This window comes from Oncorhynchus clarkii, chromosome 2 (genome assembly GCF_045791955.1).
Source record: "Oncorhynchus clarkii lewisi isolate Uvic-CL-2024 chromosome 2, UVic_Ocla_1.0, whole genome shotgun sequence".
Classification (NCBI taxonomy): Eukaryota; Metazoa; Chordata; class Actinopteri; order Salmoniformes; family Salmonidae; genus Oncorhynchus; species Oncorhynchus clarkii.
The window spans coordinates 7,655,155-7,719,383 of NC_092148.1; the positions used below are offsets into that span (position 1 = coordinate 7,655,155).

Genomic DNA, 64,229 nt, shown 5'->3' on the forward strand with positions numbered 1-64,229 from the left:
GGTTTGTATCATTTCATAAATACAACATGCCTACTACTTTGAAGATGCAAAATATTTTTTATTGTGAAACAAACAAGAAATAACACAAAAAAACAGAACCCCCCCCGCAAAGTCAATCCATTGTAGAGCCACATTTTGCAGCAATTACCACTGGGATTTTTGCCCATTCTTCTAAGCAAACTGCTTCAGCTTCTTCAAGTTGGTTGGGTTCCGCTGGTGTACAGCAATCTTTAAGTCATACCACAGATTCTCAATTGGATTGAGGTCTGGGCTTTGATTAGGCCATTCCAAGACATTTAAATGTTTCCTCTTAAACCACTTGAGTGTTGCTTTAGCAGTATGCTTAGGGTCATTGTCCTGCTGGAAGGTGAATCTCTGTCCCAGTCTCAAATCTCTGGAAGACTGAAACAGGTTTCCCTCAAGAATTTCCCTGTATTCAGTGCCATCCATCATTCCTTCAATTCTGACCAGCTTCCCCGTCCCTGCAGATGAAAAACATTGGATGGTGTTCTTGGGGTGAGAGGTGTTGGGATTCTGCCAGACATAGCGTTTTCCTTGATGGCCAAAAAACTCAATTTTAGTCTCATCTGACCAGAGTACCTTCTTCCATATGTTTGGGGAGACTCCCACATGCCTTTTGGCAAACACCAAACGTGCTTGCTTATTTTTTTCTTTAACTTCTTGGCGCACCCATCCCGTTAGCGGGATCATTTTCGTCAACATCCGCTAAATTGCAGAGCGCCAAATTCAAATTAAATTACTACAAATATTTAATTTTCATGAAATCACAAGTGCAATATAGCAAAACACAGCTTAGCTTGTTGTTAATCCACCTGGCGTGTCAGATTTCAAGAAAGCTTTACAGCTAAAGCAAACTAAGCGTTTATGTAAGGACATCTCTCTCAGCAGACAAAACATTACAAACAGCTAGCAGCAAAGTAGTTTGGTCACGTAAGTCAGAAAAGCAATACAATTAATTGCTTACCTTTGATGATCTTCGGATGTTTGCACTCACGAGACTCCCAGTTACAAAATAAATGTTCCTTTTGTTCCATAAAGATTATTTTTATATCCAAAATTCCTCTATTTGGTTGGCGCGTTTTGTTCAGAAATCCACAGGCTCGAGAGGTCACGACGGGGCAGACGGAAATTCCAAATAGTATCCGTAAAGTTTGTAGAAACATGTCAAATGTTTTTTATAAGCAATCCTCAGGTTGTTTTTACAATAAATAATCGATAATATTTCAACCGGACCGTAGCTTTTTCAATAGGAGAGAGAGAGAAAATGTCTGCTCCAAGCTGTTGCTCATGCAAAACTCTGCTGGCACCCAGCCATCCACTGACGCGATGTGATCGTTCTCGCTCATTTTTCAGAATAAAAGGCTGTGTCTAAAGACTGTTCACACCATGTGGAAGCTATAGGGGAAGGAATCTGGTTGCTATCCCTTTAAATGGAGGGAAGGCATGCAATGGAACAGGGAGCTAAACTAAGAGGCACTCCCTAGTTGGATTTTCCTCAGGTTTTCGCCTGCAATATCAGTTTTGTTATACTCACAGACAATATTTTGACAGTTTTGGAAACTTTAGAGTGTTTTATATTCTAATCTGACAATTATATGCATATTCTAGCTTCTGGGCCTGAGAAATAGGCAGTTTAATAGGCAGTTTAGTTTTTCATCCAAACATCAAAATACTGCCCCCTACACTCAACAGGTTAAGCAATAGGCTTTTTTTCTGGCCACTCTTCCGTAAAGCCCAGCTCTGTGGAGTGTATGGCTTAAAGTGGTCCTATGGACAGATACTCCAATCTCTGCTGTGGAGCTTTGCAGCTCCTTCAGAGTTATCTTTGGTCTCTTTGTTGCCTCTCTGATTAATGCCCTCCTTGCCTGGTCCGTAAGTTTTGGTGGGCGGCCCTCTCTTGGCAGGTTTGTTGTGGTGCCATATTCTTTCCATTTTTTAATAATGGATTTAATGGTGTTCCGTGGGATGTTCAAAGTTTCAAATATTTTTTTATAACCTAACCCTGATCTGTACTTCTCCACAACTTAGTCCCTGACCTGTTTGGAGAGCTCCTTGGTCTTCATGGTGCCGCTTGCTTGGTGGTGCCCCTTGCTTAGTGGTGTTGCGGACTCTGGGGCCTTTCGGAACAGGTGTATATATACTGAGATCATGTGACACTTAGATTGCACACAAATTCACTTTATTTAACAAACTATGTGACTTCTGAAGGTAATTGGTTGTACCAGATCTTATTTAGGGGCTTCATAGCAAAGGGTGAATACATATGCATGCACCACTTTTCTGTTTAAATATATATTTTATTTTATTTATTTTTTCCATTTTTTTCTTCATATTTAAAAAAAATATATATATATATATATATATATGTCATTTTTTAAATTTCACTTCACCAATTTGGACTATTTTGTTTATGTCCATTACATGAAATAAAAATAAAAATCAATTTAAAGTACAGGTTCAATAGGCAACAAAATAGGAAAAACGTCAAGGGGGATGAATAATTTTGCAAGGCACTGTATTATCTCTAACCAGACATGAAGTCCACAGGAGAGCAGCACTAGTAAATATGTTGTTGAGTGACGCAACACACAGCACGGCGCGTTGGAGCCGTCATGGCACATCTGCAGTACAATGCTAATTTGTGTCTCCAGATGGACAACCAGTTAATAACAAATCAATGGAACAAATCAATGGCACAATTAAAACTGTAATTGGATTAAGGGACAAATAGAGAGATCAACCATCTGCTTTGTTGTCATGGTCACTTGGCAGGCACAACAAGCTTCCCCCTAAAGTCAGGAAAGCGGAGTCCCTGCCCATCTCCCAAAAACATCTGAAACCCTACCTCTTTGGAGAGTATCTGAAATAACTCCAACAGGGCACTTCTCTTTTCCTAAAATACTTTGTTCAGAGAAAATGTACTTGACACGATTGTGATGTGTTGTTGTCTCACCTAGCTTGAGTCAATGAGTATCAAACTCTTTGTTATGGCAAGCCTAAATAATTTCAAGAGTAAGCATTTGCTTAATTAACAAGTCACATAATATGTTGCATGGACTCCACACGTACAATTAGCTATAAGGTCCCTCAGTAAAGCTATTAATTCAAACACAGATTCAATCACAAAGACCAGAGAGGTATTTCAATACCTCGCAAAGAAGGGCAGCTATTGGAAGATGGGGAAAAAATCATAAAGCAGACACTGAATATCCCTTTGCTCATCGTGAAGTTATTAATTACACTTTCGATGGTTATCAATACACCCAGTCATTACAAAGACACAGGCATCTTTCCAAACTTAGTTTCCAGAGAAGAAGGAAACCGCTCAGGGATTTCACCATTAGGCCAATGGTGACTAAAAAACAGCTTCAGAGTTTAATGGCTGTGATGGGAGAAAGCTGAGGATGGATCAACCACATTGTAGTTACTCCATAATACTAACCTAATTGTCAGGGGAAAAGAAGGAAGCCTGTACAGAATAAAAAATATTCCAAAACATGCGCCTTGTTTGCAATAAGGCACTAAAGTAAAACTGCAAAAAATGTGGCAAAGAAATTAACTTTATGTCCTGAATAGAAAATGTTATGTTTGGGGCAAATCCAACACAACATATCACTGAATACCGCTCTTCATATTTTCAAGCATGGTGGTGGCTGCATCATGTTGTGGGTATGCTTGTCATTCAAGGACTAGGGAGTTTTTTAGGATAAAAAGAAATGGAATAGAGCTAAACACAGAACAAATCCTAGAGGAAACCCTGATTCACTCTGCTTTCCACCAGACACTGGGAGACAAATTCACCTTTCAGCAGGACAATAACCTAAAACACAAAGCCAAATATACACTGGAGTTGTGTACCAAGACAACATTGAATGTTCCTTAGTGGCCTAGGTCTGACTTAAATCAGCTTAAAAATCTATGGCAAGACATGACAATGGCTGACTAGCCATGATCAACAACCAACTTGACAGAGTTTGAAGAATTTTTTAAAGAATAATGTGCAAATATTGAATAATCCCAGTGTGCAAAGGTGATTCCACTGTAGCCCTCAGGGGGGTGAACACGTAATTACAGAGCATTTTGTGTAGATCGTTGACAGAAAATGACAATTAAATCTATTTTAGTCTCACTTTGTAACACAACAAAATGTGTGAAAAATCAAGAGGTGTGAATGCATTCTGAAGGCACTGTATCTTAAGATGAATGCACTAACTGTAAGTAGCTCTGGATAAGAGAGTCTGATGACTAAAATGTTAACACGGATGTAATGTCCAATCATCAGTTTTGGAGGGTTGATTGGTACCTCATTTTGGTTTGATAAACACATTGATTAAGACTTTTATGGGTTTCCTTTTTCTTTACTCAGCAAATAGCTTCATTATGCAAATGCATTTCCTGTGAATAAATATATTTTTTGACAGAATCCTCTTGCTTATTTGGTGAAGCATTCAGAAATTCATATCCATGTACTAGGCAAACCTCATAGCTGGTAATACTGTATTTTCCACATCCTTGAGGTGAACCAAATCAACAATTAAAAACACATAAGGGATATTAAGAGAAGGAAACATCTCAGTCCGTTAGCAAGCCAATGTCTTTGATTCGACATACAGAATAATGAGACTTCTTCCTGTATCTCCAACTCTTCAGAAAGTCCATGTAGTCATCTGTAATCACATGTTGAGATCTATCTCACCAAAGAGAGCCCTGAGGGGATTTAGGATTGAACAGAACCATCTACAGGACATATCCTCCAATTGACCCTTAAACATTACACCACTTTTAACATTGAAGATGGTTCTTATATTGCAAGTTGTAATAAGACTGGCACTGCAATGTTAATTACTTGTCAGAACAGAGTGAGAGGCCACTTACCTCCAGCCACTGTCCGTGGGACTGCATTTTGATGAGTACGCAGGGGTCTGGCTTGGACAGGGCGTCCCGGTCTGAGATGCCCTTGCAGGTCACCCGCAGCTCCACTTTGGCCAGGCACGGGCTGTTGAACAGACCAAGGGTGTTGGCCGCAGACTCATAGATGTTGCTCATGGTGTGTGTGTGTGGCGAGTGTTCTGCGAGGGAGACAAACACACATATCACAGTGATTACAGGGAGTCGTCACTCATCGTTCAGCACGCGCACACACACATACTTCCTCTACTTTATTCACAAATACACACAAACATCCCCAAACACTGTACATTCAGGAAACTTGATTATCACGAGGGCTCTTTGTTCCTTTAGAAGCCCCTCCGCCCCCACAGCTGTCAAACTGCTGCTAATTATCCCATGCTGATTTGATGAGCACACCAGACAGGATATGATAGCATTTTCCTGTCCAGCAATCACCTAATTAATCTCAACCCTCCAATTAGACCGTCAAGGTAAATGAGATCCGTGAGATGTGAAGGGATGATCCCAATCAAGCTCTTGCTGCTAGTGATTCTCTGATCCACCTCTACGCAGACGACACCATTCTGTATACTTCTGGCCCTTCTTTGGACACTGTGTTTAACTAACCTCCAGACGAGCTTCAATGCCGTACAACTCTCCTTCCGTGGCTTCCAACTGCTCTTAATTGCAAGTAAAACTAAATGCATGCTCTTCAACCGATCGCTGCCCGCACCTGCCCACCCGTCCAGCATTACTACTCTGGACGGTTCTGACCTAGAATATGTCAATAACTACAAATACCTAGGTGTCTGGCTAGACTGTAAACTCTCCTTCCAGACTCACATTAAGCATCTCCAATCAAAAATTAAATCTAGAATCGGCTTCCTATTTCGCAACAAAGCATCTTTCACTCATGCTGCCAAACATACCCTCGTAAAACTGACTATCCTACCGATCCTTGACTTCGGCGATGTCATTTAGAAAATAGCCTCCAACACTCTACTCAACAAATTTGATGCAGTCTATCACAGTGCAATCCATTTTGTCACCAAAGCCCCATATACTAACCACCACTGCGACTTGTATGCTCTTGTTGGCTGGCTCTCGCTTTATATTCGTTGCCAAACCCACTGGCTCCAGGTCATCTATAAGTCATTGCTAGGTAAAGCCCCACCTTATCTCAGCTCACTGGTCACCATAACAGCACCCACCCGTAGCACACGCTCCAGCAGGTATATTTCACTGGTCACCCCCAAAGCCAATTCCCCCTTTAGCCGTCTTTCCTTCCAGTTCTCTGCAGCCAATGACTGGAACTAAGAGCAGCTCACAGATCACTGCACCTGTACATAGCCCATCTGTAAATAGCCCATCCAACTACCTCATCCCCATACTGTTTTTTTTTTTTTTTTTTTTGCTCCTTTGCACCCCAGTATCTCTGTTTGGACATTCATCTTCTGCACATCTATCACTCCAGTGTTTAATTGCTAAATTGTAATTATTTCACTACTATGGCCTATTTGTTGCCTTATCTCCCTTATCTTACCTCATTTACACACAATGTATATAGACTTTTCTATTGTGCTATTGACTGTATGTTTGTTTATTCCATGCTTAACTCTGTGTTGTTGTTTGTGTCACATTGCTTTGCTTTATCTTGGCCAGGTCGCAGTTGTAAATGAGAGCATGTTCTCAACTGACCTACCTGGTTAAATAAAGGTGAAAATAAAAAATAAATAAAAAATAAAAATGGACTAATACCAAATCTCCTGGTGCAGTGTTAGGCTCTTATATTCCTTTGAGAGCTTGGGACTAGGTTCTATCTGCAAAAAGATGATTCTGAGATAATTGGCATTGAATTGTGTCAGCTATTTTTTATCTTCTATTCTTTTGAATGTAACAACATGAATTGTGGGGTATTTAGAGTACTGTATAGGTAGAGAACATTGAACAGAACAAGGCTATGTCAATAACATAAATCTAACAAATATGCAGATAGAACCGTATAGTCCCAAGCTCTTGTCTTGATAATAACTAATCGAAAGAAAGTGATACTATGGATCAGAAGACAACAGCAGCTTGTTAATTCAGAAAAGGTTACCACCACTCTAGCACTGGGGAAGCAGACAGGGTTACCATCACTGTACCCTGGGGAAACAGACAGGGTTACCATCACTGTAGCCCTGGGTAAGCAGACAGGGTTACCACCACTGTAGCCCTGGGGAAGCAGACAGGGTTACCACCACTCTAGCCCTGGGGAAGAAGACAGGGTTACCACCACTGTAGCCCTGGGGAAGAAGACAGGGTTACCACCACTGTAGCCCTGGGGAAACAGACTGGGTTACCACCACTGTAGCCCTGGGGGAGCAGACAGGTTACCACCACTCTAGCCCTGGGGAAGCAGACAGGGATACCATCACTGTAGCCCTGGGGAAGAAGACAGGGTTACCACCACTCTAGCCCTGGGGAAGCAGACAGGGTTACCATCACTGTAGCCCTGGGGAAGAAGACAGGGTTACCACCACTGTAGCCCTGGGGAAGAAGACAGGGTTACCATCACTGTAGCCCTGGGGAAGAAGACAGGGTTACAATCACTGTAGCCCTGGGGAAGAAGACAGGGTTACCATCACTGTAGCCCTGGGGAAGAAGACAGGGTTAACCCCACTGTAGCCCTGGGGAAGAAGACAGGGTTACCATCACTGTAGCCCTGGGGAAGCAGACAGGGTTACCATCACTGTAGCCCTGGGGAAGAAGACAGGGTTACCATCGCTGTAGCCCTGGGGAAGAAGACAGGGCTACCATCACTGTAGCCCTGGGGAAGAAGACAGGGTTAACCCCACTGTAGCCCTGGGGAAGAAGACAGGGTTACCACCACTGTAGCCCTGGGGAAGCAGACAGGGTTACCATCACTGTAGCCCTGGGGAAGCAGACAGGGTTACCACCACTGTAGCCCTGGGGGAGCAGACAGGGTTACCACCACTGTAGCCCTGGGGAAGCAGACAGGGTTACCACCACTGTAGCCCTGGGGAAGCAGACAGGGTTACCATCACTGTAGCCCTGGGGAAGAAGACAGGGTTACCACCACTGTAGCCCTGGGGAAGCAGACAGGGTTACCATCACTGTAGCCCTGGGGAAGCAGACAGGGTTACCACCACTGTAGCCCTGGGGGAGCAGACAGGGTTACCACCACTGTAGCCCTGGGGAAGAAGACAAGGTTACCACCACTGTAGCCCTGGGGAAGCAGACAGGGTTACCATCACTGTAGCCCTGGGGAAGCAGACAGTGTTACCATCACTGTAGCCCTGGGGAAGCAGACAGGGTTACCACCACTGTAGCCCTGGGGAAACAGACAGGGTTACCACCACTGTAGCCCTGGGGAAACAGACAGGGTTACCACCAAGGTAGCCCTGGGGAAGCAGACAGGGTTACCACCACTGTAGCCCTGGGGAAACAGACATGGTTACCACCACTGTACCCTGGGGAAATAGACAGGGTTACCACCACTGTACCCTGGGGAAACAGACAGGGTTACCACCACTGTAGCCCTGGGGAAACAGACAGGGTTACCACCACTGTACCCTGGGGAAATAGACAGGGTTACCACCACTGTACCCTGGGGAAACAGACAGGGTTACCACCACTGTAGCCCTGGGGAAACAGACAGGGATACCACCACTGTAGCCCTGGGGAAGCAGACAGGGTTACCACCACTGTAGCCCTGGGGAAGCAGACAGGGTTACCACCACTGTAGCCCTGGGGAAACAGACAGGGTTACCACCACTGTACCCTGGGGAAATAGACAGGGTTACCACCACTGTACCCTGGGGAAACAGACAGGGTTACCACCACTGTAGCCCTGGGGAAACAGACAGGGTTACCACCACTGTAGCCCTGGGGAAGCAGACAGGGTTACCACCACTGTAGCCCTGGGGAAGCAGACAGGGTTACCATCACTGTAGCCATGGGGAAGCAGACAGGGTTACCACCAAGGTAGCCCTGGGGAAACAGACAGGGTTACCACCACTGTAGCCCTGGGGAAACAGACAGGGTTACCACTACTATATAGCCCTGGGTAAGCAGACAGGTTTTCCACCACTGTAGCCCTGGGGAAGCAGACAGGGTTACCACCACTGTAGCCCTGGGGAAACAGACAGGGTTACCACCACTGTACCCTGGGGAAATAGACAGGGTTACCACCACGGTACCCTGGGGAAACAGACAAGGTTACCACCACTGTAGCCCTGGGGAAACAGACAGGGTTACCACCACTGTAGGCCTGGGGAAGCAGACAGGGTTACCACCACTGTGGCCCTGGGGAAACAGACAGGGTTACCACCACTGTATAGCCATGGGTAAGCAGACAGGGTTACCATCACTGTATAGCCTTGGGTAAACAGACAGGGTTACCACTACTGTATAGCCCTGGGTAAGCAGACAGGGTTACCACCACTGTAGCCCTGGGTAAGCAGACAGGGTTACCACCACTGTATAGCCCTGGGGAAACAGACAGGGTTACCATCACTGTATAGCCCTGGGTAAGCAGACACGTTACCACCACTGTAGCCCTGGGGAAACAGACAGGGTTACCACCACTGTAGCCCAGGGGAAGCAGACAGGGTTACCATCACTGTAGCCATGGGGAAGCAGACAGGGTTACCACCAAGGTAGCCCTGGGGAAACAGACAGGGTTACCACCACTGTAGCCCTGGGGAAGCAGACAGGGTTACCACCACTGTAGCCCTGGGGAAACAGACAGGGTTACCACCACTGTACCCTGGGGAAATAGACAGGGTTACCACCACGGTACCCTGGGGAAACAGACAAGGTTACCACCACTGTAGCCCTGGGGAAACAGACAGGGTTACCACCACTGTAGGCCTGGGGAAGCAGACAGGGTTACCACCACTGTGGCCCTGGGGAAACAGACAGGGTTACCACCACTGTATAGCCATGGGTAAGCAGACAGGGTTACCATCACTGTATAGCCTTGGGTAAACAGACAGGGTTACCACTACTGTATAGCCCTGGGTAAGCAGACAGGGTTACCACCACTGTAGCCCTGGGTAAGCAGACAGGGTTACCACCACTGTATAGCCCTGGGGAAACAGACAGGGTTACCATCACTGTATAGCCCTGGGTAAGCAGACACGTTACCACCACTGTAGCCCTGGGGAAACAGACAGGGTTACCACCACTGTAGCCCAGGGGAAGCAGACAGGGTTACCACCACTGTAACCCAGGGGAAGCAGACAGGGTTACCACCACTGTAACCCAGGGGAAGCAGACAGGGTTACCACCACTGTATAGCCATGGGTATGCAGACAGGGTTACCACCACTGTATAGCCCTGGGTAAACAGACAGGGTTACCACTACTGTATAGCCCTGGGTAAGAAGACAGGGTTACCACCACTGTAGCCCTGGGGAAACAGACATGGTTACCACCACTGTACCCTGGGGAAATAGACAGGGTTACCACCACTGTACCCTGGGGAAACAGACAGGGTTACCACCACTGTAGCCCTGGGGAAACAGACAGGGTTACCACCACTGTACCCTGGGGAAATAGACAGGGTTACCACCACTGTACCCTGGGGAAACAGACAGGGTTACCACCACTGTAGCCCTGGGGAAGCAGACAGGGTTACCACCACTGTAGCCCTGGGGAAGCAGACAGGGTTACCATCACTGTAGCCATGGGGAAGCAGACAGGGTTACCACCAAGGTAGCCCTGGGGAAACAGACAGGGTTACCACCACTGTAGCCCTGGGGAAACAGACAGGGTTACCACTACTGTATAGCCCTGGGTAAGCAGACAGGTTTACCACCACTGTAGCCCTGGGGAAGCAGACAGGGTTACCACCACTGTAGCCCTGGGGAAACAGACAGGGTTACCACCACTGTACCCTGGGAAATAGACAGGGTTACCACCACGGTACCCTGGGGAAACAGACAAGGTTACCACCACTGTAGCCCTGGGGAAACAGACAGGGTTACCACCACTGTAGGCCTGGGGAAGCAGACAGGGTTACCACCACTGTCGCCCTGGGGAAACAGACAGGGTTACCACCACTGTATAGCCATGGGTAAGCAGACAGGGTTACCACCACTGTATAGCCCTGGGTAAACAGACAGGGTTACCACTACTGTATAGCCCTGGGTAAGCAGACAGGGTTACCACCACTGTAGCCCTGGGTAAGCAGACAGGGTTACCACCACTGTATAGCCCTGGGGAAACAGACAGGGTTACCATCACTGTATAGCCCTGGGTAAGCAGACAGGTTACCACCACTGTAGCCCTGGGGAAGAAGACAGAGTTACCATCACTGTAGCCCTGGGGAAGAAGACAGGGTTACCATCACTGTAGCCCTGGGGAAGAAGACAGGGTTACCATCACTGTAGCCCTGGGGAAGAAGACAGGGTTAACCCCACTGTAGCCCTGGGGAAGAAGACAGGGTTACCATCACTGTAGCCCTGGGGAAGCAGACAGGGTTACCATCACTGTAGCCCTGGGGAAGAAGACAGGGTTACCATCACTGTAGCCCTGGGGAAGAAGACAGGGTTACCATCACTGTAGCCCTGGGGAAGAAGACAGGGTTAACCCCACTGTAGCCCTGGGGAAGAAGACAGGGTTACCACCACTGTAGCCCTGGGGAAGAAGACAGGGTTACCACCACTGTAGCCCTGGGGAAGCAGACAGGGTTACCACCACTGTAGCCCTGGGGAAACAGACAGGGTTACCACCACTGTACCCTGGGGAAATAGACAGGGTTACCACCACGGTACCCTGGGGAAACAGACAAGGTTACCACCACTGTAGCCCTGGGGAAACAGACAGGGTTACCACCACTGTAGGCCTGGGGAAGCAGACAGGGTTACCACCACTGTGGCCCTGGGGAAACAGACAGGGTTACCACCACTGTATAGCCATGGGTAAGCAGACAGGGTTACCATCACTGTATAGCCTTGGGTAAACAGACAGGGTTACCACTACTGTATAGCCCTGGGTAAGCAGACAGGGTTACCACCACTGTAGCCCTGGGTAAGCAGACAGGGTTACCACCACTGTATAGCCCTGGGGAAACAGACAGGGTTACCATCACTGTATAGCCCTGGGTAAGCAGACACGTTACCACCACTGTAGCCCTGGGGAAACAGACAGGGTTACCACCACTGTAGCCCAGGGGAAGCAGACAGGGTTACCACCACTGTAACCCAGGGGAAGCAGACAGGGTTACCATCACTGTAACCCAGGGGAAGCAGACAGGGTTACCACCACTGTATAGCCATGGGTATGCAGACAGGGTTACCACCACTGTATAGCCCTGGGTAAACAGACAGGGTTACCACTACTGTATAGCCCTGGGTAAGAAGACAGGGTTACCACCACTGTAGCCCTGGGGAAACAGACATGGTTACCACCACAGTACCCTGGGGAAATAGACAGGGTTACCACCAATGTACCCTGGGGAAACAGACAGGGTTACCACCACTGTAGCCCTGGGGAAACAGACAGGGTTACCACCACTGTACCCTGGGGAAATAGACAGGGTTACCACCACTGTACCCTGGGGAAACAGACAGGGTTACCACCACTGTAGCCCTGGGGAAGCAGACAGGGTTACCACCACTGTAGCCCTGGGGAAGCAGACAGGGTTACCATCACTGTAGCCATGGGGAAGCAGACAGGGTTACCACCAAGGTAGCCCTGGGGAAACAGACAGGGTTACCACCACTGTAGCCCTGGGGAAACAGACAGGGTTACCACTACTGTATAGCCCTGGGTAAGCAGACAGGTTTACCACCACTGTAGCCCTGGGGAAGCAGACAGGGTTACCACCACTGTAGCCCTGGGGAAACAGACAGGGTTACCACCACTGTACCCTGGGAAATAGACAGGGTTACCACCACGGTACCCTGGGGAAACAGACAGGGTTACCACCACTGTAGCCCTGGGGAAACAGACAGGGTTACCACCACTGTAGGCCTGGGGAAACAGACAGGGTTACCACCACTGTATAGCCATGGGTAAGCAGACAGGGTTACCACCACTGTATAGCCCTGGGTAAACAGACAGGGTTACCACTACTGTATAGCCCTGGGTAAGCAGACAGGGTTACCACCACTGTAGCCCTGGGTAGGCAGACAGGGTTACCACCACTGTATAGCCCTGGGGAAACAGACAGGGTTACCATCACTGTATAGCCCTGGGTAAGCAGACAGGTTACCACCACTGTAGCCCTGGGGAAACAGACAGGGTTACCACCACTGTAGCCCAGGGGAAGCAGACAGGGTTACCACCACTGTAACCCAGGGGAAGCAGACAGGGTTACCACCACTGTAGCCCTGGGGAAACAGACTGGGTTACCACCACTGTAGCCCTGGGGGAGCAGACAGGTTACCACCACTCTAGCCCTGGGGAAGCAGACAGGGTTACCATCACTGTAGCCCTGGGGAAGAAGACAGGGTTACCACCACTCTAGCCCTGGGGAAGAAGACAGGGTTACCATCACTGTAGCCCTGGGGAAGAAGACAGGGTTACCACCACTGTAGCCCTGGGGAAGAAGACAGAGTTACCATCACTGTAGCCCTGGGGAAGAAGACAGGGTTACCATCACTGTAGCCCTGGGGAAGAAGACAGGGTTACCATCACTGTAGCCCTGGGGAAGAAGACAGGGTTACCATCACTGTAGCCCTGGGGAAGAAGACAGGGTTACAGGCCCTGGGGAAGAAGACAGGGTTAACCCCACTGTAGCCCTGGGGAAGAAGACAGGGTTACCACCACTGTAGCCCTGGGGAAGCAGACAGGGTTACCATCACTGTAGCCCTGGGGAAGCAGACAGGGTTACCACCACTGTAGCCCTGGGGGAGCAGACAGGGTTACCACCACTGTAGCCCTGGGGAAGCAGACAGGGTTACCACCACTGTAGCCCTGGGGAAGCAGACAGGGTTACCATCACTGTAGCCCTGGGGAAGAAGACAGGGTTACCACCACTGTAGCCCTGGGGAAGCAGACAGGGTTACCATCACTGTAGCCCTGGGGAAGCAGACAGGGTTACCACCACTGTAGCCCTGGGGGAGCAGACAGGGTTACCACCACTGTAGCCCTGGGGAAGAAGACAGGGTTACCACCACTGTAGCCCTGGGGAAGCAGACAGGGTTACCATCACTCTAGCCCTGGGGAAGCAGACAGTGTTACCATCACTGTAGCCCTGGGGAAGCAGATAGGGTTACCACCACTGTAGCCCTGGGGAAGCAGACAGGGTTACCACCACTGTAGCCCTGGGGAAACAGACATGGTTACCACCACTGTACCCTGGGGAAATAGACAGGGTTACCACCACTGTACCCTGGGGAAACAGACAGGGTTACCACCACTGTAGCCCTGGGGAAACAGACAGGGTTACCACCACTGTACCCTGGGGAAATAGACAGGGTTACCACCACTGTACCCTGGGGAAACAGACAGGGTTACCACCACTGTAGCCCTGGGGAAACAGACAGGGTTACCACCACTGTAGCCCTGGGGAAGCAGACAGGGTTACCACCACTGTAGCCCTGGGGAAGAGGACAGGGTTACCACCACTGTAGCCCTGGGGAAACAGACAGGGTTACCACCACTGTACCCTGGGGAAATAGACAGGGTTACCACCACTGTACCCTGGGGAAACAGACAGGGTTACCACCACTGTAGCCCTGGGGAAACAGACAGGGTTACCACCACTGTAGCCCTGGGGAAGCAGACAGGGTTACCACCACTGTAGCCCTGGGGAAGCAGACAGGGTTACCATCACTGTAGCCATGGGGAAGCAGACAGGGTTACCACCAAGGTAGCCCTGGGGAAACAGACAGGGTTACCACCACTGTAGCCCTGGGGAAACAGACAGGGTTACCACTACTATATAGCCCTGGGTAAGCAGACAGGTTTACCACCACTGTAGCCCTGGGGAAGCAGACAGGGTTACCACCACTGTAGCCCTGGGGAAACAGACAGGGTTACCACCACTGTACCCTGGGGAAATAGACAGGGTTACCACCACGGTACCCTGGGGAAACAGACAAGGTTACCACCACTGTAGCCCTGGGGAAACAGACAGGGTTACCACCACTGTAGGCCTGGGGAAGCAGACAGGGTTACCACCACTGTGGCCCTGGGGAAACAGACAGGGTTACCACCACTGTATAGCCATGGGTAAGCAGACAGGGTTACCACCACTGTATAGCCCTGGGTAAACAGACAGGGTTACCACTACTTTATAGCCCTGGGTAAGCAGACAGGGTTACCACCACTGTAGCCCTGGGTAAGCAGACAGGGTTACCACCACTGTATAGCCCTGGGGAAACAGACAGGGTTACCATCACTGTATAGCCCTGGGTAAGCAGACAGGTTACCACCACTGTAGCCCTGGGGAAACAGACAGGGTTACCACCACTGTAGCCCAGGGGAAGCAGACAGGGTTACCACCACTGTAACCCAGGGGAAGCAGACAGGGTTACCACCACTGTAACCCAGGGGAAGCAGACAGGGTTACCACCACTGTATAGCCATGGGTATGCAGACAGGGTTACCACCACTGTATAGCCCTGGGTAAACAGACAGGGTTACCACTACTGTATAGCCCTGGGTAAGAAGACAGGGTTACCACCACTGTAGCCCTGGGGAAACAGACATGGTTACCACCACTGTACCCTGGGGAAATAGACAGGGTTACCACCACTGTACCCTGGGGAAACAGACAGGGTTACCACCACTGTAGCCCTGGGGAAACAGACAGGGTTACCACCACTGTACCCTGGGGAAATAGACAGGGTTACCACCACTGTACCCTGGGGAAACAGACAGGGTTACCACCACTGTAGCCCTGGGGAAGCAGACAGGGTTACCACCACTGTAGCCCTGGGGAAGCAGACAGGGTTATCATCACTGTAGCCATGGGGAAGCAGACAGGGTTACCACCAAGGTAGCCCTGGGGAAACAGACAGGGTTACCACCACTGTAGCCCTGGGGAAACAGACAGGGTTACCACTACTGTATAGCCCTGGGTAAGCAGACAGGTTTACCACCACTGTAGCCCTGGGGAAGCAGACAGGGTTACCACCACTGTAGCCCTGTGGAAACAGACAGGGTTACCACCACTGTACCCTGGGGAAATAGACAGGGTTACCACCACGGTACCCTGGGGAAACAGACAAGGTTACCACCACTGTAGCCCTGGGGAAACAGACAGGGTTACCACCACTGTAGGCCTGGGGAAGCAGACAGGGTTACCACCACTGTCGCCCTGGGGAAACAGACAGGGTTACCACCACTGTATAGCCATGGGTAAGCAGACAGGGTTACCACCACTGTATAGCCCTGGGTAAACAGACAGGGTTACCACTACTGTATAGCCCTGGGTAAGCAGACAGGGTTACCACCACTGTAGCCCTGGGGAAACAGACAGGGTTACCACCACTGTAGACCTGGGGAAACAGACAGGGTTACCACCACTGTAGCCCAGGGGAAGCAGACAGGGTTACCACCACTGTAACCCAGGGGAAGCAGACAGGGTTACCACCACTGTAGACCTGGGGAAACAGACAGGGTTACCACCACTGTAGCCCAGGGGAAGCAGACAGGGTTACCACCACTGTAACCCAGGGGAAGCAGACAGGGTTACCACCACTGTAGCCCTGGGGAAACAGACAGGGTTACCACTACTGTATAGCCCTGGGGAAACAGACAGGGTTACCACCACTGTAGCCCCGGGGAAACAGACATGGTTACCACCACTGTCGCCCTGGGGAAACAGACAGGGTTACCACCACTGTATAGCCATGGGTAAGCAGACAGGGTTACCACCACTGTATAGCCCTGGGTAAACAGACAGGGTTACCACTACTGTATAGCCCTGGGTAAGCAGACAGGGTTACCACCACTGTAGCCCTGGGTAAGCAGACAGGGTTACCACCACTGTATAGCCCTAGGGAAACAGACAGGGTTACCATCACTGTATAGCCCTGGGTAAGCAGACAGGTTACCACCACTGTAGCCCTGGGGAAACAGACAGGGTTACCACCACTGTAGCCCTGGGGAAACAGACAGGGTTACCACTACTGTATAGCCCTGGGGAAACAGACAGGGTTACCACCACTGTAGCCCTGGGGAAACAGACAGGGTTACCACCACTGTACCCTGGGGAAATAGACAGGGTTACCATCACTGTAGCCCTGGGGAAGCAGACAGTGTTACCACCACTGTAGCCCTGTGGAAACAGACAGGGTTACCACCACTGTAGCCTTGGGGAAACAGACAGGGTTACCACTACTGTATAGCCCTGGGGAAGCAGACAGGGTTACCACCACTGTAGCCATGGGGAAGCAGACAGGGTTACCACCAAGGTAGCCCTGGGGAAACAGACAGGGTTACCACCACTGTACCCTGGGGAAATAGACAGGGTTACCACCACGGTACCCTGGGGAAACAGACAGGGTTACCACCACTGTAGCCCTGGGGAAACAGACAGGGTTACCACCACTGTAGGCCTGGGGAAGCAGACAGGGTTACCACCACTGTCGCCCTGGGGAAACAGACAGGGTTACCACCACTGTATAGCCATGGGTAAGCAGACAGGGTTACCACCACTGTATAGCCCTGGGTAAACAGACAGGGTTACCACTACTGTATAGCCCTGGGTAAGCAGACAGGGTTACCACCACTGTAGCCCTGGGTAAGCAGACAGGGTTACCACCACTGTATAGCCCTGGGGAAACAGACAGGGTTACCATCACTGTATAGCCCTGGGTAAGCAGACAGGTTACCACCACTGTAGCCCTGGGGAAACAGACAGGGTTACCACCACTGTAGCCCAGGGGAAGCAGACAGGGTTACCACCACTGTAACCCTGGGGAAGCATACAGTGTTACCACCACTGTAGCCCAGGGGAAACAGACAGGGTTACCACCACTGTAGCCTTGGGGAAACAGACAGGGTTACCACTACTGTATAGCCCTGGGGAAGCAGACAGGTTTACCACCACTGTAGCCCTGGGGAAGCAGACAGGGTTACCACCACTGTAGCCCTGGGGAAACAGACAGGGTTACCACCACTGTATAGCCCTGGGTAAGCAGACAGGGTTACCACTACTGTATAGAGCTGGGGAAGCAGACAGGGTTACCACCACTGTAGCCCTTGGGAAACACACAGGGTTACCACCACTGTACCCTGGGTAAACAGACAGGGTTACCAACACTGTAGCCCTGGGGAAACAGACAGGGTTACCACCACTGTACCCTGGGGAAACATACAGGGTTACCACCACTGTACCCTGGGGAAGCAGACAAGGTTACCACCACTGTAGCCCTGGGGAAACAGACAGGGTTACCACCACTGTATAGCCCTGGGGAAACAGACTGGGTTACCACCACTGTATAGCCCTGGTGAAGCAGACAGGGTTACCACTACTGTATAGCCCTGGGATAACAGACAAGGTTACCACCACTGTAGTCCTGGGGAAACAGACAGGGTTACCACCACTGTACAGCCCTGGGGAAACAGACAGGGTTACCACCTCTGTATAGCCCTGGTGAAGTAGACAGGGTTACCACCACTGTAGCCCTGGGAAACAGACAAGGTTACCACCACTGTAGCCCTGGGGAAACAGACAGGGTTACCACCACTGTACAGCCCTGGGGAAACAGACAGGGTTACCACCTCTGTATGGCCCTGGGTAAGCAGACAGGGTTACCACCATTGTAGCCCTGGGGAGACAGACAGGGTTACCACCACTGTAGCCCTGGGGAAACAGACAGGGTTACCACCACTGTACCCTGGGGAAATAGACAGGGTTACCACTACTGTATAGCCCTGTATAAGCAGACAGGGTTACCACTACTGTATAGCGCTGGGGAAACAGACAGGGTAACCACTTCTGTATATCCCTGGGTAAGCAGACAGGGTTACCACTACTGTATAGCGCTGGGGAAACAGACAGGGTTACCACCACTGTATAGCCCTGGGTCAGCAGACAGGTTTACCACCACTGTAGCCCAGGGGAAACAGACAGGGTTACCACCACTGTAGCCCTGGGTAAGCAGACAGGGTTACCACTACTGTACCCTGGGGAAGCAGACAAGATTACCACCACTGTATAGCCATGGGGAAACAGAAAGGGTTACCATCACTGTACCCTGGGGAAACAGACAGGGTTACCACCACTGTAGCCCTGGGGAAACATACAGGGTTACCACCACTGTACCCTGGGGAAGCAGACAAGGTTACCACCACTGTAGCCCTGGGGAAACAGACAGGGTTACCACCACTGTATAGCCCTGGGGAAACAGACTGGGTTACCACCACTGTATAGCCCTGGTGAAGCAGACAGGGTTACCACTACTGTATAGCCCTGGGATAACAGACAAGGTTACCACCACTGTAGTCCTGGGGAAACAGACAGGGTTACCACCACTGTACAGCCCTGGGTAAGCAGACAGGGTTACCACCATTGTAGCCCTGGGGAGACAGACAGGGTTACCACCACTGTAGCCCTGGGGAAACAGACAGGGTTACCACCACTGTACCCTGGGGAAATAGACAGGGTTACCACTACTGTATAGCCCTGGGTAAGCAGACAGGGTTACCACTACTGTATAGCGCTGGGGAAACAGACAGGGTAACCACTTCTGTATATCCCTGGGTCAGCAGACAGGTTTACCACCACTGTAGCCCTGGGGAAACAGACAGGGTTACCACCACTATAGTCCTGGGGAAGCAGACAGGGTTACCACCACTGTAGCCCTGGTGAAACAGACAGGGTTACCACCACTGTACCCTGGGGAAACAGACAGGGTTACCATCACTGTAGCCCTGGCGAAGCAGACAAGATTACCACCACTGTAGCCCTGGGTAAGCAGACAGGGTTACCACCACTGTATAGCCATGGGGAAACAGACAGGGTTACCACCACTGTATAGCCCTGGGGAAGCAGACAGGGTTACCACCACTGTAGCCCAGGGGAAACAGACAGGGTTACCACCACTGTAGCCCTGGGTAAGCAGACAGGGTTACCACTACTGTATAGCGCTGGGGAAACAGACAGGGTTACCACCACTGTATAGCCCTGGGTCAGCAGACAGGTTTACCACCACTGTAGCCCTGGGGAAACAGACAGGGTTACCACCACTGAACCCTGGGGAAGCAGACAGGGTTACCACCACTGTATAGCCCTGGGTCAGCAGACAGGTTTACAACCACTGTAGCCCTGGGGAAACAGACAGGGTTACCACCACTGTAGGCCTGGGGAAACAGACAGGGTTACCACCACTGTACCCTGGGGAAACAGACAGGGTTACCAATACTGTAGCCCTGGTGAAACAGACAGGGTTACCACCACTGTACCCTGGGGGAACAGACAGGGTTACCATCACTGTAGCCCTGGGGAAGCAGACAGGATTACCACCACTGTACCCTGGGGAAACAGACAGGGTTACCACCACTGTAGCCCGGGCGAAGCAGACAAGGTTACCACCACTGTAGCCCTGGGTAAGCAGACAGGGTTACCACCACTGTATAGCCATGGGGAAACAGACAGGGTTACCACCACTGTAGCCCTGGGGAAACAGACAGGGTTACCCCTACTGTATAGCCCTGGGTAAGCAGACAGGGTTACCACTACTGTATAGCGCTGGGGAAACAGACAGGGTTACCACCACTGTATAGCCCTGGGTAAGCAGACAGGTTTACCACCACTGTAGCCCTGGGGAAGCAGACAAGGTTACCACCACTGTATAGCCATGGGGAAACAGACAGGGTTACCACCACTGTATAGCCCTGGGGAAGCAGACAGGGTTACCACCACTGTCGCCCTGGGGAAACAGACAGGGTTACCACCACTGTAGCCCTGGGGAAACAGACAGGGTTACCCCTACTGTATAGCCCTGGGTAAGCAGACAGGGTTACCACTACTGTATAGCGCTGGGGAAACAGACAGGGTTACCACCACTGTATAGCCCTGGGTGAGCAGACAGGTTTACCACCACTGTAGCCCTGGGGAAGCAGACAAGGTTACCACCACTGTATAGCCATGGGGAAACAGACAGGGTTACCACCACTGTATAGCCCTGGGGAAGCAGACAGGGTTACCACCACTGTCGCCCTGGGGAAACAGACAGGGTTACCACCACTGTAGCCCTGGGTAAGTAGACAGGGTTACCACCACTGTAGCCCTGGGGAAACAGACAGGGTTACCCCTACTGTATAGCCCTGGGTAAGCAGACAGGGTTACCACTACTGTATAGCGCTGGGGAAACAGACAGGGTTACCACCACTGTATAGCCCTGGGTAAGCAGACAGGTTTACCACCACTGTAGCCCTGGGGAAGCAGACAAGGTTACCACCACTGTATAGCCATGGGGAAACAGACAGGGTTACCACCACTGTATAGCCCTGGGGAAGCAGACAGGGTTACCACCACTGTCGCCCTGGGGAAACAGACAGGGTTACCACCACTGTAGCCCTGGGTAAGTAGACAGGGTTACCACCACTGTAGCCCTGGGTAAGTAGACAGGGTTACCACCACTGTATCGCCCTGGGGAAGCAGACAGGGTTACCACCACTGTATGGCCCTGGGGAAACAGACAGGGTTACCACCACTGTATAGCCCTTGGGAAACAGACAGGGTTACCACCACTGTAGCCCTGGGGAAGCAGACAGGGTTACCACCACTGTATAGTCCTGGGGAAACAGACAGGGTTACCACCACTGTAGCCCTGGGGAAGCAGACAGGGTTACCACCACTGTAGCCCTGGGGAAACAGACAGGGTTACCACCACTGTAGCCCTGGGGAAGCAGACAGGGTTACCACCACTGTAGCCCTGGGTAAGCAGACAGGGTTACCACCACTGTATAGCCCTGGGGAAACAGACAGGGTTACCACCACTGTATAGCCCTGGGGAAGCAGACGTGGACAGAAGATTCCACTTCCTTTTTCATTGAAACTGATAGAGAATGTGGTGTTCTAATCAAAGTGTCCCTCTCTGAGTAATTGGATTTAGCCTGACAGGCTAATAGCTAGCGACATCGCGGAATAACAGTCCCACCGACCGATCCCTGAGCAATTAATCGCTCCTGGAGAGAGAGAGAGAGAGAGAGAGAGAGAGAGAGAGAGAGAGAGAGGGAGAGAGAGAGAGAGAGAGAGAGAAAGAGAGAGAGAGAGAGAGAGAGAGAGAGAAAGAGAGAGAGAGAGAGAGAGAGAGAGAAAATTGATCGGACACCACAGCCTCTAGGCAATCTGCTCTTCTTGTCTGAGGGATTTTTACAAACCATAGGTACACCGTTAGTGGGCATCAGAATATCTAAAAACTGATTATCTATTCATCAGCTACAGTCCCTCAATTATCCAATAGAAACTCTCCTTTGCAACTGTTGGACCACTGAAGTCCACCTAGATCAGCTAGATGCAGGCAAGAGTGTGCAAGGTGGTATTGAATGTGTCATTGTCAGATACCTTGATTACTCCAATTTTTATCTCGACCTGTGCACCTATGTTGTAAACTTTCATTCATAGGCTAGGTTGTAGCAACTTCATGATGGGTATAGGGAAATTAGAGTATCACGTAGTAGCCTAAACCTATTGATGTTACATTGCGCTGGGTGAATGTAATTTGAATGACAGTCATCCAATATGCTGTAATAGAAATGCCATGCTCGTAAAAAAAAGAATCGTCCTCCCTCATCTTCAACGTCACCGACCGCCACTGAAGCTCATCCATCAAAACCTCTGTCCTCCATCATCCATCATCCAGCCACCAGAAGGTCCATAACCAGCTGACAGGGTCGTACATTACAACTAAATGAACAGCCATGTTTACATACTGTAACTCCATGAAAAACTCTTTCCCAGGCATACACATTGCCAGCATGTCAATATTAAGCATCCCTTCACACACATACACAGGACAAGTGCACAGCTAGTGAACGACAGTGAGTAAATAAGCAACAACAACAATAACAAATATTTTCCCAGTGGCACTGACTTTGCTGATAAATACTTTATTGAGAGAAAATATACTTGATACGATTGTGATGTGTTGTTGTCTCACCTAGCGATGTTAAAATGAATGCACTCGCTCTGGATAAGAGTGTCTGCTAAATGACCCCAAAATAAATAATGAACAGACCGGCACCGGCACAGACGCCCTGACTCCCCTGCACTTCTGGTCGATTTTTCAAGAACTGTTGTTTTTTTTCTGGCTGAGGCCCATGCTATTTCTGTTCTGCTCAAGTAGGCTACTTGCTGGAGCCAACTCTATTCTAGGACAAGCCTGTAGCAATGTGCTTCTATGTTTGTAAACACAGGTGTGTGTATTTGTCTATACAGTATGTGGGATTATGGATGTATATGTGTGCATACTGTTGAGGTGTGTGTGTGTGTGTGTGTGTGTGTGTGTGTGTGTGTGTGTGTGTGTGTGTGTGTGTGTGTGTGTGCGTTAACATATATGTGTCCTTGCAGTAGACCCCTGACCTCAGACAGTGGCAACCTGTAAAGGCTTTGTTAACAGCTGTGACTGGATGTGCTGCTGCTCTCTGTCACAGCATGCCTCATAAAAGTGCTGATACAGACACCATGGCAATGTATTACAGACAGAACACTGGCTGTTGCCGGCACCCTGGTGTTCAATAGCAGAAGAAAGATCAAGAACAAAGAAGCACAACTCAATTGAACACATTGACCTTCATCGAGGGAAGCTAATCTACTCTGGAAGTGCAGTGGACATAAGGCAATAGCCATTCTGGATATGAATGTCTGCTAAATGAATGTCATGTCTAATGTTTCATTTCCAGAGCCGTACTGTGTAAATCCCATTCTGCCTGTCTCCTGCCATCGCACTCTCGGCCTGGCGATGAGCAGCACTCCCCCTGGTCAGGTCTCACAGAGGCTTTAGGTTCATCTCCACAACATGAGCTGAAAATCCCAGTAGATTGGAGAGGTTTTGCTGGAATCCAGCAGGATATCCTTCCATTGCCTGCTTGACTCCCAGCAGCTCAGTGTGATCTGAGCATGAGGAAGGACTTTATCTGCTCTATGTTCCTTCTTTCAGACGCCACAATATCAACTGAGCTACAGGCTACCCACGCTAAGTCAGGTACAGATGTAGGATCTTCATTTGAGACAGTTATATACAGCAGGAAAATAATCCTGCAGCAACAGGAAATGTGTATTACTATGTGGATTATAGTTAATGGAAATGTTTTTTTTCCATTTGGGCAAATCAAATCTGACATTTTAAACCTTGAATAAACTACAAGTTTTACATTTCCTGCATTGCAACAGAGTGATCCAATTAAGATCCTACACCTGTATCACTCCCCTGGCACTGGACAATGCAATATCATTGTCACATTATTGCCAGTTAGTTACAGTATCATTTCCCTCCTGTTCAGCTCCACTTCCTGAGCCAGGAGGCCAGTAATCCTGGAGGAAATCAGATGTTATTCACAGCAAACCCAACATAATCTGATTACAGTATATCACTTCAAAACACGGTTGAAATACAAATGTCAATCATCTGAATGTTACACATTCTCCTTCCTCTCTCATTACCCATGATGCCTGAGGCTCAGGGCTGGGGATGACATAATTTATTCTCATGGTTGATGAGATGGACTGATGGTGTGAGAATGTTATGGGGGGAGTATGAGCTGCCACTCACACTAACCTCCATGCTCCATTGGAATCCACACTAAATGGGTCTGCTTATTGCCTGTGTCAACACCATGGGGGGGTAGAGGCATTGCCTGTGTCAACACCATGGGTGGGTAGAGGCATTGCCTGACTGATGTTAGGGTTAAGGATTGGGCAATATTTATACTGTAAGAAATTTACCCATTTGTTATAATTAGCATATTCTTTGCAGATAATCAGGACGCTACTATGAACTTGAACTATTCATTGCATATTGAGCTCTGACTCGAATGTGGTCTGTATATTTCACAGTTGCCATGGAAGCAAGGGGAAGGGATCCCCTTTTTTTCCAACCTTCATTCTAAAACTCTCTCAGCGTCAGACACACCTTGCTACCAAACCCTCTGCTGTTGTACTGTACTGTCAAAGGCGTGGAGTTGAGTTCCATTTCCCCCCCTGACCACCACTTCCACGTGTCATGCCAGGAGAACAGACAAATATACACCTGCATCCTGAGTTCCTTGGAAATCCCTGCAGCTCACTGCATATTTTTGAACCCAGTTAAGCAACATTTTGACGCTAGTAATTACCCTTTCACTGAATGAGTGATGAATGAACCCGTCCATGTGATTCAAACCTGGTTCCACTAACAAAGGCCTGTCTCTTACGCTGCGTATTTAATCATTGGGGAGGGTAATGGGTTCAGAAGCAACTTTAGAAGTAAAGCTTGGATCAGTTTCAGATGAAAGGAGAGAGGGATGTTTGGTGTTGGTGTGTTGTGTGTTGTCATTCAACGAGGTGTCAGAATGAGGTGAGTACCAATGGAGGCTGCCCGAGGGGAGGATGGCTCATAAAAATGGCTGGAATGGAGTGAATGGAATGGTATCAAACACATGAAAACTATCCTCCCCTCAGCAGATTCCACTGAGTGGGTAGATACTCAGCTTCCACTGAGTGGGTAGATACTTAGCTTCCACTGAGTGGGTAGATACTCAGCTTCCACTGAGTGGGTAGATACTCAGCTTCCACTGAGTGGGTAGATACTCAGCTTCCACTGAGTGGGTAGATACTCAGCTTCCACTGAGTGGGTAGATACTCAGCTTCCACTGAATGGGTAGATACTCAGCTTCCACTGAGTGGGTAGATACTCAGCTTCCACTGAGTGGGAAGATACTCAGCTTCCACTGAGTGGGTAGATACTCAGCTTCCACTGAGTGGGTAGATACTCAGCTTCCACTGAGTGGGTAGATACTCAGCTTCCACTGAGTGGGTAGATACTCAGCTTCCACTGAGTGGGTAGATACTCAGCTTCCACTGAGTGGGTAGATACTCAGCTTCCACTGAGTGGGTAGATACTCAGCTTCCACTGAGTGGGTAGATACTCAGCTTCCACTGAGTGGGTAGATACTCAGCTTCCACTGAGTGGGTAGATACTCAGCTTCCACTGAGTGGGAAGATACTCAGCTTCCACTGAGTGGGTAGATACTCAGCTTCCACTGAGTGGGTAGATACTCAGCTTCCACTGAGTGGATAGATACTCAGCTTCCACTGAGTGGGTAGATACTTAGCTTCCACTGAGTGGGTAGATACTCAGCTTCCACTGAGTGGGTAGATACTCAGCTTCCACTGAGTGGGTAGATACTCAGCTTCCACTGAGTGGGTAGATACTTAGCTTCCACTGAGTGGGTAGATACTCAGCTTCCACTGAGTGGGTAGATACTTAGCTTCCACTGAGTGGGTAGATACTCAGCTTCCACTGAGTGGGTAGATACTCAGCTTCCACTGAGTGGGTAGATACTCAGCTTCCACTGAGTGGGTAGATACTCAGCTTCCACTGAGTGGGTAGATACTACGTTCAACATGTCACTCCCACTGGTACAATGCTACAGCTACACTACAACACCTGCTCACTCTGACAGTGTCAAACTATAGGAATGCTTTTGCTTCAGCCCAGCACTAACACACCGTATTCATCTACTTATGATAAAACCCTTTGAATCAGTTGTGCTGGACTGAAACCAAAGCTTGCACAATCCGCAGCGCTCCAGGGCTATAGGGTTTGAAAAAGCATAAGTCGCTCAGCTCAATTACAGGTGAAAGGATACTTTCTGAATTTCACCCTAGCCACTGAAAACCAGATGCAGGGACATGAGGGGGGGTCATCTTGGACTCTCTGTCTGTAGTCATGGAATTCTCAGCAAGGCGAAGGACACATTTGTGGGGGGATGAATTTTTTGGCCCGTTTATTTTAAGTCTACATGTCACTGTCAGTCTGAAGTGATGCCTCAAGACGTCCTGGTTTCAGTAAGCTGATATCTCTCAATGATAAAAATGCCTCTTCGCTATTCATGGAAACAGAAGGCAGTGAGAGAACACCTCTTACTCGAAACCTGAAAACAATGAATCATACAGCAGTCAGTGTGCATGGACTACTCATTACTCATACGTGCTCTCAGAGGCAGACCAGAAACTGACAATGCATTTCAAAAGCAAAAGAGAAGCGTGTGTTATTAGTTGGATATCCATTCATTTACCTTTCCAATGAATGTCACTTATTTATTTAACAGTCAGTTCATCAGGTTGACCAACACATGTCAGTGCTAACAAACCCCAGCGCTTCATTCTTTTTAAAATGGCAGAGAATGAATGACTTGTCTTAATTCATTTACACACACACAGAAGCCAGGGTAAGATGGAATGGAAAGGCATCACAAGAGGCTGCTGAGGGGAGGACAGCTCATAATAATGGTCAGAACGGAGCAAATGGAATGGCATCAAACACCTGGAAACCATGGAAACCATGTGTTTGATGTAGTATTTGATACCATTCCACTCGTTACACTCCAGCCATTACCATAAGCCCGTCTTCCCCAATTAAGGTGCCGTCAACCTCCTGTGAATGCCATCAACAGGAGCAGTATGAGTTAGACTCAGCTGGCAATAACACATCAGCTATGTTTTTCAGCCACTCACAGGAGAGAGATTCAGGTGTATTTGCATATTCATAGAAACATCACGATCAGTTCCTTGTTGGCTTCTTTTAGGGGGAACTCCCTCTAACCGCTCTCTCTCTGAGCAACTGTTTGTGTGTAGGTATGCAGCTGCACTTGATCAGACAAGATCATTTGGTTAGGTATAATTATCTTGATCAATTTACCATATTTTTTGCTAATGCCTGCATGTGTGTAAGCTACAAGTCTTTATTTAAAAAGTAGTATTATTGTTATTATTTCACATGCCTTCAGAAGGAAGCAATTTTTATTGTCAATCACGATTATTGGTCAGTGCTTGACTTGGACTGAAATAGGTGCCGGTACTCATGTTTATATTTAGGAGCAGGAGACCTAAAATACTTTTGAGCTAGTATTCTATAAGAGGAACAGGAGATCAAGCAGTAGAAATGTTGAGGTGCCAGTACTCAGCTCCGGTGAGCTCCTGCCCAAGTCAAGCACGGTTCTTGGTTCAAATTCAGGGTGTTGATTGCACGCCCTCCATAGGTCAGGAAAAATAATTATATTGAAAGACTGGGAGAGATGTTAGACTGAAGTAGGGCAGTGCAACAGGGTGGCAGGTAGCCTAGTGGTTACAAGTGTTGGGCCAGTAACTGAAAGGTTGGTAGCTGGAATCACAAAGCTAGCATCTGCTAGATGACTAACATGTAACAGCATACACAGCTAGCACATTTAGTTCCTTGGAAGTTGTAGGAATGTACATTATTGATTCTGGGAACGAAGTCATAAGTTTCCTGACCGTTAAAACTGAAAGTTATTTAAACATTCTGAGAACGGAAGTAAACATTTCTCCTGTTCTGGGAATGTACATTTTTAGGTTGTAGGGAGGTTCTGAGAACATTTTTCTATGGTTCCCGGAAAGTTTTCCTGGGAGGTTTTATTAACGTTCTGAGAACGGAAATTATAGGTTATTTGAAGGTAATTAAATAGCATTCTGAGAACATGTTTCAATAAGACTGCTAGCTTAGTTGAACTGTTTTGAACTCCAAGCACAAGTAAGACACATGGAAATGTATTTGCTTAGGCATTAATCATGAAAACACATGGAAATGTATTTGCTTAGGCATTAATCATGAAAACACATGGAAATGTATTTGCTTAGGCATTAATCATGAAACACATGGAAATGTATTTGCTTAGGCATTAATCATGAAACACATGGAAATGTATTTGCTTAGGCATTAATCATGAAACACATGGAAATGTATTTGCTTAGGCATTAATCATGAAACACATGGAAATGTATTTGCTTAGGCATTAATCATGGAAACACATGTATTGTTATTGTGGCATGGTATCGGGCTCCTGAGTGGTACAGCGGTCTAAGGCACTGCATCTCAGTGCTAGAGGTGTCACTACAGACATCTTGGTTTGAATCCAGGCTGTATCACGACCATGATTGGGAGTCCCATAGGGTGGTGCACAATTGGCCCAGTGTCGCCCGGGTTTGGCAGGTGTAGGCCGTCATTGTAAATAAGAATTTGTTCTTAACTGACTTGCCTAGTTAAATAAAGGTTACTTTTTTTTTATTATTGTGAGATTAAAATGATGATGATTTCCTGCTCCCTATCCATGAAATTAGTCGACCACGCCATCAGGATGGAGCTGGCATGATGTTTTTTTTACTCATACAAAGCTGTTCATTTTAGTCTATTCAGACAGACCCTATGTCAAAGGAAACAAGCACTCATTAACATCAGATGTGGACAATCAGTGGGTGAAGCCAACACACCTGAGCACACTTAACCAGATAGAGGATAGAGAGTTTTGTTGATGCTGAGAACGGAACGTATATTTTTTAAATAATATTCTTAGAACCTTCTTTGAACTATACTTATGTTTTCTTGTGGTTTTTATGGAAAGTTTTCTTAATTCTCTGAGAACATGACTTTAAATAGAACCACGAGGAAACCTGCAGAAAACGTTATGCTTTTAAGTACTGAAATTCCCACAGAAGAACGTTGTTTCTTAACGTTCTCTGAACATTCTGAGAACATGACTTTGAATAGAGGAAACCTGTAGGAAACGTTATGGGAAGGTTGTATGCAAAATAACCGTAGTACAACCCCACTCTCGCCAAGCACTAAGAAACATATGGTTCTGAGAACATGATGTGCTAACTGGGTTCTCTAGTGACCTGCAGCACAAACTACATCAGATAACCATCCCTGTTCATATTAGGTGACGAAACCATAACGACCCTGCCCTGTGAATCCATTCAGGGTGAATGAAGGATGCTCATAACTTCATACAGATTAAATAAAAACCACCAGGTTCCACAGCCCAATTCAGTTGCGTAATAACACAGATTGGCAAGAGCAGGTACGGGGACAGGTAGATATGACCTCATTGTTGCTGGACATATTTGAAGTACTGTTACCAACACATTTTCCTGCAACACTTGCAAAAGATATGATTGATGTAGCCTTTCCTACAACCTGTCAATTATTCAACCTTGAAAAAAAAGCCTTGAGAATCTACAGGCAGGTGTCACACATAATAAACTAGGCCTATGTAAAACTGGGGGAATTCCAGCATCAGAAACATTTTGATCAACAAAGTGAATTATAACAGATATTATTTAAAAAATGTTCAATATCAACAATTTTCAATGCATGTTTATGCAAATACTTTGTCATTAATTCTAAACTCACCTTATAAAAACATGAACAAAAATAATCCCAAACCAGTGATGCTGACAAAAAAAACTTTTCAAATTCAAAGGCTCCGATTTGAGCAAACTCGGCTAAGAAAGATGACTTCACCACACAGAAAACCAAACCCCATTCTCAATCCATTGTTTATATCAGCAGCGATAGAGGAGCCTGCCCTCTTGACGTTCAATGTAGTTGTGTCTCCCCCTTTCCTCTTTATGAAAGACGGTTGGAGAACAGTCCCAAAGATGATTTCACTGGCTCCCGCATCACTTCACTCTTCTTCAATGAGATGTTGCTGCGCTATCACTAATTTGACAATACTGCCCTCTGGTGGTTGTCGTTTTAAATTAGTTTACACCTCCTGTCACACTTGAAATATCTTGTGCTTCGTACCCACCACATACTCTCAAAATGATAAATAGATGCTTTCACGTTAGTTCACCACTCTGTATTGATCTGTTAGAAAGCCATTCATCAGATCTTGTTCACTCTATGGTAATCGGCCTCTCACACATAGCCCTAGGTTTAGTGACTAATTATGTTAGTAATTGCTATTGAGGACAAGACAGAGGATATGAGGGGTGTAAGTATTGATAGGCTTACGAAACACGTTTTTACTATACGGAACAACTTTATAAACAAAACATGCAACAATTTCAAAGATTTTACTGAGGTACAGCTCATATAAGGAAATCAGTCAATTGAAATACATTCATTAGGCCCTAATCTATGGATTTCACATAACAGGGAATACAGACATGTGTAACGGATGTGAAATAGCTAGCTAGTTAGCGGTGGTGCGCGCTAAATCGGTGACATCACTTGCTCTGAGACCTTGAAGTAGGGGTTCCCCTTGCTCTGCAAGGGCCGCGGCTTTTGTGGAGCGATGGGTAACGATGCTTCGTGGGTGACTGTTGTTGATGTGTGCAGAGGGGTTCCCCTTGCTCTGGTTCGCGCCCGGGTATGGGCGAGGGGACGGTCTAAAGTTATACTGTTACATTGATGCTGTTGACCCGGATCACTGGTTGCTGCGGAAAAGGAGGAGTGTAACGGATGTGAAATAGCTAGCTACATTCCAGCCATTACAATGAGCATGTCCTCCTCCTATGGCTCCAGAGCGACTACAGTTAATTGATTCATTTTAAGATAGCTAGGTGAGAGAACCACATACAGTATCACAGTCATAGAAAGTCTAACTTTTCCTCAATAAAGCAGCTATCAGCAAAGTCACCTGCTGCGACCCCTAATGGGTTGGGACACTGTCTGAGGTCACCTAGATAACATTACTATCATGTACAATGACATTTTAGTAGATTGATTTCAGGAAAGTTCATATTTCAAAGTCATTTTCAGGGTCATGTTTTATTGTTTTGTTGATACGGTGGATTGCCTTGAACAGAAGCTGTTGGTGGAGTATTTTGGACATCAAAGGTTAAAAAAATATATATAATAATAATAAGATCTGCCTACTCAGGTACAAAGCATAGAAGTAGAGGCTGTCAAATACCTTGTTTAACCCCAGGGCTCTGGCATGCTGTTTAGAGCATCATTACAGGGTCCTACCTGACCCATTACTTCACTCACAACTAGAGATAACTTTACCTATCTGCTGAGCAGCTGAGTAGACAGATCTTAGTCTTGGGTTAATGACACTCTTGGGTCCATAGACTAATCTCTAGGCATCTTAGGTGAAATCTCTCTTCAGATAACAATTGATAACACCCCTGTCTATTAAAGCAAGGCACATTCAAGGTTTGTCCTTTGAAGATAACACTCTTCAAAGAACACATGTTATCTTCCTGACCACAATTATGACTATAAATGACATCCATCAAGCCCAACAGGATTAGTTAGTGCAGACAAGCCAAGACATCAAGATGTGGTTGGATTTGTATTTGGGAATGGCAGTTTTTCTCAGTGTAGAGTGCAAACCATTGAACAAGGGGACACACAACAAGTTGCTAGTGATCTCCTTTGATGGTTTCCGATGGGACTATGATCAAGACGTAGACACCCCTCACATGGACAAGTTAGTGGTAGATGGAGTGAAGGCAAAGTACATCACCCCTCCGGCTATCACCATGACGTCCCCATCTCACTTTACCACCATAACTGGTAAGGCAGAAGAGTTACAAAATGCTGTTGACTTGTTGCGTGCATTTGAGCAGCGTGTTTGAAGTTCTCAATCAGGTGCATATTCATCAAAAATAAGAAGTATTTCCTAGGGTAACATGTGACTACGGGCCCAAGTTACTGTTTCAAAACTGGGTTTGAAGTCAAATGTAGCCTACTACTGTAGATGGATTATTGACTGTTGATTTCTTTGGCCAAATATTTCAATTCTTTCATAAAAACAGTTTTGTTTGTGGCATGTGCCCAGAAAATGCCAGTCCTGACCATGATCTCACTCATGTTACAAAGTAGTCTCACTTGCCAGTGTTCTGGGTGGCAGGTATAAGCCTAGTGATTAAGAGCTGACTAGGTGAAACATCTGCCGATGTGCCCTTGAGCACAGCACTTAACCATAATTGCTCCTGTAAGTCGCTCTTATCTCTGCTAAATGACTCAAATCTAAATTAAATGTTCTTTCTGATTTTTAGGACAATCTATTATGTCGTTCTGCCCCTGAACAAGGCAGTTAACCCACTGTTCCTAGGCCATCATTGTAAATAAGAATTTGTTCTTAACTGACTTGCCTAGTTAAATAAAGGTACAATTAAAATAAAATAAATCAAATGTACACTGTATATGTGCACATACTGTGCATATCCTTCGGGTCCTTACTATTTAAATACAAATCTGGTCAAACTTGCTGCTTACTTTATCTCTGGGCAATTGACCTCACTTTAATCTGACCCTAGAGTTATTCCTGAGAAATGGAAATCACCTTATGTTTTCATTTGTTAATGCAGGAAAAACCTACAAATCTACAGACAATTTCTAAATGTTCTCTTATATGACAGTGATAAAAAAAAAAAAATTATAGTACAGCAATTAAAGTTGTAAATGCCATCTTCGATATCCTTGATAAGACATCACTGAGGTTTTGGATACTGTTTATCATAATGTCATGACGAAAAGACAATTCAAACTGGAAGGTTGCTGGTGTAACAGTATAGACTTTACGTCCGTCCCCTCGCCCCGACCTGGGCGCGAACCAGGCACGCTCTGCACACGTCAACAGTCACCCTCGAAGCATCGTTACCCATCCCTACACAAAAGCCACGACCCTTGCAGAGCATAGGGAACCACTATTTCAAGGTCTCAGAGTAAGTGACATCACCGATTGAAACGTCACTAGCGCGCACCACCGCTAACTAGCTAGCCATTTCACATCGGCTACACTGGCATTAAAAAATATTTACATATCATTCTACTTTCCTCTCATATCTCTCACAGGGAGATGGATAGAGGATCATGGAGTTGTTCACAATATGATGTTTAATTCCACAACTCATCAGAAAGTCGTCCATAAAGCTACCTTGAAGAGGTCTGAGTGGTGGGACAATGGAGCCTTACCGTTGTGGATTACAGCACAGAACCAGGTGAGGAACTGGTCATGATTTGATCCTGGACATAAAATATCACAAGTGTTATTTGTCTAATATGCAGATTTGGCTTACAGTCCTCCTACCCACAGCTACAGAAACCATTGTCAGACTATTTACATTGACCCCCACCCCATTTGTTTTGTACACTGCTGCTACTCGCTGTTTATTATCTATGCATAGTCACTTCCCCCCCACCTACATGTACAGATTACCTCAACTAGCTTGTACCCCCGCACACTGACTTGGTACCGGTACCCCCTGTATATAGCCTCCACACTGACTTGGTACCGGTACCCCCTGTATATAGCCTGCACACTGACTTGGTACCGGTACCCCCTGTATATAGCCTCGTTATTGTTATGTTATTGTGTTACTTTTTATAATTTATTGAATTTTTTACATGATATTTGGTAAATATTTTCTTAAACTCTTCTTGAACTACACTGTTGGTTAAGGGCTTGTAAGTAAGCATTTCACGGTAAGGTGTTATAATTCGGAGCATGTGACAGTTAAAATTGAATTTGACTTGATTATTTTTAGGTGAATGAAGTTGCTCTAATGAAAGTTAAGACCCCTACTACACCCTGTAATTAGAAGCATACACACCTTTTCTTCTCTTTCAGGGCCTGAAAACAGGCTCCTTTTTCTTTCCAGGAGGAGCCGCCAACTACAGTGGTCAAAGTGTAAACCGGGCGGTGGTTGAGGAAACAGGTCAACAAGATGATAACGAAACAGAGTGGCAACAGAATATTGACACTGTGTTGAGCTGGTTCACCGAAGAAGATTTTGACTTTGTGACTCTGTACTATGGAGAGCCTGACAACGTGGGTCATGCCAAAGGACCAGACCATCCTGACAGGAAAACCATAATAAAGCAGATTGACCGCACCATTGGATACCTGAGGGAGGTCATCCAGCGAGATGGTTTGACAGAGAACCTGAACATCATCATCACCTCTGACCATGGCATGACCACCGTCAAAAAAAGACCTCTTGTAGATGAGATAATCCTCTCTAAATACCTGAATTTCTTCAACTTGGTTTATTTTGAGCTCCTTGACTACGGCGGGTTTGGAATGATCACGCCGAAGAAAGGAAAGGAACAGCAGGTTTATGATGCTCTCATGAAGGCCCCAAACCTCACAGTCTACAAGAAGGAAGATATGCCAGAGAACTTTCATTTGTCCAAGAATGACAGAATGCAGCCTATTATTGTCATTGCTGATCTAGGTTTCAACTTAAACTCGGTAGGTACTGGTATTAACTTTAAAAACACTTCATATACTATGTATAAAGTAAAAAATGGTCAAGTAAAAATATCACAGATTTAAAAAATAAAAACAATGATGATATGCATGTAATTTCAACAGCGGTTCATCGTCTACGTAAACAAAGGAGATCATGGATTCCACATGGACGAAATGGACATGAAGACCATCTTCCGTGCTTTTGGACCAGATTTCAAAAAGAGTTATCTGTCCGAGCCCTTTGACAGTGTCCACATCTACCCTCTAATGTGCAAGCTGCTGCAGATAGATCCAGCCCCTAACAATGGTTCCCTATCTGTCACTGAGGGCATGCTGGTGCAGAACGGTACGAGCTGGGAGCTTCTCCTAGAAAGCATTTTAGTATCAAAATGCATGAAAGTGTCTATTAATTCATTCTAATACAGGAAGATATCAACCTTAATGTGTGCTCCACTGATGATACTTCTTCTATAAGATAATTATCAAGACTGACATGACAAATGGTTATATCACATAACTAATGGCGCCATTCTTCTCTACACAGGTGGGAGAAGAAATCAGATGTCCCTTGGTGTTTTGGCATCGATATTTGTCTACATTTTACTTGTCATGTAGTTATTTATGATGTTGGTTATTTTCCGTAATGTTCGTTAACTGAAAACAATTGCATAGTTGAATCAATCATAACCAAAACTCCAACAAATATTTTTAAGGAGGATCACATTCACTATGATGTTCATCAACAATATCCATCTGATTGTATTATACACTCAGTTTCCAGTTTATTAGGTACACCTATCTAGTACCGGGTCGGACCCCCTTTGCGCCAGAACAGCCTGAATTCTTCAGGGCATGGAAACGTTGCTCAATTGGTATCAAGGAAAAACATTCCCCGCACCATTACACCGACAGCCTTTATTATTGACACCAGGCAGGATGGGGCCATGGACTCATGCTGCAATAGCCCATCTGTGACAAGGATGGATGTGTTGTGTGCTCCGAGATGCCGTTCTGCGCAGTTATTTGCCTGTTTGTAACTTGCACAATTCTTGCCATTCGCCTTCGACCTCTCATCAACGATCTGTTTTCGCCCATAGGACTGCCACTGAACGGATGTTTTTGGCACCATTCTCTGTAAATCCTAGACACGGTTGTGCATAATATAATAAACCCAGGAGGCCGGACGTTTCTGAGACACTGGAAACGGCGCGCCTGGAATCGATGATCATATATATATATATACCATGCTCAAAGTCGCTTAAGTCACTAATTTTGTCCATTCTAAAGTTTAAGCCTGCTTTATACACTGAGTGTACAAAACATTAAGAACACCTTCCTAATATTGAGTTGCATGTCTATGTCATGGAAAGAGCAGGTATTCTTAATGTTTTGTACACTCAGTGTATAGCAAGCCACAGCCACGTGACACACTGTCTGCTAACCACTTTTGGGAACAGGGTGGTGTGCCTAACAAACTGCCCACTGAGTGTATGTTTAATAATCAAACCAGTCAGCATTGGCTCAAATAACTTCGTCTACATTTAATAATGACACCTGCCCACTGATGGTTCAGGGGTTTCAAGTAGCCTGATTCCTTTGAGAAGTTGTTGCCTTTCATTCTAAATGTCAGATTTTATTTGGAGTCATATTTTTGTTTAAATATTTGTTCCGACTGTATATTTATTTGTTGTTATTATGCTTTAATAAACGTGCACGATGAATGAGTATTGCAGTTTTTAAATTAAAATGTTTAACAGGAAACAGGATTTGGATCTAAGGTGTTATTACCACCTGCAGCCAGCTGGGGATATCATTTTTTAAATAAATGTAAGCAATATTTAACTAGGCAAGTCAGTTAAGAACACATTATTTTAAGAACAAATTCTTATTTACAATGACGGCCTAGGGACAGTGGGTTAACTGCCTTGTTCAGGGGCAGTTAGACAGATTTTTACATTGTCAGCTCCGGGATTCAATCTAGCAACCTTACAGTTATTGGCCCCACTCTCTAACCACTAGGCTACCTGCCGACCCAACTGTATACACATATTCCAACAAATGGAAATGTTACAGAACAGACCGATCTGAAAACACAGATGGAGAAAATATAAAACGTACATAATCTCTGTTGGCCCTTTATTTCATACTAAATATTATGAAAGCCTCCCTTACTAAAACAAATTGCAGTTTTGAAACTGCAGTAAAATTGTAGTAACTGCAGTTAACTGTGGTATTTTGGACATAGTAATTGCAGAATAACTGCACTCTAATTAAGCAAAAGGCACGAGGAGGTGTGGTATATGGCCAATATAACACAAACCCCGGAGGTACCTTATTGCTATTATAAACTGGTTACCAATGTAATTAGAGCAGTAAAAATAAATGTTTTGTCATACCTGTGGCATAACTGCAGTTATACTGCTCTCTGACTGCTCTTTCAATGACAGTCTGACCAAGTGAATCCAGGTGAAAGCTATGATCCCTTATTGATGTCACTTGTTAAATCCACTTCAAATCAGTGTAGATGAAGGGGAGGAGATGGGTTAAAGGGGGATTTTTAAACCTTGAGATGATTGAGACATTGATTGTGTGTGTACCATTCAGAGGGTGAATGGCAGGACAAAATATTGAGTGCCTTTGAACGGGTATGGCGGTAGCTGCGCTAGGCGCACCTGTTCTTCGTGTTTTGTACAATCAATGTATATTTTTCACATTGATGCCGATTATTTTTGTCATCGCCAAGGTTATTGTAGGGTTAAGTGGTGACTTGAAATTAAAACAACGAGGGTGATGAATAGGCTATGGGCTATTGCCTAATGTAAATTATAAGATTTTGTAACCAGCCATGATGAGTGGATACACTTGTTGCGGTCATGTGACGAAGCATTAACGGGTTAGGTCAAATGGAGAGTGAGCGCGCCCTGCATTCTATGTGACGTTAAACTGCTGTACAATCACTTCAGTTTTGGATCCGTGCGTGTCTAGGTTAATCAGCCTAAATCACAACTAGTCTCTGATGTTTTAAGCTATGGCTGAATGTTTTGGGAACGACATATCTATATATATATTCTACAATTGGGTTAAGTCTTAGAATAAAGAAAAAATGTTACATTTCGTCTTGCAAGATGTCTCAAACAACACGGAGCAAAACACAACAACGCCTGAGGACTGGACTGTTGTAAGTAATTTACAAGTATTGTATTAAGTATTGTGATTATTCATTTGTAGTTGTCCTGTATTTAAACTACTGCAAAGTGTACAGCAATATGTATTTCTTAGTTGTAGCTACATCGTTGCAATATGTGTCTGCAGCATGGCTTTTGCGGGGTGGGACCACCTTCTAGCACTGTAGAAAGTGGATGAGATTATTCTCCTCAGTTGAGTAGTGTAGTGTTATAGGATAGTGACTGTTTTGGTTTCTAATCAACACCTTTCCTCTGTAAAGGTGTACTTTGCAGTCAGATGGATCCAGATGACTATGGCAGTGCTGAGGTAAGCAGGGCGCAGCATTTACAACCTCTTTATAATTGTACAATCTGGTGATCACACGGGTCAAATGAGGAGCTCTTCCCAATGTGTTTTTTCTTGTTGTTTGCAGCATTGTCGGTTCAGGTTCCATAATTGTTTATGCAACTTTCCAACACCTTATAAGGACACCTGAGGTTAGTTACAAACACTACAGATGATCCCCTCTACAGTTGGTTTTAATTGTTTCCACATTTAAGCCTATATTATACCCTACCTTAGTTGGTAGAAAGGCGCTATATAAATCCAATCGGTTTTTGTTAATAATAACAATATTATTAACCTACCTACAATACCATGACTGCTTTAGACTCCAAAACAATGGCCAATACCACCTCCTCTGCAGATCCAGCCATTGTTCTTACTGAGTGTGACAGACTTGCTGCTGGCAGTCAGCTGGCTGGTAGGAGCAGTACTGTTCACTCAGGACTGTGATAGCCATGCCACCTGCTACAACCTACACATCGTTGAACAGGTATGTACACAGACGTATAATACATTCATTTACAGTAAGAATTGACTTAATGTTTTACTGAGAAATAGATGGCCAAGGCCGATCCAGATCCGGCCCATATGAAGTAGAGCAGCAAATCTAGCCCAATTTGACGCCTCTTCAATTCTGTTAGATCGGGACAAAGGAGTTTGGATGTGGCTGACCCATTTCCCTTGTACTTGTGCACTGGAATATTCTGTACCAAAAGGGAACATGATATATAACCCCACAACAAAACCAATGATGGTCCTAGATATCTAATCTTCATGGATATGCAGAAAGAGAACACCATTTCATTGACACGTCATCACCACTAAAATAGAAGTAAATGTTGGTTGACTCATGGTGACCACTGACGGAGAACCCCTGTCTTTTAACAGATCCTGTATATGACCTCGTTCTTCTACACATTGAACTATGTATGGACCCTGTACTCTGGGCTAAATAACAGATTCTACAGTAGCCTTCATGGATACCCAGCCCAAGTAGGTGCTACCTGACAAATTATCGTTTTGATGTCTGACACATTTGGTTGTCTGTAATTCCCCATATTCAACTGTTTGGTTAAAGTCTGGCCTCTGTTTTTTTGAAGTGCGCAACCAAACTGAGAAGTTTCAGCAAGATTGCTGCAGTCCTGTCATGGTAAGCATGGACTATTTCACAGAAAGAGTATTTCATTTACATGTATTTATTTAATCAGGCAAGTCAGTTAAGAACAAATTCTTATTTACAATGATGGCCTAGTATATGCTTGACCTATTTAAAGTTCAGTAGATGTCATTATACGTATGCTACATGACCTGTCCCCATTTCTCCTCCCAGTGTCCTCCCCGTGCTGCTGATGCTGCCAGTGTTTGTAACAGGAAACATGGACCACTGTTACACAAACTTCAGCCAGCCTTACAAGTAGGTCTGTAGCATGCATCAAAGTAGGAATATTATCATGGAGAGAGTTTATTTTGGGATAGAGATAATTGTGTGTCAATAAGGTTTGCAGTTTTAGTAAGGCAATCAGAATTCATATCAAGCACTTCCGTGCTAAATGTTTGGTCAATTAATATGATTTAATCGTCATTGTTAATGTGTTTTTTTATTATACATATCTCTTGTTGATTTGAGGTGCATAACGGTTTGACTAAAGTCCCTCTCCCTGCATATTAGGTGCCTTCTAATGCACACGGAGGCACTCTTCATGTCCACTGACTTGAGCAAGATGGAGGTGGACTCAGCTTGCCGCCTGGGACACATATACAGTATTGCTGTCTTCCTGGCAGTGTTCCTACTCACCTTTGTTGGCATTGTGGTGAGTCAGCCTCTCCCATGGTTACCAGCTTATATTTATTTTATTCAAACGTATCTTGGCTTCACACGTCTTTTGTCTACACCAGGTGCTCATGGGAAAAGCCCGCACTGTTTACAGACGTTGTGTGAGTTCTAGCGGTTTCCTCGGCGACAGGCAGTGGGCGTCGCTTCGTGTTCTGGACCGACACATGCTCCTCTACCCCTCTGTCTTCTTCTTCTGTTGGGGCCCAGGTAACTACAGTACTGTTCACCCAGCTCAGAATCCTAGGGCCCCCCCGGGCTTGCTAAATGATTTGTAGCAGCTGAAAATCACATTCTCCTCTCTGATATATTGCCTTATTTACCTTTTCATTTCAGCAGTGTTCCTGGCAGCCATGATTCTGTACAACCCCAAATCCGTGGAGGGAGTTGTGGGCGTCATTCTCTACATCTTACAGGTAAAACTGCCAGCTGCTCTGAAACCTACATCCAAGACGTGTGCAACCTCAGTCCATGGCTTAACTTCTACTTCCTCATCCCAGGCCTTCACCTCATCCTCTCAAGGCCTTCTGAACTGTGTGGTGTACGGCTGGACACAGACACACTTCCGCTCAGCTAGCAAAGATGCTCTAAGGGACATGGACACCCAGACGCCACTTCTGAGATCTCAGAAGAAAGGCTATAAAACTCTATGGTCAACACCATCCCCCAAATCAGATGATATAGAAGGATCTGGTATTCTACCGACACCACATTAACTTACTATGGTGGTTGTGACACTGGCAAAAGAAATGAAACAAAGCCTTTTGTGCCAGACTGGGAGTGACGGTTTGGTTTTGAATCTTGGGGACAGTACCTTGGGAAGCACCTGTTATACCAATGAAGCAAGAACACCCTCAGCTGTACACAAGGGAGAGCAGGGTCCAACCAGACAGAGGCTGAACTGCTGAGGCGTAAAAAAGGGAAGAACCAGGGAATTTACAAGGAGAGGAAGAGCAGCTCTGAAACAGGATCTGAGAGCTCTGTACTTTCATAGGAATCAGAGTCACTTGTTTTGACTGCATCGCTCGTGCAAACATTGTCTCTACATTAGTGTTTAGAATTTCCCACAGTAGTTGGGGACAGCCGAGGATATTTGTGAAAGGCTTTGTAACTGACTGGCATGTCTTTGATTTAGAGGGGCCCTGATTGAGCCCAACCGTGTGGAAACAGTGAGCAGCCTGTCACTTTTCATCTTGATGGAACAAAGGCCCTCCATTCACAGAGATGCTGCTTGACGTACGAGTTTGGCCCGTGGTGTTGTGTGATGGTCGTAGATACGCAAGTGTGTGCAATGTTTAGTTTTCGCCCTGCATGGGCTTGGTCACAGAAATGTGACTGTAGGTTTATGCTCACTCCTTGAGTTCAATTCTAAACTTCATCAAAGGGGACAATTATTGCCTTGCATGAGGCATGAGTTACAGGATAAATACATCACCACAACATACAATTTCTTTTTTTCTGAGATGCAAATGAAACTGAATGAAAAGAATGTGAATTTCCGGTCTGTCAATGCATTGGACTTTATTTCTGTTTAACTCAATCCATCAATATGAAATGGACATTGCAGCTCAAATATAGTAACTGCTGCAGCCTCATCAAAACAATAAAATATTGTTTCACTCCCACATCCGACCAGCTGCGTCATGGCAGTTATCAAAGATGAGGCTGTAGTCAGTGCCTCCAGCTTTGACGAAATCAGAGACCGTCTTACTCCCTTTAAAGTTTTTGGTTTCAACTTTCTGCAAAAAGTTTTAAAAAACAATGTTTAATTGAACGACTGTGTATTTTCCACTACAGAGTAATTTCAATAAAATATGCTTATGAAAGAAAGCTGATTGAATACTTGCCTTCCAGTCTCGACCCATGTGGCGTGCAGCCACCACTACAGTCTGAGAGCTGATGCCAAATCCATCCCCTTTATGGACAAGCCACTGGGAGCCATCAGCCAAAGTCACTCTGTGGATCAACAACGAAGGATTAGACATAGCGGGTAGTTTAGGCCATTTCTTAATTAACAAACATGATGTTGCTAGATATGCAGTAACGTACAACTGACTTGTGGGTTTATTTATAAATACCATACGCATTTCATAGATAATATGTCACTCACCTGACTCCTGAGTGGCTGAGAACCCCCACCTGAAAGGACATGCCTTCAAGGGGTCTCCGCATTCTGTCTGCTTCATACACCTTGGAGTTGTACAGCTTCCTCAGGTCAGACATTTTAGATATGTCATAATTGTAGGATCCTCCACCACCTATGAGAAACGTTATAATAACACATGAACAACATAACAATAACATCATAATACTGTATAGATATTTCTACAAAATAGTTGTTGAAACTTACCACCACTGAAAGAGGATTCCACATTTACAACCAAAAGGGCCAGAAGAGCTGGCAGGATGAATGAGGTTCTGATGGAGAACATGGCAGGATCCTTTTCCCAAGGATGTTGTTGTGGATACCTAATACACTTTCTGCAGTGAGATAGATTTACCTTTTTATAAAGCCCAAGTTGAGACACTCCTCCCTTATTTGTTATTGCAGCACATTCTCTTCAAATAGAAAGTACTGTCTGGCACACAACAGTGGATTGCAAAATAGTTGTAGCACTTGTTTTTATATAGATATTTCTTATTTTTTTTTTTACAAATATGCACATTTAAAGGTTATACTCTCAAACCGATTATTCATCATCTTTGAAAGACTGATAACATAAACTTGAATTTGCCTAGACATAGCCAAGATGTTGTTTTCTCACAGGCAATGTTTGGAAAGACAATCAATGATTTATTTGACTGCTGTAAAGGGTTAACTTCTGCCTTGGAACACAGTTTAAAGTTCATTCCTGGGCTTTAGCAAACCAGGAAATTCCCAGAGTGACAACATGACAGAGCAGTACCAGAGAGCAGTACCAGAGAGCAATACCACAGCACAGAGCAGTTACCAAGAGTGCAAATACAGTCACTGCCAGTATCCTGCTGCAATACAGGATACTCCCATGTTGGGAAACAGGGGGAACGGCCAACATGTTTTGTTTTTACATCAGGAGAAAACTTCTATGAGTTGCACTGCAATCAATCTACTAAAAATACATAAAGAAAGCAGCCATTGTAATTTACCACACAACTTTTGTCACACCACATTGCATGTAGAACTTGTCTGGATGTGAACATGACTTCAGATGTGAATGATGCTATGGCAGTCCAAGTAAAGGAAGGTCATTTGACTTCCAGCTGCCAGTGGAACCAGAGGCAGTTCAATTAATATTGTAACTTTTCCAGCGTATTGTCACTCACTGTAGAGGGAAATACAGTCACAGCCCGGTGACCATGACCCGATGTGATGGTGGCATATGTCTCTGTTGGGCACTGGGGACATCGGGACTTCTCAGAAGGCTGGAACAGCTGGCAGTCATTCCCCCAATGGCTGGCATGTAGGCGTGGTGAAGAATTGGCAGCTGCACGGACCGTCTTCGTTGGATGCTGCAAAGGAAAACAAGTGTGTAGGACGTTTCATTTCAAAATATATATTGTAGATATTTCTAGAAAAAATATAGTTAAATATACACTGAGTGTACAAAACATTAGGAACATCTTCTTAATATTGAGTTTGCCCTCAGAACAGCATCAATCGTCAGGACATGAACTCTACAAGGTGTCAGAAGTGGTCCACAGGGATCCTGGCCCATGTTGACTCCAATGCTTCCCACAATTATTTCAAGTTGGCTGGATGTCCTTTGGGTGGTGAACCATTTAACAATATAATAAAGGATCATAGTTTTCACATGGATTCACCTGGTTAGTCTGTTATGGAAAGAGCACATGATCATAATGTTTTGTATACTCAGTGTATATATAGAAAGTATAGAAAATATTTGTATTGCATAATGTATCTTTTAGTATCAGAGTAATATATTTTCCTGTACTGTTCAGGTGAGTTGATGTCATCAAAGAGTTCCCTGTTCGTCCTGGGCACATCCTCAGAGCACACCTGGGCTCTCAGTCTCACTTCATGGCCCTGTGGACTGGGAGGACTCAGCTCTTCCTCTAGTACTTGCATGGCGACATCCTCCAACTGGTCACCAATCTGCAAAGACCATTTCTATGTTCATTCCCAAAGTTCCACCATCTGAAATGGCATTAATGATTATTAGCTCCACAACAGATGGGTGTTCAACCTACAACGGTTAAAGTTCTGTGAATTGTTTAGACTCAAGACAAGGGGTCAGAACTCACCTCTGTGATTCTCCTCCAGAGCTGCTGGTTTTCAGTCCGCAGGCTTTCAAGAGATCTGCCCTGATTGAGACTGCTAGAGGAACTGGAGGTCTCCGAATCCTCCTTGTGAAGATCACATTGTAACCAGCTAGTTGGATCCACTTGGTTGGGATTGTCTCGGATTTTTACAAGCTAGGATACAAGACAGAAGCATTCAATTATATTTTTCAAGACGAGTGTTTACATCCAACATCATCTAGCATATACACCAATTTGTAAACAATATACATTGAGAAATGGAAGTAAAACGAGAACATTGAGATAAATGAGATATTTGAACATGAGAGCTCAACATGTATACAAGAGGAGGTTTCAGAGATGATGCAGAGATGATGCAGGTGACACCTTGGGCAGGAACACCAGACACAGAGTGCAGGTACAGCAGGAGATCACCACCAAAGTCATGATGAAGAGCTGCACATTAGGGTTATACTGGGTCAGGAAGCACCCTGATGCTCCAATGATAGACATGACGGTCACGTGGTACATGCTCAGCCTTGTGTACTTGCTGTCATCGAGGAGATGGATATGTGCATGCCTTGTTCTCAAGGCCAGGAAACATCCAAGAAACTAAAGAAAATATGGAAAACCATCAGCTTTGTTTGAAAAGGATCCTGGGTGTTGAACATGGTTCTGGCAATTTCTCTCACCATTAGAAGCCCTTTGTAGCCATATACAATGGCGAGCCATTTAGTCAGGTTTGTACTTTCACAGTGCTCCAGGAAGTGCTTTGTATTAACATCTTCACCACCAGGAGCAGTCTGAAACACCACAAAAAGGAAAGACTACTTTAATATTATTGATCTCCCTCCGAGGTTCACATTTACTACGACTCAACCACACGGTCGACTCCAGACCAGAGCCATTCACTACCACCACACGGTCGACTCCAGACCAGAGCCATTCACTACCACCACACGGTCGACTCCAGACCAGAGCCATTCACTACCACCACACGGTCGACTCCAGACCCGAGCCATTCACTACCACCACACGGTCGACTCCAGACCAGAGCCATTCATTACCACCACACGGTCGACTCCAGACCAGAGCCATTCACTACCACCACACGGTCGACTCCAGACCAGAGCCATTCACTACCACCACACGGTCGACTCCAGACCAGAGCCATTCATTACCACCACACGGTCGACTCCAGACCAGAGCCATTCACTACCACCACACGGTCGACTCCAGACCAGAGCCATTCACTACCACCACACGGTCGACTCCAGACCAGAGTAATTCACATAAACAAGGTCATCTAAAAGGCAGTTAAAATTGAAAGGCTAACTTCAACAACGTCTGCATCCCCTACACAACAAAAGATAAGAGAGCAAGACCAAGGTTAAAATATAAAATGTAATTGAAGTGTTTTACCTCTTGGCTGAACTCTTCCACTGTTCGTCTGAGTGGATCCACCATCTGCCAGCAGGTTAACAGACACAGATCCATTAGCAGCATTCCCCCGACAATTATCCATAGTTGGTCATCCTTAATAATCTGAAGAAAGAACAGAGAGGGAGAGGATGAGTATTAAATATTAGACAGGAGAGATGGCGATTAAGAGGCCTGTACTTTTTGAGTTTCTTTAACTTGATCTTTTGAACTTTGAGTTTACCTTTTCAATTATCTCCTTATTTTTGACAATTGTCCAGACCCTCCAAGTTTTCGCAAACAATGCCCCAAAGGTTGTGGTGTATCCTACAGAAAGAATATATGTGCGAATCTGTGACAAGAGGGAAAAAAATGAAACAATGTGCATCCCTTGAAACAAGGGGTTCCTTCCTTATCACTGAAATGCTTAGACGTTTAAACTCATGTGTACTCACAGGGCAAAGCATAACAAACACTTTGTCAGTCACAAGGGATCCATCCAGCCCATAGAGGAAGACGGAGGTACAGGCCAGCATCGTACCCAGGATAATGAGGTAGTTCATGGACGGACTGGACTTCTTCATGACCCTATGGGAAAAACAAAATATTGAGATCAACGGGCAGCCTTGTCTGAGCAGAGCATGTGAGTAAGTAAACTGGATAATAACGAAAGAGAGAACAACCTTGTGTTTCGATGAAAGCTACCTCAGAAAGTATCTAGTTCAATAACAAGCCAATACAAGATGCTTGGAATAATGATCATACCAATGGTTGTGATGCTTGATGTGGAAGAAGAGGAAGAAGAGTGCCATGAGCATGGCCAGGCCAGTGGTGGATAACAAGATGATGTAGAGGGGAACACTGACATCCCACCGCTGGGAGTGTGTCCGGTCTTTAGGCGGCTGCATGCCTATGAAAGGCACAAAAAAGTAGAATGCAAAGACTGTTACAAAAACAAACATTTTTGTGTGCTTGAGGTGTCATCATCAGATGTCTTAATGCCTTGTCCTAACAGTGTGGCCACCTACCTTGAAACTTGATTAAGTGGTTGAGTTCTAATTCTTCAGCATTATACTGGCCTATCTTAACCTCCCGGCCCTCTGTGGAAACACATGCAGTTGATAAATATTTCACAAAGAATGTTCTCTAAATTCATGGAAATACACATATGTAATGTTTACCTTGAAATTGTCTTAATGTAATAGTTCCCATGCGTTCCCCATTTCTAAACATAACTTGACCCTAAAAAAAGAAGAAGAAAGAAACTCAACTTGACAAGAATATTTGTAAAGCACATCTTATCTTTAGTCTTTTGGAGCAACGATCTATCTAAAATGGAATGTTAACAACAGTCATGCTAACTTACAGTTACACCCTCAAAGCAAATCTCCTTCATGGAATCCAGGACCATTTGTCCAATCTCCTTGCTGCTGACTGTGAAGTTCCGGTGGATGTCATATCTCTCTCTGTGACGAACAGACTCAATGACCCTGGTCAATGCTTTCACCATCACCCAAACTCCATCATAGGCAAACCCATGGAACTTGCTGGCAACCAACCCTCTCTGCAGCAGCTCTCTGTTGTAAGTCTCATCATACTCTTCTGGGGTCTAAACAGAAACACAAAGGTGTTTGTTTGACTTCTCTTAATGGTCTTGCATTACCTTTGCTACACTGCAAATACACTGTTTGATGTTTTCAACATTACATCCACATTTTTTGTTATAAACACAAGTTATCCATTGGAGAGAGCATGGTACAGTATCGACAGAATATGTTGTCCCTTGCTGAAAACCTCAGTACCTACCCTTCCTGAGATGCCTTTAATCTGTCTGTTACTGAGGTGTGTGAAGTCCACAGTGATGTAGCCTTCCATTGCAGTCAGCAGGTTGTTTGAAGCACAGTTGGAGGAGTTGGCCTCCTCCCACCAGCTCCCCTGGTAACCGCCAGGGAGGATCCACTGATACCTCCCGCCAAACATGTTCAGGCTGTAAGCCTAGAAGACAAAGGTTATATGGTAATTACAAACACAAATGGTTATCATAACGATAATTCAAAAGTAATTGTATGATGAATGCGCTGTTAAACTGCTATTAATCTTTGTCTCAAACAAGTGCTAATCATTAATGATGGCATTGTGTTGCAACGCATCATATTGTAATGTAGGTTTTCTGGTTATGTACTCACACAGCAAAAGACTTTGGAGGCTGAATTCTCGTCAAACAACCCAATAATGATCGTTACATCCATATCCTGTCGAAAGGGACATGATACAAAACAGATTGACACGCTGAGGATGCATCTGCAATTTTCTGAAATAATGCAATTCAGTGCCAAATTCTAACTTTGTAAGTAAAGATGATTTGGGCATATTACTCACCTTCAATTTCTTTACATTGACACATGGGTCAGTGGACAGGCTTTCAGTTACAGCAACCATAACATCAGCCTTGCTCAGTTGTTTAGTCAGATCTCTCCTTATCTTTCAAAGACAGGACAATATAGACTTTACAATTCATACATAAGACAGCATAGTTGTCAGCCGTCTTAATCAATAGGCTAATGCCGGATACCCTTGTATCCCTACTTGTAAATGGCGATAACAGCTACATTGTACACCAAACAGGCATGTGACAGAAAGGGTTACCACGGTCAGTGGTACCTCTGAGATCCTCTGTACATCCTGGGTCAGCGTCCCTACACGTCTCCACTTGTAGTTCTGTAGGATCTTCACAACAGCCTGATTGACTGTGTTGTCCGAGGTGACCATTCGGAAGAAGTTGGGATATTTTTTCTCATCATCTAAAACAGGCGTTGTTGCAGCGAAAGACAGCTGAAATATTGAATGTGCAATAATGTTAGGCTTGAAGAGCACTAAATCATTATTTGAAGTACTAGCAATTGTGTTATTTGCATGTATGTCACCTATTAAATAACATGCTCTATTGTGATACACAATACAGTGTGATGTAAAATGGTTGCTCAGTACCTACAATACAGTGTGATGTAAAATGGTTGCTCAGTGCCTACAATACAGTGTGATGTAAAATGGTTGCTCAGTACCTATAATACAGTGTGATGTAAAATGGTTGCTCAGGCCTACAATACAGTGTGATGTAAAATGGTTGCTCAGTACCTACAATACAGTGTGATGTAAAATGGTTGCTCAGTACCTATAATACAGTGTGACGTAAAATGGTTGCTCAGGCCTACAATACAGTGTGATGTAAAATGGTTGCTCAGTGCCTACAATACAGTGTGATGTAAAATGGTTGCTCAGTGCCTACAATACAGTGTGATGTAAAATGGTTGCTCAGTGCCTACAATACAGTGTGATGTAAAATGGTTGCTCAGTGCCTACAATACAGTGTGATGTAAAATGGTTGCTCAGTGCCTACAATACAGTGTGATGTAAAATGGTTGCTCAGTGCCTACAATACAGTGTGATGTAAAATGGTTGCTCAGTGCCTACAATACAGTGTGATGTAAAACGGTTGCTCAGTGCCTACAATACAGTGTGATGTAAAACGGTTGCTCAGTGCCTACAATACAGTGTGATGTAAAATGGTTGCTCAGTGCCTACAATACAGTGTGATGTAAAATGGTTGCTCAGTGCCTACAATACAGTGTGATGTAAAATGGTTGCTCAGTGCCTACAATACAGTGTGATGTAAAATGGTTGCTCAGTGCCTACAATACAGTAAAAAAGATACCTGTACCAGGTTCCACCCCTGTAGTGATTCAGCAATGACGGATGTGACTGATGGACACACACCTCCAAAGATCATTAAGTATTTTGGCCCAAAGCATATGGCATCAAAGTAGGCTTTAAGTCCTTTGGCAATATTACACTAAAAGACAAAGAGAAAACAAAGAGTGAACTGTCCCACTCATCATCATTATGATTCCAAATGCACTGAACAGCTTACATGTCCTTTTTTTGCATTAAAATACACTACTTTTAACCTTGTTCTCCACATAAACAATGTACACCCCACTAACAGAGGCTTGTTGGTCCAAAAACACCAGTCCACGAACACACCAGCAAACGTTACCTCTGAATCTATGACGTGAAAATTGATCTCATAGTTTCTTAGAGGAGTCTGCTGCCTGCTCAGGTCGTCTAGAGCGAGCTGGACAGCTGGCAACAAGGACGCCGTAAGGTTTCCCCGCCCTGGATTGTCTGTCAGTGGCATGATCCACAAGACTGGCAGAGAGTGGCGAACCTGGGACAGAGAAGGAACAACGACCAGCCATGAGAGAACCAGGATCTGTCCTGAGCTTGCCCGTCCACCACCACTCATCCTTTCTCCCTGTCACTTCCCAGTCTCCACTCCCTGGTGTATTTCTCCTCCTGACTAGCACACCTCCTGTAATGGAGTCAGGTCCTAGTTAAGACCCCTTAATCCTCGTCTGTTCCAAGCCAGGCCATTCCACACACCGCAGCTGCTCCCTCAAGAGAATCCACTGAAGAGGATAAAGGGATAAGGTGCTGGCAGTGACTGACTAGGTTACCTACATCTGTCACTCTGATCCCACAGCACACACTCACTGATTGCTATGCTCTGGTTTTATTCTAGAAGGAACTTTTAATATAACTTTTCAATATTTTTGACATTTACTTGTAGGTTATTCCCCTGTGGATTATGAACAAATGTAGGTTATTCCCCTGTGGATTATGAACAAATGTAGGTTATTCCGCTGTGGATTATGAACAAATGTAGGTTATTCCGCTGTGGATTATGAACAAATGTAGGTTATTCCCCTAGGAATTATGAACAAATGTAGGTTATTCCCCTGTGGATTATGAACAAATGTAGGTTATTCCCCTGTGGATTATGAACAAATGTAGGTTATTCCCCTGTGGATTATGAACAAATGTAGGTTATTCCCCTGTGGATTATGAACAAATGTAGGTTATTCCCCTGTGGATTATGAACAAATGTAGGTTATTCCCCTGTGGATTATGAACAAATGTAGGTTATTCCCCTGTGGATTATGAACAAATGTAGGTTATTCCCCTGTGGATTATGAACAAATGTAGGTTATTCCCCTGTGGATTATGAACAAATGTAGGTTATTCCCCTGTGGATTATGAACAAATGTAGGTTATTCCCCTGTGGATTATGAACAAATGTAGGTTATTCCCCTGTGGATTATGAACAAATGTAGGTTATTCCCCTGTGGATTATGAACAAATGTAGGTTATTCCCCTGTGGATTATGAACAAATGTAGCTCCACAACCAGACGTATAGGTTAAAGAAAAGTCTGATTGACAGCTGATGTTTTTACAGGGAAAGAATACCTTTATGTTCAAGACCGCTCAAACCTTCAAACTCTGGCATCATTACATTATCACCACAAGATGGCAGTGTTGTTCAACTTCTCAAAAGAGCTCAAGCGTTCTGCTGTTCAAAGAACTCCTTTCTCCAGCAATAACATTCATTAATTTGAAAGTGTTATTGTTCTGCATGTAGTTGCAGAACAAGCTATAATACATTTTATATAAAAAAATCAAACATCAAAATGACCAGTGCAATCATGTACAGGCTAAACTTTATTTACTTATAAATGAGACAAAATATTGAACTTAAATATAAGAGCACAAAAAAAAAAGTCTGAAAATTCTCAGGCTTGACCTATGAACTTAGGCACTCGCTCACATCCTCTCTCCAAGAAAGTAACACAATAACAAAAAAGTTGGAAAGGTTGATATTTTATGCACTCATTGGCCGATGGGGGACTGTCTTGTGATTATAACAGGTTGGTCCAAAGGCCTCTTCCACACACAGAACACATCTCATTCCTGCCCTGCCAGAGCCCCCTTACCACGACTCTGGCCTTTTCCTGGCTCTCTGGATCGATCAGTCTGTCTGACAGGGCCTCCTGGTCCCTTACCCCTGCCACCACCACCTCCCCTCTTCCTCCTGCCCCCATGTCTCTGTCCACCAGCCACCCCTGCATCCTCCTTGGCAGCCTGTGCCCACAGGGCATCAAAGTTCCCTGGAGCCTGGTATCCAGGCAGGCTGGCATCCAGGGGGTCTCTGGAGAGCAGTACCCAGATAGCAGGTATGTTCCTACTGACGGTGAGGCTGTCCAGGCCTGCCGCAGGCTCCAGGGGTTCCCACACCTCCAGGACAGTGCTGAAGAGCAGCCTGGTCTGCTGGTGCAAGCCTTTCACACGGCGCTTCAGGATCTCCACACACGTGATGGCCTTGGACACCCCCTTCCCCATCCCAGTGAATACTATCTGCCGGCTAGGATTCTTTTCCAGTGCCTGGGAGCATGGTGCTTCCTGGACCTCAGTGGTGCTACCTCCTTCTTCGCTCTTAGGCTGCCCCCCCTCGCCTTCCAGCGCTCTGGGCTTGACCTCCATGCGGCTCAGGGCGTAGCGCATGAGGTTGCGGATCTTGCTGCCATCCTTCACTCTAACCTCATTGGTGTCGCTGGAGAGGCCAGGGAATGGGCAGGGGCAGGGCTGTTCCACCGTCCGCGCCTTACTGTAGTTCTCCATGTCACCTGTACCTTATCTTTGTAGACAGAGACACACGTACAGAATATTTGATCAACACGGTATTAGAGCTAGCGTACAGTAGCCTCAGACTTTTACATAATAATCTTGCTGCCATATCCCTTAATTATCTAGCTAAATACTCTGGCTGTAGCTGGCCAAGTACCTCATTAATAAAATACAACCACTGACTGTTTCGTTGAGATTCAATTGCCACATGCGCGCCGTGTTAACATTTTAGAGCAACGACAATGAGAAACAGTATGTGGTTGTATTTGATTACCGTTTTATAAAAATAGGTATGGATTTCAGCAAACAAAAAAGGCACACAACAACAGAGGACAAACATAGGTACACGATAAGGGTTTAATAATTTTAAAAATGTGAAGTATCGACTGCATAGCGAATCGAAGGAGACGGAGTTTCATTTAAAAAACGGAGATCCGTTTAAAAAACGTCGCTCAACTCCGTAGAGTTGATGTAGCCTACTTGGCAAACTCTGGCTGTGACTAGCTACTGTTAGGTAGGTGTGTCAGCCGTGAATAGACATATGCTATCTAATTAAGATTAACTTCGTTATAAAACTCACGTATTTACAAAAACCCAGTCTTAAGCATCGGGTGTGTTCGGATCAGCCCGGTTAACACAGTCAAATTAACAGTTTATTACTTACCCGAAAACATAGGACATCCGTATGTCGCAAAGGGCTCTGATCGTATGACGTTCGCCGCTGCTGCAAAAAGCATTAAAGAGCCCCGGTACATTCTGGGAGTTGTAGTAGTATTTTCACATATATATATATATATATATATATATATATATATATACAACCACTGACTGTTATATATATATATATATATATATATATATATATATATATATATATATATATGAAATCCTTTACTTTTTAAAACATGACTGACTGGAAATAACAACAGAGTTTCTAAAACCATACTAAACCACCTTTGACATAACCACATTAGTAGGCTGGAAGTGTTTGAAGTATAATAATAAGTTGTCTCAGTGAAAATATATGTTTTAGTGGTTTGCTAGAGCAATTTCCTCTGGTTATCTATATTGCAGCAGGTTTCGTTAGCAAATTATTATAAGGGACACTTGCCAAAGATGCCATAAGTGATTACGTGTGCCAGTTTGTGTTCCTCAGCTAGAGCGTCATTAGGCTACGTCACATTGTTAGGGTTCGTTTTCGAATGTAGGTTACCAATTAGGGATTTTGTGTTGCAGATATGAGTAGGTGAATGAGTAGGTGTTCTAAAACTTTTGACCAGTAGTGTTCTCACATTTATATTCCTATAGAAATCCTGTATGAAAGTAATACAAAAAATTGGGTAATCTGAGCCTGTGTAGGGCTAGAATTTATTTTTACAGAAAAGCAGGTTGTTTTTGTTTAGTATGTTTTGTTGTTGATAGTTTGTATGATATTTTATTTATCCCCCCCTCCCCTCCTTATTATCCTCCCGCACAGTAGATGGCAGAATGCACATCCGAATGTTGCGAACGACATTATACCATAGATTAAAATATACAAAGGACATTTGGGCTAGGGGCGGGGCTAAGGGCGGGGCTAGGGGGTACAATATCACGTTACACAAGGACATTAATAAGGGACATACACACATTTTTAATTGTCTTAAAATATAGTTCAATTTCTTTTTGCAAGGACATGAAATGTGGTGTTTTGTTTGTAAATTTACATTTCTGAATAGGAAATTTAGCCAAAAGAATAATGAAATTAATTACATAAAATTATTTTCACTTATTTATATCATAAGTAAATAATCCAAGCAGCACATCTCTCAATAATTGTCACGCCCTAACCTTAGTTATCTTGGTTTTCTTTATTATTTTGGTTAGGTCAGGGTGTGACGAGGGTGGTATGTGTGTTTTTGTCTTGTCTAGGGTTTTTGTAATTCTATGGGGTTTTGGTATATGTAGGTCTATGGTGGCCTGAATTGGTTCCCAATCAAAGACAGCTGTTTATCGTTGTCTCTGATCAGGGATCCTATTTGGGTTGCCATTTACCATTTTGCTTTGGTGGGTTATTGTCTATGTGTAGTTGCATGTCAGCACTCGTGTTATATAGCGGCACGGTCAGTGTTCTTTCGTCCATTAAAAGAAGATGTACGCTTATCACGCTGCGCCTTGGTCTCCTCACTATGACGAATTTGACAACAATAGTGTAAAATCTTCATAAATGTGTTAAATGATAAATCTACTGATGTCTTGCCACAGATTCCTTACATGAATACAACGGCAAAAAAAGATGCAACACTGTTTGTGGCCATTAAAAAAGGTCCAATTTGAATGTGTTATTTTTTAACCTCTTCAAATAGTGGCATAAAGTCCCATAATTTGGTTAATAAGTAGGTATGTGTGTGGTAACATCCAAACTTTTTTCCAACAGACATTATCAATAAAACCATTCCTATAAGGCATGACATCCTGTTGAAACAAGGCTCTTATAGCTCTGTTGTTGAATGGAATAAAATATAAATATTTCTTACTGATGAGTCAACGGGTTAGTTGTAGGTATGTTCCGAGGGTCAGGTCTTGACACGTTCCTGAATAACATAGCAACACCTGAGGGAATGGCATCTAAAACAATTGTAAAGTCTTTAGGTGTTACAGAGACCTTGTAAAGTGATAAGAAATCTTTATAACTGAGTAAAAGACCCTCTGCATTTACCAGTTGGCTCACCAATAGGATATTATTTTGGAACCAATATTCTAAAAACAAAAGTATTTTTATACAATATGTCCCAATATAATATATGTCTGGAGAAAAATGATGCTTGAAGGAAGGACCTCGACAAGAAAACCTGCCGATGAAAAGCAGAGAATTTCACTGGAACTTTGTCAATATTATAATTGCAAAACAACATGAAGTTAAGGCCACCACAAGTACAGAATACATTTTTTGTATTTAAATCAATCATTAAAATCATAGTTAAAGAGATGCCAACTCGTTTATATAGTGTCAAAAGACACAGGTGTCTGTAATCATGGCCAGGAGTGGCCTAATATCATTGGTTAATAATCAAATATTAAAATGTCATACAAAGAACAGCATACAAACAAATGGATAGCATACGATCATAGATTAATTTGACTATACAAGTTTACAAACAATTACAATGGCAAAGTCACAATAATCACAAGAATGGCTTCAGATCAAAGTCTACGTTGAGACCGAAGGGCGCAAGGGTCTTTAAATCAAAGATCCAGGCAGCCTCTCGTTTTAACAATAAATTATCAAGGTCACGCCCTCTCCTAGGGAGGGTGACATGTTCGAGGTCAATATAACGCAGAGACGAAATCGAGTGGCCTGCCTCCAAGAAGTGGGCCGCAACTGGATAACTGGATAACTCTGAGATACGTACTTTTAATTCGCGCTTTGTTTTACCCACATCATTTTTACCACAAGGACAAGTTATAAGATAAATAACTGCCTTAGTGGAGCACGTAATAACACATTTGATTGGGATCGATTTCCCTGTTTGTGGGTGTTTGAAGGATCTACATTTATAAGTGCCATTGCATTGAGCACAGCCATTACATTTGTAATTTCCATCCAGTAGGGGCGCAAATAGACGTTGTTCAGGAATATCTTGGGGTGGTAAATCAGAGTTTACCAATTGGTCTCTGAGATTTCTGCCCCGCGAGAATACGACCAAGGGAAGGTCCGAAAACACATTACCGAGACTATCATCGGATTTTAGGATGTGCCAATGTTTGTGAACAAGTCCCTTAATTTGTTCAGAGCACTTTGAATAGAATGCGTCTTTTTGCGAGACTGACCTTGAAAAAGGTCATGTCTCGTTTTGTTTTGAATTTTCTCAATGGCAATATTAATCTGATCATTCTTGTAGCCCCTCTCCTTGAACTTTCTTTGCGTCTCAGCCATATTTCTGTCGAAATCGGATTGTTTTTTGCAAATTATTTTGATTCGACAGAATTGGCTGTAGGGCAAACTATTTTTCAAGGGAAGTGGGTGACAACTATCAGCCCTCAACAAACTGTTACGATCAGTAGGCTTCCTGTAAAGATCAGTGTATAGAACATTATCTTCACACAAGATCAGAAGATCAAGAAAACTGATTTGACGTGTATCAGATTGCATAGTAAATCTCAGATGTTCAGAACAGGAGTTAAGAAAAGCATGGAACGCCTGGAGCTGTTTTGCATCACTCCTCCATAGAACAAAAATATCACCAATATACCGTTTCCAAATAATGATGTGAGGCAAGAAAACATTTTTGAGAGGATTGAAAATAGACTGCTTCTCCATGTAACCCACATACAAATTAGCATAGTTAGGAGCCATGGGGGATCCCATAGCAGTACCTTTCGTCTGAATAAAGAAATCATTTAGAAACATGAAATAGTTATGCGTGAGTACTATTTCAGCCAATGTTACAATGCATGCACTGGAAGGTAGTTCATTAGGGTCACGTTGCAGAAGAAAATGTTCCATAGCTTCAATACCGCCCTCGTGTGGAATATTAGTGTATAAGGACTCAACATCAAAAGTAACTAACAAGGTATTCTCGGGGAGAGGATCAAGAGATTCAATGATAGAGATCATACTGCTGGTGTCCTTTACAAAGGAGGGGAGCTGTTCTGCGAGTGGTCTAATAAAAAAAAGTCAACAAAAGTAGATAGAGGGGCCGTTACTGCATCAGGAGGTTGTGTAACATTCTTGTGTAATTTCGGCAAAGTATAGAAAGTGGCAATTTTAGGGTGTTGAATAGCCAAAAAAGCATGTTATTTTTTGGTTATCTGACCAGAACTTAAATACCCATCTAGGACAGACAAGATAGTATTCTGAAATTGGGAAGTGGGGTCACTTCTGAGTTTCTTGTAAAAGGTGTTGTCAAGTAGCTGTCTATGACACTCATGTACATAAGCTGTCCTATTCATGAGTACAACCGACCCACCCTTATCAGCGGGACGAATAAGGACTGACGTATCAGATTGTAAATCAAGCAAAGCTTGTTTTTCATTCTTGGGTAAATTATGGAAAGATTTGGATCCCTGTTTATTCTTAAGGAGAAGTCCAACATCATTATCCACAAGTCTGCAATATGTCTCGATAGAGTGATTGCGATTGTCTGGAGGTATAAAATAACTCTTGCTTCTAAAAGGAGTCGGAGTATGTGCAGGAGAGCAACCTACTGGTTCAATAGAAGTGTCAGAATTAGGGGAGCTAAAGTATTCCCTTAAACGGATGTTTCTAAAAAACTTAAACATGTCTACCTTAACATCAAAATCGTTGCACTGAGTTGTAGGCACAAAAGATAACCCTTTATTAAGCAAAGAGACATGGGCAGGGCTCAATATCCTGCTTGATAAATTAAAGACACTCAGTCCCGTGGGTTCTGGGACCGTGTGAACGGTCTCCTCTGCCTCTGATAGTCGTTTCTTCTTACCCCGTCGGGTGCGACATCTCTACGATGCGCGTGCCTGCGGCCTCCTCCGCCCTTCCGTCTGTCCAGTCTCTCGTTGAATAAAAAACTACCACTGGAAGCCGATGAGGCGCTGGTTGAAGAGCGTTGATCAGACAAGGGTGGATAGAAGTAAACGGCATCCCTCTTGCGTCTGACATGGAGAGGGGGAGCAGGACCTCTTTTGTCAGGGTTTCTCCAGAAGTAGACTTTACCATCGGCCTTGTCTTTTTTGTCTTGGTTGAATTTCTTGATTTTAAGTTATTTTATTTCTGTAGACAACTTGTCCTGAAGCGCTTGGTTAGTTTTCATCAGTTCATTGAATATGCCATCATCATTAACAACTGTTTGTAGAGCTGTGCGTTTGTCTTTAATCGTGTTATCCATTTCAATAAAATCCTTCTTCAACTGGTCAACAATTAAAGTCATTAAATCAATAGAGCATTTGTTCAGGATGGCACACCAGCGCTCACAGTAATCATCTGTGCGCTGTCCCAATGATGGTTATTTTTGCCACCTGAGTCCCCATGGAATAATGCCTTGACGCACATAATCACTGCGAGTGACTATATGTAGATGCGTTCTCGTCTGGCGCTTAGATAAATGTAACAGTTCTTTCGAGAGGTCAGACTTACCTCCCGGCATGTCAAAAAGGGACTCCGAAATAATGAACTTATCACGCTCCCTTTGGCTATATTCAAAGTAATCTTGTATGGGTCTATGACCAGTGTCAGGAAAATAATTATCATTCGGCATCGTTTAAGAGCTTTTTTATCAGTAGGGTGCTGTTTACTGGGTAACAGAAAGATCTAGAAGAAAAAGAAACACACACCTACGAGGTGCTGGCTAGCGGAGTAGAAACTTGAAAATAAAAGAGAGCCGCACACTCTAGGAGCTCTAGCCGCACACTCTAGGAGCTCTAGGAGCTCAGATGCAATGCGTAATGATGGAAAAGTACTGGGTAATGGAGATGTACTGCTTTACTTCTCAGGCTGAGAACTGCTTGCACCTGCGGATAGTCACGCAGCCTCAAGGCCGAGATAGTAGAGTGAGAAACCACAGTCTAGACATGTTGTTCTCATTTTAGATACTTTTTATCTAATCCAATGCAACAATGATAAATCTTCTTAGGGATAGGCCCCTTTTTTCTCCACTTCCTGTCTGAATGACGTGCCCAAAGTAAACTGCCTGGAGCTCAGGCCCTGAAGCCAGGATATGCATATAATTGGTACCATTGGAAAGAAAACAATCTGAAGTTTGTAGAAATCTTAAAATAATGTAGGAGAATATAACACAATAGATATGGTAGGAGAAAATCCAAAGACAAACCAACCAGAATTTATTTTTGAGAGAGAACATCCTCTTAGAAATGCAAGAGAAAGGTCATATTGTAAAATAGCTCCCTGGATGCAATTCCTATGGCTTCCACGGGGTGTCAGCAGTCTATGTTCAAGGTTTCAGGCTTGTAACTAAAAAAACAAATAAGAAATAACAGTTTTTGTAAGAGGACACAGTCTGGGAAACCTGTGTTTCTGTGCGCCATGACGAAGTTGCGCACCTGCTAAAATCTGTTTCCTATTGAACATACTTATTTTCCTAAATAAATATTATAGTTTGATTACATTTTAGGGTGTCTGATGAGTAAATAAAAACATATTTTGACTTGTTCAAACAAAGTTTAGGGGTAGATTTTCGGATTCCTTTCTCTGCAAGTTGAACGAGTGGATTACTCAAATTGATGGCGCCAACTAAACAGACTTTTTGGGATATAAAAAAAGCTGGGACCCTTTGGATGACAAATCAGAGGAAGATTTTCAAAAAGTAAGTGAACATTTCATCTTTATATGTGAATGTATGAAATCTGTGCCGGTGGAAAAATATTTTGATGTGGGGCGCAACCTCAAACAATAATCACTGTAATAGCTACTGTAAATCGGACAGTGCAGTTGCATTTCCCTGCATTAAAGTCTCCGGCCACTAGGAGCGCCGCTTCTGGATGAGCATTTTCCTGTTTGCTTATGGCCGTATACAGCTCATTGAGTGCGGTCTTAGTGCCAGCATCAGTTTGTGGTGGTGAATAGACAGCTAGGAAGAATATAGATGAAAACTATCTTGGTAAATAGTGTGGTCTACAACTTATCTGGAGATACTCTACCTCAGGCGAGAAAACCTGGAGACTTCCTCAGATTTTGTGCAACAGCTATTGTTTACAAAAAAATACACAGACCGCCACCCTTGTCTTTCCAGAGGCTGCTGTTCTATCCTGCCGCGTAAAACCCGCCAGCTGTATTTTATTCATGTCGTCGTTCAACCACGACTCAGTGAAACATAAGATATTACAGTTGTTAATGCCCCGTTGGTAGGATATACATGATCGTAGTTCTTCTATTTTAATATCCAGTTACACCTAAAGCAGGCAGTACATGCGGGTCCTAAAAACTAAAGTATGAACATCTAGATCCAAAATCCATCCTTGATCTCTCGTTGTATGCAAAACACATGTCATGACAATGATCTTGGCATGCCAACTCCTTAATCTCCTCCTTGAGGATAATTTCATAGTTTCAATTTATTTAAACATGAACACAAATTATCACAGATTATGATCTGTGATCTTTTTTCCGTGAGGATCATTGTTGAAGACATTATGTGTAGAGAGAGATATAGGCCGACTGTATGACACATGGAACCAGGACAATGGATATAATGAGGAGTTTTGTTATAAACCCCATGGTAGAATTACCATTACTCTTTAAAAAGGCAAAACAACATAGCCAATTGAATCAAGGGGAACTACAATCCAACCAGTAACTATTTTATTTATTTATTTATTTTACTAGGCAAGTCAGTTAAGAACAAATTCTTATTTTCAATGACGGCCTAGAAACAGTGGGTTAACTGCCAGGGGCAGAACGACAGATTTGTACCTTGTCAGCTCAGGGGTTTGAACTTGCACCCTTCCGGTTACTAGTCCAACTCTCTAACCACTAGGCTACCCTGCCGCCCCTAACTATGACTGTACGCTGATGATAAGTGATCCTATTACATGTGATGAGGAACATAAAAGTTTTACATACAGTGTATAAAAGTTATCTGATAAGAAATCGGACAATGATTAACCATTATCTAATGAAGAAAGGACATTGCTTGTTATTACGGTACCAATAGTATGCTCCATATTCTCACCTAAAACTTAACTAAACCAGGAAACACTATGGACAATAAATCGGCTACATTTTGTGTAAAATAACCGTTTCTATAGAACAATATTAGGAACTGGAACAGAATGACTGATGATACATTTATTACACATTGCTCGGGACACATCAGTGATCTTTTCAGTGACAAAAACGAAATAATAACAAATGAGCATCCTTGATAATAACATCCCCAAAATAAATCATCTGATAAACTAAACAAAAAACATGTGACAATAATATCGGCCTAGAAAACAATTAAACTGTAGTTCAGCTTGTTTTGTTCATACTGCATTGAGCTGCCAGTAGCCAACCATTTTCATTGGTAAAGCAGTCAAACCAAAACGATTAGTCTAAAACCATTCAAACATTACTCAGTCATCACTACAAACATTACTCAGTCATCAGTACAAACATTACTCAGTCATCAGTACAAACATTACTCAGTCATCGGTACAAACATTACTCAGTCATCAGTACAAACATTACTCAGTCATCGGTACAAACATTACTCAGTCATCAGTACAAACATTACTCAGTCATCAGTACAAACATTACTCAGTCATCAGTACAAACATTACTCAGTCATCAGTACAAACATTACTCAGTCATCAGTACAAACATTACTCAGTCATCGGTACAAACATTACTCAGTCATCAGTACAAACATTACTCAGTCATCAGTACAAACATTACTCAGTCATCGGTACAAACATTACTCAGTCATCAGTACAAACATTACTCAGTCATCGGTACAAACATTACTCAGTCATCGGTACAAACATTACTCAGTCATCAGTACAAACATTACTCAGTCATCAGTACAAACGGTGACAGTCGGCTTAAACAGCACAATCATTTGAAGTGAACATTTTGTGCATCATTACAAGCATACAACGCTTTGTCATTACATTACATTGTATCTAGGCTTACATGGCACCTAAATTATCTGTTTAAAAACACAGATCAGCAAGAGACACTATGCTGGCTGATTCTTGAATTTGATAGGCTTATGGCTGATAATGCACAGTGGAATGTACTGCTGTCCATTGGGATGGCATCCGGTGTGTACCGAGGGTTACAGCTACAGCAAATGAGCCATTTCAGCATGAAGCCTTGTTGAGAATGATAACTGGAATATGCATTACCATAGTAACCATACACCAATGTATTATTATTATTACTTGAAAGAGGAGTATCCCATAGCCAGATAGCATTAGCTATAAATTATCGTTCAGTTTGCTCTCTAAGACGAGGTTCTACTTCTCGTTCTTGGTACTTCCTATTACCAAAACATTACCTCATCCAATGGCATATATCAATTGTCAAATCTAGATACTCCCATCTCAAATACAACCCACCCCTGGACAAGCTCCATGAGAGGAGTGAGCCTCTAGGTCATACACTATGAAAGACAAGTTTCAACATCAGAGGGGACATACAATGGTTCCAGACACTGCCATACTCCTCCCCCCAATGGTAAAAGGAGGGAGTGACTGGAGTACAGACATAGTGGAGCCCTTCATATGGTTTAACAGATATATTCATCATGAAGACAATGTTCAACCCTGATTTCTCCCTTTCTGATATTCTGCCTATTACCAGACATGTAAAAGACAAGCCTGACCTCTCCCCTCTCTGGGCCCCAAGTGACTTTTCCCAAGAGAAGCATATTATGAGAAAAAATAAAACATCTTATTTATCAATGTTACCTAACAAATTCTGATTCAGCTACGACAGTACACATAAGAACAATAAAAACATTAAAGAGTTGAGCAGAACGTCTCTATATCTAAACAGTTATATAATGGTCCCTCCCTATTCCCAGCCGATCCGCCCCTGCTTCCGGGAGAATTCTGGATTCCTAGCTCGGTTGAATCTGTCCTTGCTCTTGTGCCGGGTCCGCACTGAGACTAAAGTCCAACCCAGATCATCCTCTGGCTTGGCCTTGCTCCCACCTCCAGCACCATCATCATCATCATATTCCAGAGCCAGAATGTGTAGATGGGCCGTCAGATCGTCCAGTGGCTGTGTCAAGGATGGAGGTGTGGCCCTCTGTGGCCCAGACACCAAGGGGATGACAGTGGCATCATGGGAGTTGAGTATGGCTCCCAGCATGGCCCTATACAGCTGCCCAGAGCAAGGGCCTCCCATTAGGAGAAAATTTGGGGTCAAGCCCCCTCTCAGTTTGGTCACAAGCTGGTGCACCAGAGTGCCCTTGTACAGCCTAGACACCACCCGGGAAACAAAAGATTGTTGAATTAGATGTGTTTCTGCTGGGCTAAAATACAATGTGAATGAATAACACTGGTCTAGAGGTTATGGTTGATTTAGGAAGGGACACCTTACCAGGCACACTGAGGCTCGGCTAGAGGGAAGCACAGCAGTTGGTTCAGGTCAAGGCTTTCTTTCAGGCAGCACTGCCACTGGCTGTAGGCGTGGGCCACACCCAGGTCTAGGCTCCTTCTACCTCTCTGAATCAGCCCTCTCAGCCTCTCCAACACTGGTCCCTCCATAAACCCTGTTACAAAAAAGGAGGAGTCCGTGACTGCACTTCACACACTGTAATATTTATCCATTCTAAATGGTGTGTTTTCTCGTAGATGCTCTGGGCCATACCTCTTTGGCTCTTCCTCTGTCTGCAGAGCTCTCCGTACACCAATCCTAGTAGCAGGGCCTGCAAGACAGGGAGTTCTGGAGGGGGATGGGCGTGCCTCAGCCAGTAGCAGGTGACAGCCACAGGAAGATGCAGATGAGGTGGGACACCGCTCATAGTGGACAGGGACACACCAAGTGTCTCCAAAAACACCTTAAGCTGCACTGACCTTGGAGCCTAAGGAACACAGCAAGATAATCAATTTGAGAATCAACAGTAGTATGTTTGAATATACTGTATACTATATCATACACATGTATACATACCTGATGCAGAGTGTCTAGCTGTATATGTTCTGCAGCACTGGGCAGGATGGCTTCAACCATGCTGCTGGTCAGGTTCTTGCCTTCCCTATAATACTCCTCCAC

General features: G+C 44.6%; 5 protein-coding genes across 8 annotated transcripts in view; 2 read left to right on the forward strand and 3 right to left on the reverse strand.

Annotated features, from left to right (window-relative positions):
* Positions 1–32,112: 32,112 nt before the first annotated feature.
* Positions 32,113–36,042, forward strand: LOC139379041 (ectonucleotide pyrophosphatase/phosphodiesterase family member 7-like). The gene is made up of 5 exons (XM_071121777.1): positions 32,113–32,350; positions 33,635–33,780; positions 34,410–35,033; positions 35,157–35,379; positions 35,578–36,042. Exons 1-5 carry the CDS (start codon positions 32,113–32,115, stop codon positions 35,646–35,648), a joined length of 1,302 nt encoding a protein of 433 aa, XP_070977878.1. The 3' UTR covers positions 35,649–36,042.
* Positions 36,043–37,918: 1,876 nt separating this feature from the next.
* LOC139420256 (transmembrane protein 116) lies at positions 37,919–42,204 on the forward strand. Of its 4 annotated transcripts, none has more exons than XM_071170156.1 (11): positions 37,919–38,211; positions 38,479–38,525; positions 38,632–38,695; positions 38,869–39,033; positions 39,432–39,536; positions 39,644–39,693; positions 39,874–39,957; positions 40,213–40,354; positions 40,440–40,584; positions 40,711–40,790; positions 40,875–42,204. In XM_071170156.1, the coding sequence occupies exons 1-11, from the start codon at positions 38,137–38,139 to the stop codon at positions 41,088–41,090; spliced, it is 1,173 nt and encodes a 390-aa protein (XP_071026257.1). In that variant the 5' UTR covers positions 37,919–38,136; the 3' UTR covers positions 41,091–42,204. The 4 variants fall into 4 exon arrangements, with proteins under 4 accessions (XP_071026257.1, XP_071026264.1, XP_071026238.1 ...); XM_071170163.1 differs by having other exon boundaries at positions 38,905–39,033; XM_071170137.1 differs by having other exon boundaries at positions 40,711–41,314.
* On the reverse strand, positions 41,879–42,953 carry LOC139420273 (uncharacterized). The gene is made up of 4 exons (XM_071170177.1): positions 42,725–42,953; positions 42,485–42,632; positions 42,222–42,330; positions 41,879–42,113 (listed from the first exon to the last, which is right to left on the reverse strand). The coding sequence occupies exons 1-4, from the start codon at positions 42,804–42,806 to the stop codon at positions 41,991–41,993; spliced, it is 462 nt and encodes a 153-aa protein (XP_071026278.1). The 5' UTR covers positions 42,807–42,953; the 3' UTR covers positions 41,879–41,990.
* Positions 42,954–43,008: 55 nt separating this feature from the next.
* On the reverse strand, positions 43,009–52,315 carry LOC139420249 (gamma-aminobutyric acid type B receptor subunit 2-like). The gene is made up of 19 exons (XM_071170123.1): positions 51,862–52,315; positions 50,087–50,257; positions 49,745–49,882; positions 48,694–48,864; positions 48,412–48,513; positions 48,219–48,284; positions 47,839–48,027; positions 47,399–47,641; positions 47,214–47,274; positions 47,061–47,132; positions 46,798–46,942; positions 46,488–46,620; positions 46,277–46,384; positions 46,036–46,158; positions 45,306–45,416; positions 45,001–45,225; positions 44,617–44,787; positions 44,307–44,467; positions 43,009–43,863 (listed from the first exon to the last, which is right to left on the reverse strand). The coding sequence occupies exons 1-19, from the start codon at positions 52,063–52,065 to the stop codon at positions 43,695–43,697; spliced, it is 2,763 nt and encodes a 920-aa protein (XP_071026224.1). The 5' UTR covers positions 52,066–52,315; the 3' UTR covers positions 43,009–43,694.
* Positions 52,316–60,926: 8,611 nt separating this feature from the next.
* Positions 60,927–64,229, reverse strand: part of LOC139420281 (single-strand DNA endonuclease ASTE1-like) — a 4,593-nt gene continuing 1,290 nt past the window's right edge. Inside the window, exons 1-4 of the mRNA XM_071170189.1 lie at positions 64,128–64,229; positions 63,825–64,038; positions 63,555–63,726; positions 60,927–63,432 (exon numbers count right to left, since the gene is read on the reverse strand). The exon at positions 64,128–64,229 is cut by the window's right edge and continues 1,290 nt beyond it. Coding sequence (XP_071026290.1) covers positions 63,024–63,432; positions 63,555–63,726; positions 63,825–64,038; positions 64,128–64,229 — 897 coding nt within the window. The 3' untranslated portion in view covers positions 60,927–63,023. The remainder of the gene's footprint in view (positions 63,433–63,554; positions 63,727–63,824; positions 64,039–64,127) is intronic.

Excerpts from the sequence above, each read along its gene's own strand:
- LOC139379041 (XM_071121777.1), top strand. The coding sequence starts at position 32,113 with ATGTGGTTGGATTTGTATTTGGGAATGGCAGTTTTTCTCAGTGTAGAG. Across the intron at positions 32,351-33,634 it reads TCACTTTACCACCATAACTG|GGAGATGGATAGAGGATCAT; the intron begins GTAAGGCAGAAG and ends TATCTCTCACAG. Across the intron at positions 35,380-35,577 it reads GGGCATGCTGGTGCAGAACG|GTGGGAGAAGAAATCAGATG; the intron begins GTACGAGCTGGG and ends TTCTCTACACAG.
- LOC139420256 (XM_071170137.1), top strand. The coding sequence starts at position 38,137 with ATGTTACATTTCGTCTTGCAAGATGTCTCAAACAACACGGAGCAAAAC. Across the intron at positions 39,694-39,873 it reads ATTGCTGCAGTCCTGTCATG|TGTCCTCCCCGTGCTGCTGA; the intron begins GTAAGCATGGAC and ends TTCTCCTCCCAG. Across the intron at positions 40,585-40,710 it reads CTTCTTCTGTTGGGGCCCAG|CAGTGTTCCTGGCAGCCATG; the intron begins GTAACTACAGTA and ends TTTTCATTTCAG.
- LOC139420273 (XM_071170177.1), bottom strand. The coding sequence starts at position 42,806 with ATGTTCTCCATCAGAACCTCATTCATCCTGCCAGCTCTTCTGGCCCTT. Across the intron at positions 42,633-42,724 it reads GGAATCCTCTTTCAGTGGTG|GTGGTGGAGGATCCTACAAT; the intron begins GTAAGTTTCAAC and ends CGTTTCTCATAG. Across the intron at positions 42,331-42,484 it reads CTCAGCCACTCAGGAGTCAG|AGTGACTTTGGCTGATGGCT; the intron begins GTGAGTGACATA and ends GTTGATCCACAG.
- LOC139420249 (XM_071170123.1), bottom strand. The coding sequence starts at position 52,065 with ATGCCAGCCTGCCTGGATACCAGGCTCCAGGGAACTTTGATGCCCTGT. Across the intron at positions 46,159-46,276 it reads ATAAGGAGATAATTGAAAAG|ATTATTAAGGATGACCAACT; the intron begins GTAAACTCAAAG and ends TTCTTTCTTCAG. Across the intron at positions 45,417-46,035 it reads TGGAAGAGTTCAGCCAAGAG|ACTGCTCCTGGTGGTGAAGA; the intron begins GTAAAACACTTC and ends GTGGTGTTTCAG.